The sequence below is a fragment of the Haemorhous mexicanus genome, chromosome 25 (assembly GCF_027477595.1).
Source record: "Haemorhous mexicanus isolate bHaeMex1 chromosome 25, bHaeMex1.pri, whole genome shotgun sequence".
Lineage (NCBI taxonomy): Eukaryota > Metazoa > Chordata > Aves > Passeriformes > Fringillidae > Haemorhous > Haemorhous mexicanus.
This window is the reverse complement of record NC_082365.1, coordinates 3423689-3491311: the sequence shown is the minus strand read 5'-3', so window position 1 is coordinate 3491311 and position 67623 is coordinate 3423689. Positions and strand designations below refer to the sequence as shown.

At 46.1% G+C, this 67623-nt stretch overlaps 3 protein-coding genes and 2 long non-coding RNA genes across 7 annotated transcripts; 4 read left to right on the top strand and 1 right to left on the bottom strand.

Moving 5' to 3' along the window:
* The first annotated feature begins 5698 nt into the window (after positions 1–5698).
* On the top strand, positions 5699–19618 carry RAB29 (RAB29, member RAS oncogene family). The gene is made up of 5 exons (XM_059867483.1): positions 5699–5856; positions 8393–8464; positions 12927–13108; positions 15983–16104; positions 18483–19618. Exons 1-5 carry the CDS (start codon positions 5733–5735, stop codon positions 18598–18600), a joined length of 618 nt encoding a protein of 205 aa, XP_059723466.1. The 5' UTR covers positions 5699–5732; the 3' UTR covers positions 18601–19618.
* Positions 18659–21619, top strand: LOC132338445 (uncharacterized). Its single transcript, XM_059867942.1, has 3 exons — positions 18659–18692; positions 19622–20943; positions 21503–21619. The coding sequence occupies exons 1-3, from the start codon at positions 18659–18661 to the stop codon at positions 21533–21535; spliced, it is 1389 nt and encodes a 462-aa protein (XP_059723925.1). The 3' UTR covers positions 21536–21619.
* Positions 21620–30976: 9357 nt separating this feature from the next.
* On the top strand, positions 30977–53776 carry NUCKS1 (nuclear casein kinase and cyclin dependent kinase substrate 1). 3 transcript variants are annotated; one of them, XR_009489452.1, is made up of 9 exons: positions 30977–31125; positions 43532–43581; positions 46345–46450; positions 47922–47977; positions 48268–48420; positions 48625–48777; positions 49572–49721; positions 50329–52069; positions 52128–53776. XR_009489452.1 is itself a non-coding variant. In XM_059868043.1 (8 exons), the coding sequence occupies exons 1-8, from the start codon at positions 31109–31111 to the stop codon at positions 50526–50528; spliced, it is 882 nt and encodes a 293-aa protein (XP_059724026.1). In that variant the 5' UTR covers positions 30977–31108; the 3' UTR covers positions 50529–53776. The 3 variants fall into 3 exon arrangements, 2 of the variants coding, with proteins under 2 accessions (XP_059724026.1, XP_059724025.1); XM_059868043.1 differs by having other exon boundaries at positions 49575–49721; positions 50329–53776; XM_059868042.1 differs by having other exon boundaries at positions 50329–53776.
* Positions 53777–54600: 824 nt separating this feature from the next.
* On the bottom strand, positions 54601–57723 carry LOC132338462 (uncharacterized). The gene is made up of 2 exons (XR_009489453.1): positions 55907–57723; positions 54601–55682 (listed from the first exon to the last, which is right to left on the bottom strand). It is a non-coding gene; the product is annotated as an uncharacterized LOC132338462 (long non-coding RNA).
* Positions 57724–63195: 5472 nt separating this feature from the next.
* LOC132338403 (uncharacterized) lies at positions 63196–67329 on the top strand. Its single transcript, XR_009489442.1, has 2 exons — positions 63196–65297; positions 66098–67329. It is a non-coding gene; the product is annotated as an uncharacterized LOC132338403 (long non-coding RNA).
* Positions 67330–67623: the final 294 nt, after the last annotated feature.

Sequence of the window (67623 nt, the reverse complement as noted above, 5' to 3'; positions counted from 1 at the left end):
CCATCATCATCATCGCCATCCCCCTGCCAGGGATCCCTCCTGGGCTCTGTCTCCTGCTGCTGCTCCGTGTCCCTGACCTCCCCAGAGGGCTGGATGGACAAACAGCTCCCGGGTGTTGTGCCCAGGGGGCTCCTCAAGGCAGGAGAAGCCACCAGCAGCTCCTGAGGCTGAGCCTGGGCTGCTCCCAGCTGGCCAGGAGCGTTTTGGTGTCTGTTAGGGAAGGACGTCCGTGGGGTTTCTCTGCCAGCTGGGAAACAGCTGGAAAACAGCTGGAAATGCAGATCACAGGGGCCTGGCCCTTGGAGCAGGCACCCCCTGGGCCCTGCTGTGAAATCTGGGATTTTTGGGACAGGACCCCCCTGCCCTGGTGTGAAATCTGGGATTTTTGGGACAGGAACCCCCTGGGCCCTGGGGTGAAATCTGGGGTTTTTGGGACAGGAACCCTCTGGGCCCTGCTGTGAAATCTAGGATTTGTGGGACAGGACCCCACCCTGGGCCCTGGGGTGAAATCTGTGATTTTTGGGACAGGAACCCTCTGGGTCCTGCTGTGAAATCTGGGATTTTTGGGATAGGAACCCCACCCTGGGCCCTGGGGTGAAATCTGTGATTTTTGGGACAGGAACCCCCTGGGCCCTGCTGTGAAATCTGGGATTTGTGGGACAGGAACCCCCTGGGCCCTGCTGTGAAATCTGGGATTTGTGGGACAGGAACCCCCTGGGTCCTGGGGTGAAATCTGGGATTTGTGGGACAGGAACCCCCTGGGCCCTGGGGTGAAATCTGGGATTTTTGGGACAGGACCCCCCTGCCCTGGGGTGAAATCTGGGATTTTTGGGACAGGAACCTTCTGGGCCCTGGGGTGAAATCTGGGATTTTTGGGACAGGAACCCCCTGCCCTGGGGTGAAATCTGGGATTTTTGGGACAGGAACCCCCTGCCCTGGGGTGAAATCTGGGATTTTTGGGACAGGAACCCCCTGCGCCCTGGGGTGAAATCTGGGATTTGTGGGACAGGAACCTTCTGGGCCCTGGGGTGAAATCTGGGATTTTTGGGACAGGAACCCCACCCTGGGCCCTAGGGTGAAATCTGGGATTTTTGGGACAGGAACCCCCTGGGCCCTGGGGTGAAATCTGGGATTTTTGGGACAGGAACCCCCTGGGCCCTGGGGTGAAATCTGGGATTTTTGGGACAGGAACCCCCTTCCCTGGGGTGAAATCTGGGGTTTTTGGGGCTCAGCCCAGCCCTGGCAGTGCAGGGTTCCCTCCTCTGCTGCTCCCCTCCTGCTTTTTGTGGAATTCCTGCTCCTCCCCTGGGGCCGTGCTGGGAGGGCAGCAGAACCCAGAGGGGCAAACCAAGACCAAAGTTAGGCCAGGCTCAGGGTGCCAGGCCAGGATCTGCTGCAGAGCTGGGTCTGGCTCCAGGTGATGCTGCTGGGAAGGAGGCTCAGGATGGAATTCTGGAATCCCACCCAAGCTGAGCTCCTGGCTGCCCCAGGCCCTCCCTGGAGCTCTGCAGACCCTTCCCTGCTGCTCCTCAGCCCCTCCCAAGAGCAGGTGTTGCATTTTTGAGGTGATTTCCCCTTTTTTCCCCTTGCTAATCCAGCATCAGGCTCGGGCCCCCTCCTCCTGTGCTGCGTGGGGGCAGCTCTGATCCTCCTGTGTCCCCTCTGGTGACATTGCTCAGAAAACCCAACCACAAAACCAACCCTGTCCCTGCTCTGCTGGGCTCTCAGCCCAGGCAATCCTGGAATGTATTAATTTCTGGAATAGATAATAATTTCTGGAATATTATTTTCTGGAATATATTATTTTCTGGAATATATTATTTTCTGGAACATAGTATTTTCTGGAACATAGTATTTTCTGGAATATAGTATTTTCTGGAACATTAATTTCTGGAATATTAATTTCTGGAATATGTTATTTTCTGGAACATTAATTTCTGGAACATAATATTTTCTGGAATATATTATTTTCTGGAATATTAATTTCTGGAATATATTATTTTCTGAAACATAATATTTTCTGGAATATTAATTTCTGGAATATAGTATTTTCTGGAACATTAATTTTTGGAATATAATATTTTCTGGAATATATTATTTTCTGGAATATTACTTTCTGGAACATATTTTCTAGACTATTTTATTTTCTGGACTATTTTATTTTCTGGACTATTTTATTTTCTGGACTATTTTATTTTCTGGAATATTAATTTCTGGAATATTAATTTCTGGAATATTAATTTCTGGAATATTACTTTCTGGAATATTATTTTCTGGAATATTCTCAGCTGCTCACCTGATTTCTCTGCCTGATGGTGAGGAATAAATGCAAGATTTCCTTCCATTAACACTTCAGCTTTTATGGATGTAGAGAGAAGCTCTGCTGCCCTTTCTGGTGTCACATCACCACTGAATCCCCCAGGAAAAAATTCCCTAGAGGAGGAATCTGCCTCTCGTGGTGGGGTCTGTACATTAAATATGGTCAGAGGTGTGCTTGGGCAATGGTCAGGGAAGAATTTAATTTAAAACTGAGGAATATTGATGGAAAAACAACAAAAGAAACCAAACCTCTTCCCACTGGTTGCACTCCACTGCATGCCCACTCTACAGCTGCCTGCAGATGAAAATCCTGGTTTACTCTTTTATCAAAGGAAAAAAGACTGTCTTAATTATTTATAGTTCCTATAACTGACAGATGTTGACCTAATGGATAAATTATATTTGGTTAAATAAAATGACATTTATTTATCTGGACTCTGGTGGAGTTTTTTTTTTTTTTTTCCATCAGGGTGAAGGCCCCTCTCGGGTTTTGAGGTTTATTTGAGCTCTCTTTTGGGAGGAGAGTTAGGAAAATCAAATAAACTGCTGGGCATGGTGAGTGCCAGGTGACCTCGGGCAGGTCCTGGCAGCTCCCAGCAGGAATCCAGGGCTTTGTTCAGGACCCAGGCCCTGCTGCCACGTGGCCTCTGCTTTTTCCTGCTGGTTTTGTGGAATAAAAGGGATATAAAAGGGTAAAGAAGAGTTCTCTGCTCCTCCTGGGGTGCAGAAGAACCCCTGGAGCTGCAGGGGTTGGTGTTTCCCTGCAGGGCTGGCCAGAGCAGGGTCTTGCTGCAGAATCCTGTGGTGGTGGGGGGTCTTTAGGACCAGGTGAGAATTTGTTTTTAAGTGTTCAGAAGGCTGATTTATTATTTTATTATATGAAATTATATAGTAAACCTATGCTAAAGAAAGGAGGCTGGAAAATGAGTAATAAAAACCTGTGACAGACTCAGAGTTTGACAGAGCTGGCTGGGATTGGCCATTAAATTAAATCCATTCCCATGCTGGGTGAACAATTCTCCAAATCTCATTCCAGCAGCAAACCAGGGAGGAGCTGAGGCTTCTCCTTTTCCCTGGAGGAGAGAATTTTCATAAAATATCCCAGTGACAAATCCCAACCCACAGCCTTGGGTTTGGGGAGCAGCCCCCCAGACCCTGCTGGCTGTTGGGGTGAATTTTGGGGTGAATTTTGGGGTGCTCTCCTGGGGGGTTCTCCTGGCATTTCCTCCTTGGGGAAGGAGCAGGAGGTGCAGGAACAAACAGCTGGGCTGTAAGACCTTGGAGAAACCCCAGTGTTGGAAAAAATCTTTTTCTGACTTAGAGATGGGGTCACTGAGAGGTGTTCTGGAGACTTATTTTATTTTTAGTCTTATGAAAAGGTGAGACAATATAAATGTTAGAATTTGTGCTATTACAATTAGAAGCTATTTCTTAATTACAAAACACTATTAGTAATTTTTGGTTTATTAACATTTTGTTACACTATGTTGTAGATACTTTAAAGTTAATTATCAAAAATTACTCCTCATAAATCTTATTACAATGTACCTTCAGATTTCCATTTCTCTGCAGTGTCTAATCTTATTTACCAAATCATCTTTTGAAACTTTTTTCTAGCTCCATTTCTCTCTCAACAACATCTGTCCTGTTCCACGACATTTCTAAATCAGCATTTCTAAATCAGCATTTCCTATCTCAAAGTTTCCATGCAAATACAAACTGTGGAATCCTTCTGTCAAACCCTAACTGCCCGTGAATCCACTTCCCACATCCCACACGGTGCACCTTGAGGGGTGCAGGGGAGAGTGGGGTGCAGGGGTTGGATGGGGCTGGAAGTTGGGGGGCACAGGGGTGCGGCTGGGGGTGCAGGGGATGTGCAGGGCTGGGTCTGGGGGTGCACAGGGCTGGGGGTGCAGGGGATGTGCAGGGCTGGGGCTGGGGGTGCACAGGGCTGGGGGTGCATGGGCTGGATCCAGGGCTGTATGGGGATGTGCAGGCCAGGGTTTGGGGGTGCACAGGGCTGGATCTCGGGGTGCGCAGAGCAGGATCTGCCATGGGGGGGTGCAGGGCTGGGTCTGGGGGTGCACAGAGCGGATCTGGGGGAACGGGGATGTGCAGGGCTGGGTCTGGGGGTGCAGGATCAGGATTTGGGGGAACAGGGGTGCACGGGGTTGGGTCTGGGGGTGCAGGGGGCTGGGGATACAGGGGATATGCAGGGCTGGATCTGGGGGTGTAGGATCAGGAGGTGGGGGGACAGAGGTGCATGGGGCTGGGGGTGCACAGAGCAGGGTCTGGGGGAACAGGGGATGTGCAGGGCTGGGTCTGGGGGTGCAGGGGGCTGGGGATACAGGGGATATGCAGGGCTGGATCTGGGGGTGCAGGATCAGGAGGTGGGGGGACAGAGGTGCATGGGGCTGGGGGTGCACAGAGCAGGGTCTGGGGGAACAGGGGATGTGCAGGGCTGGGTCTGGGGGTGCGCAGAGCAGGATCGGGGGTGCACAGAGCAGATCTTGGGGTGCAAAGGGCTGGGTCTGGGGGTGCACAGAGCGGATCTGGGGGTGCACAGAGCAGGGTCTGGGGATACAGGGGATATGCAAGGCTGGATCTGGGGGTGCAGGATCAGGATCTGGGGGTGCAGGGGTGCATGGGGTTGGGTCTTGGGGTACACAGAGCAGGGGCTGGGATACAGGGGATATGCAGGGCTGGATCTGGGGGTGCACAGGGCAGATCTGGGGGCGCGCAGAGCAGATCTGGGGGTGCACAGAACAGATCTGTGGGTGCACACAGCAGGGTCTGGGGGTTCACAGAGATCTGGGGGTGCACAGGGCAGATCTGGGGGTGCACAGAGATCTGGGGGTGCACACAGCAGCATCTGGGGTGCACACAGCAGGGTCTGGGGGTGCGCAGAGCAGATCTGGGGGTGCACAGGGCAGATCTGGGGGTGCACAGGGCAGATCTGGGGGTGCACAGAGATCTGGGGGTGCACACAGCAGCATCTGGGGTGCACACAGCCGGGTCTGGGGGTGCGCAGAGCAGATCTGGGGGTGCACAGGGCAGATCTGGGGGTGCGCAGGGCAGATCTGGGGGTGGACAGGGCAGATCTGGGGGTGGACAGAGCCGATCTGGGGGTGCGCAGAGATCTGGGGGTGCACACAGCAGGGTCTCGGGGTGCACAGAGATCTGGGGGTGCACAGAGCCGATCTGGGGGTGCACAGGGCAGATCTGGGGGTGCACACAGCAGCATCTGCTGCCTCGGGCGATGTTCCGGGCTGCAGCCGGCGGTGGCCGGGCCCGCTCCGGCGGAAGGCAGCGAACTACAGCTCCCGGCAGCCCCGGGAGGCCGCGGCCCGGCCCGGCCGGGGCTGCCGTGACGCGCGGGCCGGGCGGGCCGGGATGGGGCCGGGCGGGCCGGGATGGGGCAGCGCGATCGGATGTTCAAGGTGCTGGTGGTGGGGGACGCCACGGTGGGCAAGACCTCGCTGGTGCAGCGCTACGCCAACGACAGCTTCAACCGGCACTACAAATCCACCGTGGGCGGTGAGCCCGCCCGGAGCGGGGACCGGGGGGTACCGGGGGGGGACCGGGGCTACCGGGGGGGTTACTGAGGGGGTACTGAGGGGGTACCGGGGGGTTACTGCGGGGTTACCGGGGATACCGGGGGGTACCGGGGGGTTACTGGGGGTACCGGGAGGTTACTGAGGGGTTACCGGGGGGTTACCGGGGGGGGTACCGGGGGGTACCGAGTGATTACCGGGGGTACCGGGGGATACCGAGGGGGTACCGGGGGGGTTCCCGGGGGGTACCGGGGAGTACCGAGGGGTTACCGGGGGGTTACAGGGGGGTACTGGGAGGTTACTGAGGAGTTACCGGGAAGTAGCGGGGGGTTACCGGGGGTACCGGGGGATTACCGGGGGGCTACCGGGGTTACCGGGGGGTTACTGCGGGGTTACCGGGGATACCGGGGGGGTTACCGGGGGGTACCGGGGGGTTACTGAGGGGCTACCGGGGGTACCGGGGATACCGGGGGGTTACTGAGGGGTTACCGGGGATACCGGGGGGTTACCGAGGGATACCAGCAAGTTACCGGGGGGTTACCGAGGGGTATGGGGGGTTACCGAGTGATCTGGGTTTGAGCAGAGCTGCTTAAACCTTCTCATTCCTGAGCTGAGAGAGGATGGATCAGAGGTGCAGAATGGAGATGGGATGGATCAGAGGTGCAGATGGAGAGGGGATGGATCAGAGGTGCAGATGGAGAGGGGATGGATCAGAGGTGCTGAATGGAGAGGGGATGGATCAGAGGTGCAGAATGGAGAGAGGATGGATCAGAGGTGCAGAATGGAGAGGGGATGGGTCAGAGGTGCAGAATGGAGATGGGATGGATCAGAGGTGCAGATGGAGAGGGGATGGATCAGAGGTGCAGAATGGAGAGAGGATGGATCAGAGGTGCAGAGTGCAGAGGGGATGGATCAGAGGTGCAGAATGGAGAGGGGATGGATCAGAGGTGCAGATGGAGAGGGGATGGATCAGAGGTGCAGATGGAGAGGGAATGGATCAGAGGTGCAGAATGGAGAGGGGATGGATCAGAGGTGCTGAATGGAGAGGGGATGGATCAGAGGTGCAGATGGAGAGGGGATGGGTCAGAGGTGCAGACTGCAGAGGGGATGGATCAGAGGTGCAGAATGGAGATGGGATGGATCAGAGGTGCAGATGGAGAGGGGATGGATCAGAGGTGCAGATGGAGAGGGAATGGATCAGAGGTGCAGAATGGAGAGGGGATGGATCAGAGGTGCTGAATGGAGAGGGGATGGATCAGAGGTGCTGAATGGAGAGAGGATGGATCAGAGGTGCAGATGGAGAGGGGATGGATCAGAGGTGCAGACTGGACAGGGGATGGATCAGAGGTGCGGATGGAGAGGGGATGGATCAGAGGTGCGGATGGAGAGGGGATGGATCAGAGGTGCAGAATGGAGAGAGGATGGATCAGAGGTGCAGATGGAGAGGGGATGGATCAGAGGTGCAGAATGGAGAGGGGATGGATCAGAGGTGCAGAGTGCAGAGGGGATGGATCAGAGGTGCAGATGGAGAGGGAATGGATCAGAGGTGCAGAGTGCAGAGGGGATGGATCAGAGGTGCAGAATGGAGAGGGGATGGATCAGAGGTGCAGATGGAGAGGGGATGGATCAGAGGTGCAGATGGAGAGGGGATGGATCAGAGGTGCAGATGGAGAGGGGATGGGTCAGAGGTGCAGACTGCAGAGGGGATGGATCAGAGGTGTAGATGGAGAGGGGATGGGTCAGAGGTGCAGACTGCAGAGGGGATGGATCAGAGGTGCAGATGGAGAGAGGATGGATCAGAGGTGCAGAGTGCAGAGGGGATGGATCAGAGGTGCAGAGTGCAGAGGGGATGGATCAGAGGTGCAGATGGAGAGGGGATGGGTCAGAGGTGCAGAATGGAGAGGGGATGGATCAGAGGTGCAGATGGAGAGGGAGTGGATCAGAGGTGCAGAGTGCAGAGGCACAGAGCTCTGGGTCTCTCCCAGCAGGAAATGCTGCAGGCTGGTTCCTGGGACTTCTCTTTTTGTGCTTTCTTCCTGGTTTTGGTCAGTCCCAGCCCAGCTAGGTCTGGCTGAAACCCTGACCCATCAGGATGTGAGAGGAGCACAGGGCTTCCCCTTCTGACTCACTGGTGACAGCACAGATGGGGTGATTCAGCTGGGAAGGGACCTCACAGCTCCTCTGACCCCACAAACAGGGACACCTGTCCCTGCCCCAGGTTATTATGGGATGGTTCAATTTGGAAAGGACCTCACAGCTCCTCTGACCCCACAAACAGGGACACCTGTCCCTGCCCCAGGTTATTATGGGGTGGTTCAGCTTGGAAAGGACCTCACAGCTCCTCTGACCCCATGGGCAGGGACACCTGTCCCTGTCCCCAGTTCCATCCACCCTGGAGCTGTGCTTGGGCTGGTCACCCTGGTGCAGGATTTGGGAGAGGCTGTGCAGGAGCAGCCCCGTGGTGCAGAAGGGCCCTGAGCAGCTTTCCTTCCCTTCCTGCTTTTTTGGGAATTCTCCAGTGGATTTTGCCCTGAAGGTGGTTCAGTGGTCGGAGTCGGAGACGGTTCGGCTGCAGCTCTGGGACATTGCAGGTATTTGGGAGGGTTCTCAATGTTTTGGCCTTTTTGGTCTTCTTTTTCCTCTCCCTTTTTCCTCTCCCTTTTTGTTCTCCCTTTTTCCTCTCCCTTCCCTTCTCTTCCCTTCTTTTTCCCCTTCCTTTTCCCTTCTTTTTTCCCTTTCCTCTTCTTTTTTCTTCCTTTTCCTTCTCCAAAAATAAATCCCAGCTGCCTGTGGATTCCGGGGCCAGGACTGCTCTGCTTTGCTGCCTCCAGCCTGCTGTAGTAATTTAAATATTTAATTAAAAACCCACCTGCAAAGAATCCCCACAGTAATTCCTGCCGAGCCAGAGCCGAGGGAGTGTGGAACTGGCTGGACATGAGACTGCTCAGCTCCAAATTTTGGCTTAAAATCCAAATTTCTGGCACGAGGCACACTCTGAATGACAGGATTATAGAAGCTGGAGTGGACAAGGAGCTGGAGAGGGGCAGAGAAAGGAATTTCCCAAATTCCCTGGCAGCAGGAGAGCTCTGGGCAGCAGCATCTCTCAGATGGCCCCTGTGGATGTGGAGCAGGGAGGAGAACAGGGCTGTGGTTTCCTCTGGCTGGGCTGCCTGGGATCCCAAAATGGCATCAGGAAGGAGAAGTGGGCAGAGTGAGCCACGCTGCAAAAAACTGCTTCTGGTTTTGGCCCCAAAAAGGAGCTGGGGGTGGGGGGAGCAGAGCTGGCACTGTGCCCCTGTGGTGCCCAGGGACACCCAGGCGGCCTCGGGGCCCTGGGCTGCAGGGGAGTGGTGGAATTGTTGGGGTGTCCCATCCCTGGGGTACAAATAATGCAAATATTGGGGTGTCCCATCCCTGGAGTACATGGGAATGATGGAATTGTTGGGGTGTCCCATCCCTGGGGTACTGGGGAATGATGGAATTGTTGGGGTGTCCCATCCCTGGGGTATGTGGGAATGATGGAATTGTTGGGGTGTCCCATCCCTGGGGTATGTGGGAATGATGGAATTGTTGGGGTGTCCCATCCCTGGGGTATGTGGGAATGATGGAATTGTTGGGGTGTCCCATCCCTGGGGTATGTGGGAATGATGGAATTGTTGGGGTGTCCCATCCCTGGGGTACAAATAATGCAAATATTGGGGTGTCCCATCCCTGGGGCACTGGGGTGCAGGGGAGTGATGGAATTGTTGGGGTGCTAGATTAATGGAAATATTGCAAATATTGGGGTGTCCCATCCCTGGAGTACATGGGAATGATGGAATTGTTGGGGTGTCCCATCCGTGGGGTACAAATAATGCAAATATTGGGGTGTCCCTTCCCTGGGGTACATGGGAATAATGCAAATATTGGGGTGTCCCATCCCTGGGGCACTGGGGTGCAGGGGAGTGATGGAATTATTGGGGTGTCCCTTCCCTGGGGCACAGGGGAATGATGGAATTAGCGGGGTGTTCCATCCCTGGGGTACATGGGAATAATGCAAATATTGGGGTGTCCCATCCCTGGGGCCCTGGGGTACATGGGAATAACGGAATTATTGGGGCCCTGGGGTGCAGGGGAATGATGGAATTATTGGGGTGTCCCATCCCTGGGGCACTGGGTTACATGGAAATAGTGCAAATATTGGGGTGTCCCATCCCTGGGGGTGTCCCAGAGCACCCTGCCCATGGGGTGATCTTGGGTCCTTTTAAACCCAGACAAACCTGGCGTGTATTTTGTATTTTGTGTGTTTCTCTGTTTGTCTGTATGCTTTTTGTGTGTTTCTCTGTGGGTTTAAATGGTTTTTGTGGGGTTTTTTGGGTGTTTCTCTATGGATTTGTATGGGTTTTGTATCTTTTTGTATGCTCCTCTGTGGGTTTATGTGTTTCTCTGTGGGTCTGTGCAGTTTTTGTGTGTTTCTCTGTGTATTTGTATGTTTTTCTGTGGGTCTGTACAGTTTTTGTGTGTTTCTCTGTGGGTTTGTACAGTTTTTGTGTGTTTCTCTGTGGGTCTGTACAGTTTTTGTGTGTTTCTCTCTGGGTCTGTACAGTTTTTGTGTGTTTCTCTGTGGGTTTGTACAGTTTTTGTGTGTTTCTCTGTGGGTCTGTACAGTTTTTGTGTGTTTCTCTCTGGGTCTGTGTGTTTCTCTGTGGGTCTGTACAGTTTTTGTGTGTTTCTCTCTGGGTCTGTGTGTTTCTCTGTGGGTCTGTACAGTTTTTGTGTGTTTCTCTGTGGGTTTGTACAGTTTTTGTGTGTTTCTCTGTGTGTTTGTATGTTTCTCTGTGGGTCTGTACAGTTTTTGTGTGTTTCTCTGTGGGTCTGTACAGTTTTTGTGTGTTTCTCTGTGGGTTTGTACAGTTTTTGTGTGTTTCTCTGTGGGTCTGTACAGTTTTTGTGTGTTTCTCTGTGGGTTTGTACAGTTTTTGTGTGTTTCTCTGTGGGTTTGTATGGATTGTGTGTGTTTTTGTGTGCTTCCCTGTGGGTTTGTACACTTTTTGTGTGTTTCTCTGTCGGTTTTGCACGATTCTGTGACCTGACCCCTGCCCAGCCCACATCCCAAATCCCCCCACTAACCAGAAATCCTCACTGCCCGCTGCAAAACCACCCCCCAAACACAGCCTACCTGGATAACACCCCCCAAACACACAGCCTGCCTGGAAAACACCCCCCAAACACACAGCCTACCTGGAAAACACCCCCCAAACACACAGCCTGCCTGGAAAACACCCCCCAAACACACAATCTGCCTAAATAACACCCCCCAAACACACAGCCTACCTAAATAACACCTTCCAAACATACAGCCTACCTGCACAACCCCCAAACACACAATCTACCTAAATAACACCTTCCAAACACACACCCTACCTGGAAAACACCCCCCAAACACACAGCCTACCTAAATAACACCTTCCAAACACACACCCTACCTAAATAACACCCCATAATCACACAACCTGCCTAGATAACACCACACACATACACCCTACCTGGATAACACCCCACAAACACCCAATCTACCTAAATAACACCCCATAATCACACAATCTACCTAAATAACGCTCCCCAAACACACAATCTACCTAAATAACACCTTCCAAACACACCACCTACCTGCACAACCCCCAAACACGCCATCTACCTAAATAACACCCTCCAAACACCCAACCTACCTCGATATCACTGCACAAACACACAACCTACCTGGATATCACCCCTCAAACACCCAACCTACCTGCACAACCCCCAAACACACAGCCTACCTGGATAACACCCCCCAAACACCCAACCCACCTGGATAACACCCCATAATCACACAACCTACCTAAATAACACCCCATGATCACAAAACCTACCTAGATAACACCACACACACACAACCTACCTGGATATCATCCCACAAACACACAATCTACCTGGATGTCACCCCATAATCACACAATCTACCTAAATAACACCCCACAAACACCCAACCTACCTGCACAACCCCCAAACACACAGCCTACCTAAATAACACCCCACACACACACAGTCTACCTGGATATCACCCCTCAAACACCCAACCCACCTGGATAACACCCCCCAAACACCCAGTCTACCTGGATATCACCCCTCAAACACACAGCCTACCTAAATAACACCCCATAATCAAACAACCTGCCTGGTTAACACCCCACAAACACACCACCCACCTGCACAATCCCCAAACACCCAGTCTACCTAAATAACACCCCATAATCACCCAATCTACCTGGATATCACCCCCCAGTCACACAGCCTACCTAAATAACACCCCCCACACACACAACCTACCTGGATATCACCCCTCAAACACCCAACCTACCTGGATAACACCCCCCAAACACCCAACCTGCCTGGATAACACCCCACAAACACCCAACCTACCTAGATAACACCCCACAAACACACCATCTACCTGGATAACACCCCCCAAACACCCAACCTACCTGGATAACACCCCTCAAACACCCAACCCACCTGGCTATCACCCCTCAAACACACAGCCCACCTGGATATCACCCCACAAACACCCAGCCCACCTGGATAAGACCCCATAATCAAACAACCCACCTGGATAACACCCCCCAAACACCCAACCCACCTGGATAACACCCATCAAACACCCAGCCCACCTAGATATCACCCCTCAAACACCCAGCCCACCTGGATATCACCCCATAATCAAACAACCCACCTGGATATCCCCCCCCAAACATCCAGCCCACCTGGATAACACCCCCCAAACACACCATCTACCTGGATAACACCCCACAAACACCCAACCTAACTAAATATCACCCCCCAAACACCCAACCTACCTGGATAACACCCCTCAAACACCCAACCCACCTGGATATGCCCCCCCAAACACCCAGCCCACCTGGATATCACCCCTCAAACACCCAGCCCACCTGGATATCACCCCCCAGTGACACCACCCACCTGCCCACCCCCAGTGACACCAACTCTGGCTGTTTTGCCCCGTTGTGCCCCCAGGGCAGGAGCGTTTCACCTCCATGACCCGCCTGTACTACAGGGAGGCCTCGGCCTGCCTGGTGCTCTTCGATGTCACCAACCCCAGCACCTTCAGCAGCAGCCACAGGTGGAAGCAGGACCTGGACAGCAAGGTGGTGCTGCCCGACGGGAGCCCCGTGCCCTGCCTGCTGCTGGCCAACAAGGTGGGCACCTGCCCCGCTGGGCTTTTGGGGTTTTGGGGGGGTTGGTGTGGTTCTCTGTGTGTTTGAGTGGTTTTTGGTGTGGTTCTCTATGGGTTTGATGGTTTTGGAGTGGTTTTGGTGTGGTTCTCTGTGGGTTTGGTATGGTTCTCTGTGGGTTTGATGGTTTTGGTGTGGTTCTCTATGGGTTTGTGTGGTTTTTGGTGTGGTTCTCTGTGGGTTTGAGTGGTTTTGGTGTGGTTCTCTGTGGGTTTGAGTGGTTTTGGTGTGGTTCTCTGGGGGTTTGGTGTGGTTCTCTGGGGGTTTGATGGTTTTGGTGTGGTTCTCTGGGGGTTTGAGTGGTTTTGGTGTGGTTCTCTATGGGTTTGGGGGGTTCTCTGTGGGTTTGAGTGGTTTTGATGTGGTTCTCTGGGGGTTTGTGTGGTTTTGGTGTGGTTCTCTGTGTGTTTGATGGTTTTGGTGTGGTTCTCTATGGGTTTGAGTGGTTTTGGTGTGGTTATCTATGGGTTTGGTGTGGGTTTGTGTGGATTTGGTGTGGTTCTCTGTGGGTTTGATGGTTTTGGTGTGGTTCTCTATGGGTTTGTGTGGTTCTCTGGGGGTTTGAAGGGTTTTGGTGTGGTTCTCTGTGGGTTTGATGGTTTTGGTGTGGTTCTCTGTGGGTTTGATGGTTTTGGTGTGGTTCTCTGTGGGTTTGAGTGGTTTGGTGTGGTTTTGGTGTGGTTCTCTGGGGGTTTGGGGGGTTCTCTATGGGTTTGTGTGGTTCTCTGGGGATTTGAAGGGTTTTGGTGTGGTTCTCTATCGGTTTGTGTGGTTTTGGTGTGGTTCTCTGTGGGTTTGGTGTGGTTTTGGTGTGGTTCTCTGTGGGTTTGGTGTGGTTCTCTGTGGGTTTGTGTGGTTTTGGTGTGGTTCTCTATGGGTTTGTGTGGTTCTCTGGGGGTTTGAAGGGTTTTGGTGTGGTTCTCTGTGGGTTTGATGGTTTTGGTGTGGTTCTCTGTGGGTTTGATGGTTTTGGTGTGGTTCTCTGTGGGTTTGAGTGGTTTGGTGTGGTTTTGGTGTGGTTCTCTGGGGGTTTGGGGGGTTCTCTATGGGTTTGTGTGGTTCTCTGGGGATTTGAAGGGTTTTGGTGTGGTTCTCTATCGGTTTGTGTGGTTTTGGTGTGGTTCTCTGTGGGTTTGGTGTGGTTTTGGTGTGGTTCTCTGTGGGTTTGGTGTGGTTCTCTGTGGGTTTGTGTGGTTTTGGTGTGGTTCTCTATGGGTTTGTGTGGTTCTCTATGGGTTTGAGTGGTTTTGGTGTGGTTCTCTGTGGGGTTGATGGTTTTGGTGTGGTTCTCTGTGGGTTTGAGTGGTTTTGGTGTGGTTTTGGTGTGGTTCTCTGGGGGTTTGGGGGGTTCTCTGTGGGTTTGAGTGGTTTTGGTGTGGTTCTCTGTGGGTTTGAGTGGTTTTGGTGTGGTTCTCTGTGGGTTTGTGTGGATTTGGTGTGGTTCTCTGTGGGTTTGGTGTGGTTCTCTGTGGGTTTGTGTGGTTTTGGTGTGGTTCTCTGTGGGTTTGATGGTTTTGGTGTGGTTCTCTGTGTTTCTCTATGGATTTGTATGGTTTATGTGTGTTTTTTTATGTTTCTCTGTGTGTTTGTGTGTTTCTGTTTGGGTTTTTGTGTATTTCTGTGTGTTTCTCTGTGAGTTTGTGTGGTTTTTGTGTGTTTCTGTTTGGGTTTTTGTGTGTTTCTCTGTTGGTTTCTCTGTGGGTTTATGTGTTTTTTGGGTGTTTCTCTGTGTGTTTTTGTGTATTTTTATGTGTTTCTCTGTGAGTTTGTGTGGTTTTTGTTGTGGTTCTCTGTGTGTTTTTGTATGGTTTTTGTGTGTTTCTATATGAGTTTTTGTGTGTTTTGTGTGTTTCTCTGTGGATTTATATAGTTTTTGTGTGTTTGTGTTTTTTGTATGTTTCTCTGTGTGTTTTTGTGTATTTTTGATGTGTTTCTCTGGGTGAAGGATGAGGTTGTGGAGGCAGATTTGGGGTGGGATGGGGCTGGAGAGGCAGAGTTGGGGTGGGATGAGGTTGGGGATGCAGATTTGGGATGGGATGGGGCTGAAGAGGCAGAATTGGGGTGACACAACGTTGGAGAGGCAGATTTGGGATGGGATGGGGCTGGAGAGGCAGAATTGGGGTGGCACAGTGTTGGAGAGGCAGATTTGGGATGGAGTGAGGCTGAAGAGGCAGATTTGGGGTGGGATGAGACTGAAGAGGCAGAGTTGGGATGGGATGGGGCTGGAGAGGCAGAATTGGGATGGGATGGGGCTGGAGAGGCAGAATTGGGGTGGGATGAGGCTGGAGAGGCAGATTTGGGGTGGCACAGTGTTGGAGAGGCAGATTTGGGATGGAGTGATGCTGGGAGCTCCATTCCAGGCGTGCTTGGCCGAGGTGTGCCAGTGCCTGAGCTCTCAGCTAAAGCAGAACTCGCTGCTGGCAGCAGCCAGGGAGAGCCCAGCCCTGGGAGTGGGAGCTGGCAGGGCTGAGCTGCCTCCCCCAGCCCCTGCAGGGCCCTCCCAGCTGCAGGAATCCCCCCCTGGCAGGGAGGGGCAGTGGGGATCCTACAAACCCACATCCCTGGGGTGTCCCAGGCCAGGCTGGAGCAGCTGGGCAGGGGAAATGGGAAATGTCCCTGCCCTGGGTGGTTTCAGGGGGGATCTGGAATCCCTCCAGCCCCCAGAGGGGTTCAGTGCCCCTGAGGGTGCCCTTTGTGCCCTGCAGTGTGACCTCTCCCCCTGGGCAGGGGAAATGGGAAATGGGAAATGTCCCTGGGTGGTTTTAGGGGGGATCTGGAATCCCTCCAGCCCCCACAGGGGGGTTCAGTGCCCCTGAGGGTGCCCTTTGTGCCCTGCAGTGTGACCTGTCCCCCTGGGCAGTGAGCAGGGAGGAAATCGATCGCTTCAGCAAAGAGAACGGATTCTCAGGCTGGGTGGAGACGTCTGTGAAGGAAAACAAAAACATCAACGAGGCCATGAGGTGGGAGCAGGGCCTGGGGCGGTGTCTGGGGTCTGGAGGGAAGAGAGGACAGTCTGCACCCCATGGGTCAGAAGGCTGATTATCATCATTAGCATTATTATCATTATCATAATCATTATTATCATTATTATTATCATTATTATCATTATTATCCATGGTTCAGAATTATTATTACTATTATTATTATTATTATTATTATTATTATTATCATCATCATCATCATTAATATTATCATTAATATTATTATAATTATTATCGTTATTATCATTATCCATGGTTCAGAAGGCTAATTTTATTATCATTATCATTATCATTATCATTATTATCATTGTTATCATTATTATCATTATTATCCATGGTTCAGAAGGATTATTATTATTACTATTATTACTATTATTATTATTATCATTATTATCATTATTATCATCATCATTATTATCAATGGTTCAGAAGGCTTTTTCTTCTTCTAATTATTATTATTATTATCATTATCATTATTATTATAATTATTATCCATGGTTCAGAAGTATTATTATTATTACTATTATTATTATTATTATCATTATCATTATTATCATCATCATTATTATCAATGGTTCAGAAGGCTTTTTTTTCTTCTTCTTCTTATTATCATTATTATCATTATTATCATTATTATTATTATCCATGGTTCAGAAGGATTATTATTATTATTATTATTATCATGATCATTATTATCAATGGTTCAGAAGGCTTTTTTTTCTTCTTCTTCTTCTTCTTCTCATTATCATTATTATCATTACTATTATCATCCATGGTTCAGAAGGATTATTATTATTATTATTATTATTATTATTATTATTTGTTCAGAATGATAATTTATTATTAATATTAATAATTTTTATCATTTAAATCTTTCTTATTTATTTATTTATTTATTTATGTATTTATGTATGTATGTATTTATGATCTCTATGATATTGAAAGAAAATGTCAGTGCTAGAAGAGCTCTAAGGGGATGGGGAGAGAAGGATTTCCTCAGGAGCCTTGGGCGGGCGGGCAGAGCAGGGGGATCAAGCCCTGTCCCCAGTGACAGCCTGGCAGGGGCTGTCCCTGCTGTCCCCCGAGGTCACTGCCTGCCCCAGCAGCCCGGGGGACCCCGGCCCGGGGGGCTCCAGGGGACCTGGGGGCACAGGGAGGGCAAAACCCTACCTGGCTTTTTAAATTTTCATTTCTTTTCTGCACTGCACAACTCTACAGATGCACTCCCCACACTTCTGAGCTTGGCTTTTTAATTTATTTCTTTTCTGCACTGCCCAACTCTACAAATCCATCTCCAACATTTCTGAGGTTGGCTTTTTTTATTTTTTATTTATTTTCTGCACTGCCCAACTCTACAAATCCATCTCCAGCACTTCTGAGCTTGGCTTTTTAAATTTTTTCTTTTCTGCACTGCCTAACTCTACAAATGGATTTCCTGCACTTTTGAGCTTTGCTTGTTAATTTTTATTTCTTTTCTGCACTGTCCAACTCTACAGATGCACTCCCCACACTTCTGAGCTTGGGTTTTTAATTTATTTCTTTTCTGCACTGCCCAACTCTACAAATCCATCTCCAGCACTTCTGAGCTTGGCTTTTAATTTATTTATTTTCTGCACTGCCCAACTCTACAGATGCATTCCCCACACTTCTGAGCTTTGCATTTTATTTTTTATTTCTTTTCTGCACTGCCCAACTCTACAAATCCATCTCCAGCACTTCTGAGCTTGGCTTTTTAAATTTTTTCTTTTCTGCACTGCCCAACTCTACAAATGGATTTCCTGCACTTTTGAGCTTTGCTTGTTAATTTTTATTTCTTTTCTGCACTGCCCAACTCTACAGATGCAATCCCCACACTTCTGAGCTTTGCATTTTATTTTTTATTTATTTTCTGCACTGCACAACTCTACGAATCCATCTCCAGCACTTCTGAGCTTGGCTTTTTATTTATTTATTTCTTTTCTGCACTGCCCAACTCTACAAATGCATTCCCCACACTTCTGAGCTTGGCTTTTTTTTATTTTTTATTTCTTTTCTGCACTGGCCAACTCTATAAATGCATTTCCTGGACTTCTGAACCTTGCTTTTTAATTTATTTCTTTTCTATCTGCCCAACTCTACAAATGCATTCCCCACACTTCTGAGCTTGGCTTTTTTATTTTTTATTTCTTTTCTGCACTGCCCAACTCTACGAATCCATCTCCAACATTTCTGAGCTTGGCTTTTTTAATTTTTATTTCTTTTCTGCACTGCCCAATGCTACTGATTCCGAAAAACCCCCAAAAACCAAACCAAATCAAACAAACAAAAGAAACCCAACCAAAACAAGCCCAGATGCAGCTGAGGATTTTTCTCTGCAGGGTTCTGCTGGAGAAGATGATGTCCTCGTCCTCGGGGGATGGCAGCTCCTGCTCTGCTGGCACTGGGGATTACATCAGCATCAAGGAGAGCTCCCCGCCGGGCTGGGGCTGCTGCTGAGGGCCCCGGGCTGCTCCTCCTCCTCCTCCTCATCTTCATCACCATCATCACCATCACCATGGTCACCTTTCCTGGACTCGCCCTGGTTTGGGGCTCTTTCCTGTGATTTGAACTTTGCAGTGGCTCAGCACAGCAGGGATGGGAGGGAGGGCTGGAGGAAGAGGAGGGGGAGTATTCCTGATTTGGGAGTATTCCTGATTTGGGAATAACCCTGATCTGGGAGTATTCCTGATCTGGGAGTATTCCTGATTTGGGAATAACCCTGATCTGGGAGTATCCCTGATTTGGGAATATTCCTGATCTGGGAATATTCCTGATCTGGGAGTATCCCTGATTTGGGAATATTCCTGATCTGGGAATATTCCTGATCTGGGAGTATCCCTGATTTGGGAATATTCCTGATTTGGGAATAACCCTGATCTGGGAGTATTCCTGATTTGGGAATATTCCTGATTTGGGATTATTCCTGATTTGGGAGTATTCCTGATCTGGGAATATTCCTGATCTGGGAATATTCCTGATTTGGGAGTATCCCTGATTTGGGAGTATCCCTGATTTGGGAATATTCCTGATCTGGGAATATCCCTGATTTGGGAGTATTCCTGATTTGGGAGTATTCCTGATCTGGGAGTATTCCTGATTTGGGAGTATCCCTGATTTGGGAATATTCCTGATCTGGGAATATCCCTGATCTGGGAGTATTCCTGATTTGGGAGTATCCCTGATTTGGGAATATTCCTGATCTGGGAATATCCCTGATCTGGGAATATCTCTGATTTGGGAATAACCCTGATTTGGGAATATCCCTCATTTGGGAATATTCCTCATTGGAAATATTCCTCTTTCTGAATATTCCTCTTTTTGAATATTCCTCTTTTTGAATATTCCTCTTTTTGAATATTCCTCTTTCTGAATATTCCTGATTTGGGAATATTCCTGATTTTCTCTGCAGCTCTGGTGGAGCACAATCCATGTCCAAGCAGTGCCTTGGATTACATTGAATTTATTTTTTCATTTTGAGCACTTCCCCCTCTGGCAGTGCTGGCCTGGGCTCTCGGGGGGATTTTTCACTTTCTGCACCTTCCCCTCCCTTCTGGGCCCTTCCTGCCGTGTCCTCCCTCCCTGGAGGGAGCAGCAGCCCCCAGACCCGCTGAGGATGAGGAGCTGGGGGTGCCTCAGCAACTCTGGGGGGAGCTGGGAGCTGGAGCAGCACAGCCCCACTGCCCTGGGAGCAGGGACCCCAAAACTGGGTCAGGAACTGTCCTGTCCTTGTGGGACCAGCACAGCCCCACTGCCCTGGGAGCAGGGACCCCAAAACTGGGTCAGGAATTGCTCCTGTCCTTCCTGGAGCAGCACAGCCCCACTGCCCTGGGAGCAGAGACCCCAAAAACTGGGTCAGAAACTGTCCTGTCCTTGTGGGACCAGCACAGCCCCACTGCCCTGGGAGCAGGGACCCCAAAACTGGGTCAGGAACTGTCCTGTCCTTCCTGGAGCAGCACAGCCCCACTGCCCTGGGAGCAGAGACCCCAAAATTTGGTCAGGAGCTGTCCTGTCCTTCCTGGAGCAGCACAGCCCCACTGCCCTGGGAGCAGAGACCCCAAAACTGGGTCAGGAATTGCTCCTGCCCTTGTGGGACCAGCACAGCCCCACTGCCCTGGGAGCAGGGACCCCAAAATTTGGTCAGGAACTGTCCTGCCCTTCCTGGAGCAGCACAGCCCCACTGCCCTGGGAGCAGGGACCCCAAAATTTGGTCAGGAGCTGTCCTGTCCTTGTGGGACCAGCACAGCCCCACTTCCCTGGGAGCAGAGACCCCAAAACTGGGTCAGGAGCTGTCCTGTCCTTGTGGGACCAGCACAGCCCCACTGCCCTGGGAGCAGGGACCCCAAAACTGGGTCAGGAACTGTCCTGTCCTTGTGGGACCAGCACAGCCCCACTGCCCTGGGAGCAGGGACCCCAAAACTGGGTCAGGAACTGTCCTGTCCTTCCTGGAGCAGCACAACCCTCACCCTCCTGTGGAGCAGGGACCCCAAAACTGGGTCAGGAACTGTCCTGTCCTCTGGGACCAGCACAGCCCCACTGCCCTGGGAGCAGGGACCCCAAAACTGGGTCAGGAACTGTCCTGTCCTCCTGGAGGAGCACAATCTTCACTATTTGGGTTTTTCCTGTGGAGCAAGACCCCAAAATTTGGTCAGGAGTTTCTCCTGTCCTCTGGGACCAGCACAGCCCCACTGCCCTGGGAGCAGGGACCCCAAAACTGGGTCAGGAACTTCTCTGCCCTCCCTGAACCAGAACAATCCCCACTCCCCCGGATTCTCCATTTGGAGCAAGAGACCCCAAAATTTGGTCAGGAATTGTCCTGCCCTTCCTGGACCAGAACAACCCTCACTATTTGGGTTTTTCCTGTGGAGCAGAAACCCCAAAATTTGGTCAGGAGCTGCTCCTGCCCGTACTGGAGCAGAACAATCCCCACTCCTCTGTGGAGCAGAGACCCCAAAACTTGGTCAGGAATTGCTCCTACCCTCCCTGGACCAGCACAATCCTCACATTTGGGTTCTCCCTGTGAGGCAGAGACCCCAAAATTTGGTCAGGAATTGTCCTGCCCTTCCTGGACCAGCACAATCTTCACTATTTGGGTTTTTCCTGTGAGGCAGAAACCCCAAAATTTGGTCAGGAACTGTCCTGCCCTTCCTGGAGGAGCACAACCCCACTGTCCTGGGAGCAGAGACCCCAAAACTGGGTCAGGAGCTGTCCTGTCCTCCTGGAGGAGCACAATCTTCACTATTTGGGTTTTTCCTGTGGAGCAGAGACCCCAAAACTTGGTCAGGAATTGCTCCTACCCTCCCTGGACCAGCACAATCCTCACATTTGGGTTCTCCCTCTGAGGCAGAAACCCCAAAATTAGGTCAGGATTTTCTCCTGCCCTTCCTGGACCTGAACAATCCTCACATTTGGGTTTTTTCTGGTGAGCAGAAACCCCAAAATTTGGTCAGGAGCTGTCCTGTCCTTCTGGGACCAGCACAGCCCTACTGCCCTGGGAGCAGAGACCCCAAAACTTGGTCAGGAGTTTCTCCTACCCTCCCTGGACGAGCACAATCCTCACATTTGGGTTCTCCCTGTGAGGCAGAGACCCCAAAATTTGGTCAGGAGTTTCTCCTGCCCTTCCTGGACCAGCACAATCCTCACATTTGGGTTTTTCCTGTGGAGCAGAGACCCCAAAATTTGGTCAGGAGCTGTCCTGTCCTTCTGGGACCAGCACAATCTTCACTATTTGGGTTCTCCCTGTGAGGCAGAAACCCCAAAATTTGGTCAGGATTTTCTCCTGCCCTTCCTGGACCAGCACAATCCTCACATTTGGGTTTTTTCTGTGGAGCAGAAACCCCAAAATTTGGTCAGGAGCTGTCCTGTCCTTCTGGGACCAGCACAGCCCCACTGCCCTGGGAGCAGAGACCCCAAAACTTGGTCAGGAACTGTCCTGTCCTTCCTGGAGGAGCACAATCTTCACTATTTGGGTTTTTTCTGTGGAGCAGAGACCCCAAAATTTGGTCAGGAGCTGCTCCTGCCCTTCCTGGAGGACCTGGGTTCTCCCTGTGGAGGAGAGACCCCAAAATTTGGTCAGGAGTTTCTCCTACCCTCCCTGGACGAGCACAATCCTCACATTTGGGTTCTCCCTGTGAGGCAGAAACCCCAAAATTTGGTCAGGAACTGTCCTGCCCTTCCTGGACCTGAACAACCCTCACATTTGGGTTTTTTCTGTGGAGCAGAAACCCCAAAATTTGGTCAGGAGCTGTCCTGTCCTTCTGGAGGAGCACAATCTTCACTATTTGGGTTTTTCCTGTGGAGCAGAGACCCCAAAACTTGGTCAGGAACTGTCCTGCCCTTCCTGGACCAGCACAATCCTCACATTTGGGTTCTCCCTGTGAGGCAGAAACCCCAAAGTTTGGTCAGGATTTTCTCCTGCCCTTCCTGGACCAGAACAACCCTCACTATTTGGGTTTTTTCTGGTGAGCAGAAACCCCAAAATTTGGTCAGGAGCTGTCCTGTCCTTCTGGAGGAGCACAATCTTCACTATTTGGGTTTTTTCTGGTGAGCAGAAACCCCAAAATTTGGTCAGGAGCTGCTCCTGCCCGTACTGGAGCAGAACAATTCCCTCTCCTCTGTGGAGCAGAGACCCCAAAACTTGGTCAGGAATTGCTCCTACTCTCCCTGGACGAGCACAATCCTCACATTTGGGTTCTCCCTGTGAGGCAGAAACCCCAAAATTTGGTCAGGAACTGTCCTGCCCTTCCTGGAGGAGCACAACCCCACTGCCCTGGGAGCAGGGACCCCAAAACTGGGTCAGGAACTGTCCTGTCCTCCTGGAGGAGCACAATCTTCACTATTTGGGTTTTTCCTGTGGAGCAGAGACCCCAAAACTTGGTCAGGAATTGCTCCTACCCTCCCTGGACCAGCACAATCCTCACATTTGGGTTTTTTCTGGTGAGCAGAAACCCCAAAATTTGGTCAGGAGCTGTCCTGTCTTTCTGGAAGAGCACAATCTTCACTATTTGGGTTTTTTCTGTGGAGCAGAAACCCCAAAATTTGGTCAGGAATTGCTCCTACCCTCCCTGGACGAGCACAATCCTCACATTTAGGTTCTCCCTGTGAGGCAGAGACCCCAAAATTTGGTCAGGATTTTCTCCTGCCCTTCCTGGACCAGCACAATCCTCACATTTGGGTTTTTTCTGGTGAGCAGAAACCCCAAAATTTGGTCAGAACTGTCCTGTCCTTCCTGGACCAGCACAATCTTCACTATTTGGTTTTTTTCTGTGGAGCAGAAACCCCAAAATTTGGTCAGGATTTTCTCCTGCCCTTCCTGGACCAGCACAATCCTCACATTTGGGTTTTTTCTGTGGAGCAGAAACCCCAAAATTTGATCAGGAACTTCTCTGCCCTCCCTGGACCAGAACCATCCTCACTATTTGGGTTTTCTCTGTGGAGCAAGACCCCAAACTTTGGTTGGCAAGAAAACAGAAGTGCCTTGATGAATTTTATTTCATTATCTTAAAAAAAAAAAGCCTAAAAAACCCAAAAAACCCCACCAAAAACCCCCAAAAAACCAAAAAAAAGAAAGAAAAAATGGCTTTTAATCCTATAAATATTTAATCCTGTAAATATTTCTTGTTCTTTTTAGGACACAAAAGAAGTGCCTGATTTTTAAACTTTTTTAAATTAAAAACCCCATAAAATTCAGGTGTTATTTATTGATTTTTAATTAAAAACCCCCTAAGGCTGAGGTGTTATTTCTTGATTTTTGTTCAGCCCAGAGCAGCTGAAAATTCCCAATTCTGCTCCATCCCATGGGGAATGAAACCACCTCAAATTATCCTGAAGTTTTTGTCATTTTTGGTCTTTTTTTTTTTGTCATTTTCAGTCATTTTTTGTCTTTTTTTTGTCATTTTTTGTCATTTTTTGTCATTTTCCTCACAATTTTTTGTAGGAAATTTGTAGGAAATTCCCTAAATTTTAAAATTTTGCCCTACAAATCTGACCATATTGGGGTCATCAGTTTTGGAATGGGGGTGGGAAGGAATTCAGAGGTTTCCCCATTTCCAGGGATCCAGGATAAAAATGGAAATTTTTTGGGATAAAATCCATTAAAAAAAAAAAAAAAAATCTATTTTTTTTAAATCTATTTCACAGCAGGGGAGGTGCCCAGCTGAAAAAATTCTGGTTTTTAAAACCCTAAAGAGTTTTAAAAAATTATTATTAAAAATTATTTTAAAAATTATCGTTATATTTAAAAATTTCAAAACCCAGAATTATTTTAAAATATTATTTAAAATTTATCATTAAAAATTTTCATTCTATTTAAAAATTTTTTAAACCCAGAATGATTTTTTAGAAAATTATTATTAAAAATTATGATTAAAAATTATCATTGCATTGAAAAATTAAAAAACCCAGAATTATTTTTAAATTATTTTTAAATTATTTTAAAATTATCATTAGATTTAAAACATTTTAAACCCAGAATTGTTTTAAAATTATTATTTTAAAATTTATTATGATATTAAAAATTTTAAAACCCAGAATTATTTAAAAAATTATTATTAAAAATTATTATATTTTAACATTTTAACCCCACAATTATTTTAAAAATTATTATAAAAATTATTTTATTAAAAAATTTAAACCCAGAATTCTTTAAAAAAATATCTTTTAAAATCTTTATATTAAAAATTTTAAACCCCAGAATTATTTTTAAAATGATTATTAAAAATTATTCTCATATTTAAAAATTTTAACCCCAGAATAATTAAAATATTATAAACATTATTTTAATTTAAAAATTTTAAACCCAGAGTTATTTTAAAAATGATTATTAAAAATTATTCTTACATTTAAAAATTGTAACCCCAGAATTATTAAAATTATTATAAAAATATTTAATTTAGAACATTTAAACCCAGAATTCTTTAAAAAATGAATTTAAAAATCCTTATCTTTTAAAATTTTAAACCCAGAATTATTAACATTATTATAAAAACATTTTATTTAGACTTTTTAAACCCAGAATTATTTTTTAAAATTATAATTAAATTATTATTTTATTTTAAAAAATTTAAAAATTATTATATTCTTAAAAATATCTCCTCCCTCCTTCCTGAAATTTCAATTTTTGGCCCCAAAACCGCCCAAATTTTGAGTCAAAAATATCAAAATTCACCTTTGAGTTCTTTTTTTTTTTTTAATTTTAAATTTTTTTAAGCTTAAAAACTTTTTTTTTTTAATTCCTTTTTTATTTAAGGCTTAAAAAGCATAAAACCTTTTCTTTCTTTTTTTTATTTTTTGCTGTTTCACTGAATTCTTTTAAAGGCTTTGTAAAATTCAGTATTATGGTTGTGGAAAGAGCGAAAAAATTGGATTTATGGGTGTGTAAAAAGGAAAAAAAAATGGATTTTAAACCCCATCAGCCAGGATTTCAAGGGTTAAAATCCAAATTGGGCGTTGCTGGTTTGTTGTGGTAAAAAATGAGTTTATAAATTGAAATTAGGAATAAAAGTAATAAAAGTGTGTGAAATGTTTGGTGTGGATTGAGCTGAAATGGAAGGGAAAGAAATTCTGCAATGTCCTAAGAAATAAACAGGGGAAAACAGAAAATACAGCAGAAAATAAAGGGGAAAATAGCAAAAAAATGTCAAATATACACTCAAAAAACCCCAAATACACAGGCAAAAAATCCAAATACACACCCAAAAAAATCCAAATACACACTCAAAAAAATCCACATAAAAACCCAAATATACACCCAGAAAAATCCCAAATACACAGCTAAAAAAATCTAAATACACATCCCAAAAAGCCAAATACACACTCCAAAAAATCCACATAAAATCCCAAATACACACCCAGAAAAATCCCAAATACACAGCCAAAGAAATCCCAAATAAAAAACCCCAAAAATATCCAAATACACACCCCAAAAACCCAAATAAAAAATCCAAATACACAGCCAAAAAATCCAAATACACATCCCAAAAAGCCAAATACACACTCAAAAAAATCCACATAAAAACCCAAATACACACCTAAAAAAATCCCAAGTACACACCTAAAAACCCAAATAAAAAACCCAAATACACACTCAAAATATCCAAATAAAAAATCCAAATACACACCCAAAACCCAAATAAAAAACCCAAATACACACCCAAAAAAATCCACATAAAAACCCAAATACACACCCAAAAAAATCCCAAATAAAACCCCAAATACACACCTAAAAATCCAAATACACACTCAAAAAAACCCAAATAAACCCCCAAATACACACCTAAAAATCCAAATACACACTCAAAAAAACCCCAAATAAACCCCCAAATACACACCCAAAAAATCCCAAATAAAAACCCAAATACACACCCAAAAAAATCCTAAAGACACACCTAAAAAAACCCCAAATACACACCTAAAAAACCCGAATAAAATCCCAAATAAACACTCAAAATATCCAAATAAAAAACCCAAATACACACCCAAAAAACCCAAATAAAAACCCAAATACACACCCAAAAAACCCCAAATACACACCCAAAAACCCAAATAAAAAATCCAAATACACACCCAAAAACCCCAGATACACACCCTAAGAATCCAAATAAAAATCCAAATAGACACCCAAAAAATATCCAAATACACACCCCAAAAACCCAAATAAAAAATCCAAATACACAAACAAAAAACCCAAATACACCCAAAAAATTAAAATTAAAATCCCAAATACATACCCAAAAAAACCCAAATACACAGAAAAAAAAAATCCCAAATACACATCCAAAAAACCCAAATAAAAAACCCAAATACACACAAAAAAATTCCTAAATACACACTCAAAAAATCCAAATAAAAACCCAAATACACACCAAAAAAACCCAAATAAAAACTCAAATACACACCCAAAAATCCCAAATAAAAACCCAAATGCACACCTAAAAATCCAAATAAAACTCCAAATACACAGCCAAAAAATCCAAATAAAACCCCAAATACACACCCAAAAGTCCCACATAAAATCCCAAATATACCCCAAAAAAACCCAAATAAAATCCCAAATAAACACTCAAAATATCCAAGTAAAAAATCCAAATACACACCCAAAAACCCAAATAAAAAATCCAAATACACACCCAAAAAAATCCACATAAAAACCCAAATACACGCCCAAAAAAAATCCCAAATAAAACCCCAAATACACACCAAAAAATCCAAATACACACTCAAAAAAACCCAAATAAACCCCCAAATACACACCCAAAAAATCCCAAATAAAAACCCAAATACACACCCAAAAAAATCCTAAAGACACACCTAAAAAAGCCCCAAATACACACCTAAAAAACCCGAATAAAATCCCAAATAAACACTCAAAATATCCAAATAAAAAACCCAAATACAAACCCAAAAAACCCAAATAAAAAATCCAAATACACACCCAAAAAATCCAAATAAAAACCCCAAATACACACCAAAAAAACCCCAGATACACACCCTAAGAATCCAAATAAAAATCCAAATAGACACCCAAAAAATATCCAAATACACACCCCAAAAACCCAAATAAAAAACCCAAATACACAGAAAAAAAATCCCAAATACACCCAAAAAATCCAATTAAAATCCCAAATACATACCCAAAAAAACCCAAATAAAAAACCCAAATACACACAAAAAAAATCCTAAATACACACTCAAAAAATCCAAATAAAAACTCAAATACACACCAAAAAAACCCAAATAAAAACCCAAATACACACCAAAAAAATCCAAATAAAAACCAAAATACACACCAAAAATCCCAAATAAAATCCCAAATACACACCCAAAAATCCCAAATAAAATCCCAAATACACCCCAAAAAAATCCAAATAAAAACCAAAATACACACCCAAAAATCCCAAATAAAATCCCAAATACACACCAAAAAAACCCAAATAAAAACTCAAATACACACCCAAAAATCCCAAATAAAAACCCAAATACACACCTAAAAATCCAAATAAAACCCCAAATACACAGCCAAAAAATCCAAATAAAACCCCAAATACACACCCAAAAGTCCCACATAAAATCCCAAATATACCCCAAAAAACCCAAATAAAAACCCAAATACACACCAAAAAAATCCAAATAAAAACCCAAATACACACCCAAAAATCCTAAATAAAATCCCAAATACACCCCAAAAAATCCAAATAAAATCCCAAATACACACCCAAAAATCCCAAATAAAAACCCAAATACACCCAAAAAAACCCCCCAAACCCCCATTAACTCCTCTGCAATATTCTCAATTTTTGGGTTTTTATTGGGCTGCAGGTGGGACAGAAAATGCAAAATTTGGGCATCTCTGAGTCAGCCCAGTGGGGTTTAATTCCATATTAATTAATTAATTGCATATTAATCATTTATTAATTATTAATTTATTAATGAATGACTCATCTTCCTCCCCTGCTCCTCAATTCCGTTTATTCTGGGCCTTTTCTTCCACAATCAGCCAAAATTCCAAAGGAATTCCAAGAAAATTCAAGCAGGGCATGAAATGAAATGAAATGATCCAAAAATTGAATTTTTTTCCTTAAAATCTGATCGGGTTTGTGGCATCAAATGCAGAAACCAATGGATAAAAATGGGATTAAAATGTTATTTTTATTAAAATGGAGGCAAATCCCAAACTGCAAAGCAAAAGTGAGAAGGTGAATTTTGATGAAGGTGGGATAATTTGAATTTTTTCATGGGTTTTTTGTGTATTTTTCTGAGCAAAATGAGGAATTTTGGGGGTTTGAATGGAATTTAAAGGGTAAAAATTCAATATATTCTGTGGGATTTGCCTGAATGGGGCTGGGGAGCACAAGGAAAATGGTGCTGGTGAAAAAAACCCCAAAAAACCCCAAAATTGGAATTTTTCCTATAAATCTGATTATATTTCTATCATCAAACCATCTTTTCACTGTAAAAAAATGTGATTTAAATGTTATTTTTATTAAAATGGAGGCAAAGCCCAAACTGCAGAGCAAAAGTGAGAAGGTGCCATTAATGGCTGTGAATATTTTTAATTTTTTCATGGTTTAATCATCTCCTTTTCGAACCAAAATGAGGAATTTTGGGGGTTTAAATGGAATTTAAAGGGTAAAAATTCAATATATTCTGTGGGATTTGTATGAATGGGGCTGGGGAGCACAGGGAAAATGGTGCTGGTGAAAAAATAACCCAAAATTGGAATTTTTCCTATAAATCTGATCTTATTTATGTCATCAAACCACCTTTTCACTGTAAAAAAATGGGATTTAAATGTTATTTTTATTAAAATGGAGGCAAAGCCCAAACTGCAAAGCAAAAGTGAGAAGGTGCCATTAATGGCTGTGAATATTTTTAATTTTTTCATGGTTTAATCATCTCCTTTTCGAACTAAAATGAGGAATTTTGGGGGTTTAAATGGAATTTAAAGGGTAAAAATTCAATATATTCTGTGGGATTTGTATGAATGGGGCTGGGGAGCGCAGGGAAAATGGTGCTGGGGAAAAAAACCCCAAAAAACCCCCCAAAATTGGAATTTTTCCTATAAATCTGATCTTATTTCTATCATCAAACCATCTTTTGACTGTAAAAAAATGGGATTTAAATGGGATTTTTATTAAAATGGAGGCAAAGCACAAACTACAAAGCAAAAGTGAGAAGGTGCCATTAATGGCTGTGAATATTTTTAATTTTTTCATGGTTTAATCATCTCCTTTTCGAACTAAAATGAGGAATTTTGGGGGTTTAAATGGAATTTAAAGGGTAAAAATTCAATATATTCTGTGGGATTTGCCTGAATGGGGCTGGGGAGCACAAGGAAAATGGTGCTGGTGGAAAAATAACCCAAAAAAATCAAATTGTAGAAATTTCTCCTATAAATCTGATGATATTTATGTCATCAAACCACCTTTTCACTGTAAAAAAATGGGATTTAAGTGTTATTTTTATTAAAATGGAGGCAAAGCCCAAACTGCAAAGCAAAAGTGAGAAGGTGCCATTAATGGCTGTGAATATTTTTAATTTTTTCGTGGTTTAATCATCTCCTTTTCGAACCAAAATGAGGAATTTTGACATTTCTGGTGAGTTTAAAATGCAAAAAAATCCAAACTCTTCACTGGCCCTTTCCCGAATGGTGCAGGTATGAGAGGCAGGGGCGAAGTGCCGGTGCTGCCATCAGTGCCGGGGGCAGAATTTGCCTCTGGCACCGAATTTTTGTATTTTTTACGTTAAAACTGACCGGCACCGAACGCGCGCCCGGCGCCGCCTTTTCCCTCCAAAACCGCGCCGGGCCCGCGCGGCGAATCTGCGGATCGGGCCTTAAGGCGCCGCAGCGCCGCGGAAAATTACCGGAGAAACGGGAAAAAATTCCGGCATGGCGGCGGTGCTGAAAGGAGGCGGCGGGCGCGGAGGGAGGGGCGGGAAGGGGCGCGGAGGGGTCGCGGCGGCACCGGGAGCCCGTGGCGAATCTGCCGCCGGGGCTCCGCCGCGTGCGGGCCGCGCTGCCCGCCCTCCCCGCGGGGACAGTGGGCGGGCCCTGCGCGCCGTGATGGTTCGAACGAGCCAATGGGGCGCGAGCTCTCGCGGCCTCTGACCAATGGGCGGGCGAAGGGGGCGCGGCCGGCGGGGTCGGCGGCACCGCCCCCCCGCTCGCATCCTCTCGGCGGGGCGAGCGCGACCATTTTGCGGGGGGGAGCGGCGGGAGCGGGACCGGCGCCGACACCGGGACCGCCGGCGGGATCGGGGAGCGACACCGGGATCGGCGCCGGGGCCGGCATCGGGGAGCGGCACCGGGGGCGGCGGCGGCGCCTGACGGGGGAGCGGCAGCTCCGCAGGCGCGGCCTGAGGCGCTGGGCCCAGCGCTCCCGCTCGCTCCGGGCGGCCTCAGCGGCCCCGGCGGCCTCAGCGTCCCCGTTAGCTCCGCGCCCGGCCCCGCGCGGCCCGAAGCGCCGGGAGGATGTCGCGGCCCGTCAGGTGAGTGCCCGCGGCAGCGCTCCCGCCGGGCCGGCCCCGCGCAGGGCAGGCCTCGCTCGGGGCAGGCCGTGCGGGTTTCTCCTCTATTTCCCCTTGTTTCCCCCCGCTAACTTGGCACGGCCACCGCCATCACCGCCGCATTTCGCACCGCGCCGCTCGCCCTCGCCCGGGGGCCTCGCCGGGCCGGCCCCGCGGCCGCTGTCCCACATTTTGTAACGGGGGAAAAGCGAATTTTTTTTCGCCGCCGCCGCCGTGACCCACTTGGCGCGGGGCGGGCGCCGCTCTGGCCGCGATCCGCGGCCCCCTCCGGGCGGCGGGGCCGGGCCGAGCACGCTGCCGGGGGAGGGGACGCGGTGCCATCCGGCGAGGGTCCGGGGCACGGGGGCTGTGCATGGGGAACCACGCGTAGGGGAGGAGCCGCCTGGAGCCGCCCCCTCGCTGCGAGCGCCGCTGCCACACGCCCTGCTCCGCCCGGCCGGCCGGCCGCGGGCTGCGCGCTCCCCGCTCGCCTTCCCGCCGCCGCTTTCCGCCTTTTCTCTTCATTTCCCAGCCTTCGGCAGCCGGGCTCTGCTGGGTGAGGTGGGGCTGGGGCTGGTGGCCGGGGTTGAGCGGGGTTGGTGGGCTCGGTGCGGTGGGATGGAGCGTGGTGGATTGGGGGATGTGCGGGACGGGGAGGGGGTGCCCCAGGGAAGGGCTGGGGCTGTGTCAGGGGAGGTGTTTGGGGAATATTTCTAATCTCGGAGGGGAGAAATATTCCCTCTGTATATTCTCTTAGTATTTGGGATACTTCTTCTCTCCAAGGGTGCTGGGCACTGCCCAGGGAGTGGGCAGAGCTGCAGGAGAGTTTGGGCAGCGCTGGGTGGGCTGGGATGGAGCGAGGTGGGTTTGGGGATGTGTCCAAAGGGAGGGGGTGCAGAGCTGTGTCAGGGTGGGTGTTTGGGGAAATATTTGGGATATTTCTTCCCTCAGAGGGTGCTGGCACTGCCCAGGCTGCCCAGGGAGTGGGCACAGCCGCAGAGCTCCAGGAGAGTTTGGGCAGCGCTGGGTGGGCTGGGATGGAGCGAGGTGGGTTTGGGGATGTGTCCAAAGGGAAGGGGTGCCCCAGGGAAGGGCTAGAGCTCTGTCAGGGTGGATATTTGGGATATTTCTTCCCTCAAAGGGTGCTGGGCACTGCCCAGGCTGCCCAGGGAATGGGCACAGCTGCAGAGCTCCAGGAGAGTTTGGACATTGCTGGGTGGGCTGGGATGGAGCGAGGTGGGTTTGGGGATGTGTCCAAGGGGAGGGGGTGCAGAGCTGTGTCAGGGTGGGTGTTTGGGGAAATATTTGGGATATTTCTTCCCTCAGAGGGTGCTGGCACTGCCCAGGGAATGGGCACAGCCGCAGAGCTCCAGGAGAGTTTGGGCAGCGCTGGGTGGGCTGGGATGGAGCGAGGTGGGTTTGGGGATGTGTCCAAAGGGAAGGGGTGCCCCAGGGAAGGGCTAGAGCTCTGTCAGGGTGGATATTTGGGATATTTCTTCCCTCAAAGGGTGCTGGGCACTGCCCAGGCTGCCCAGGGAATGGGCACAGCTGCAGAGGTCCAGGAGAGTTTGGACATTGCTGGGTGGGCTGGGATGGAGCAAGGTGGGTTTGGGGATGTGTCCAAAGGGAGGGGGTGCAGAGCTGTGTCAGGGTGGGTGTTTGGGGAAATATTTGGGATATTTCTTCCCTCAGAGGGTGCTGGGCACTGCCCAGGGAATGGGCACAGCCGCAGAGCTGCAGGAGAGTTTGGTCATTGCTGCCAGGGATGCCCAGGGTGGGATTTTGGGGTGTCTGTGCAGAGCCAGGAGTGGCACTGGATGATCCCTGTGGGTCCATTCCAGCTCAGGATGTTCTGGGATTCCCTTGTGTCTCAAAGCTTTACCCAGGAGGTGGCAAAAGAGTGAGCTGGTGATTGAAGTTGGCTTTATAGGAAGGTGTGAGGTTTCCCACGGTGTTCTTCTCATGCTTTGGAATTTCTTCATTCTCAAGTGACTGGCTGGAGTTTTATTCCCAGCTGGAGTTTTATTCCCAGCTGGAGTTTTATTCCCAGCTGGAGTTTTATTCCCAGCGAGCCTGGGCTGGTGATGTTGGATGTTTTGGCTAATTTAACAAAAAAATACAAATTATTGTGACAGTGATGCATCTGTACATTTAAAGGTGACAGCATTTGTGTTGAAGCAATGTCTCTCATAATGCAGAATTTAAAACAGCAATGGAAGCCAGGATTTTGCAAAGTAGGGGAGTGGCTCAGGGGTGGGTGAGCTGCCCAAATTAGTGCTGATGGCACTCTGCTGCCTGAGGGGACACTTCAGTGCTGGAGATTTCCTCCAGGTAAGAAAAGGCTGCTGTCTTTACAAGCAGAGCCTCTGAGCTTGCTGGAATTCAGTATTTTTGCCAGAGTTTCAAAAAAGTAATTAAAATAAAACACCTCTGTCCAGTCCTGGAATGTTGTGAGAGGTCTGCCTGCTCTCAGGCTCTGCTCTGCAGGAAAACGAAACACCAAAGTCCAGCAGGAGCACAAACCCTCCTGGCAGGGGCAGGACCCCTGGATTTAATCACCCTTCCAGGGGAAAAAAGGTAAATATTCAGTGCCTGCTGCATTATTCTGCTCTGCTAGCTCCAAAACCCTGCCTGTAGATTTCAGTCCATTCCTAAATTGATGCTGGAATGAAGTTTTTTTCTGCCTCTCTTTGCTGGTTTTTGGGCAAATGGAAGCCTGGTGAAAAGTTTTTCATCAGAGTGAGATGTAGTGGTGGGGGAGTTTTCCTCTGGTGAGTGTTGTTGGAATTAATTGGTGTTTTCTGCTGGTGTGTGGTGGAATTTGTGTGCACCTAAAGCAGTGAGCTTCATCCAATCCATCCTATATCCCAAGTTTTTGCTCCACTTGTTGAGAAAACCGACCTGAGGCTGAGTCTGGCTCTTGATGTCAGGTATTTCAAATTAAATAGGAATAAAGTCCTGGCTGTTACAGGCTTGATGGGGCTGGCCCTGAGAGCCAGGTGCTTCCTGCACAATTCCACTGCTCCTGGGTGGGCAGTGATGGAGTCCTCGGTGCTCTTAAAAAAAGGCAAGGAGTAAAAACTAAAGAAAGCTGAAATGACTGAATTTCTGCATCTCTGGTGTCACTCTGCAGAGAGAGCTGGGGCTGCTTAAAGGGATAAAATTAAATTAAATACTTGGAGCCACTATTTTTTTAATATATACAGCATCAATTAATGTGTTTAAAATCAGAATTTTGACTTCTGGTGCAGCTTTCTGCTGTTTCTCACTGGTCACTTTTGCTTGCTGGTTTTCTCCTGCTGGCTTTGCAGTTTGAGGTGCTGTGGGCAGGGGTGGAAATCCCAGGGGTTTTTTGATCATTCATTTTAACCTTAAAGCCAGTTATGAATTTATCTCAGTGCTTCAGGGCTTTACCACCTTCATTTTTCTGGATTTGAATCCTTCCACTGTTGGCACTGCAGGGTGAAATTTTACATGCAGGAAGAAAAAAAAAAAATCTCTATTAAATGTAACTTGTTGTCAGTGGGTGATGTGAAATAAATAATTGTGAGTGTGGAAAAGTTTCTGTGGGATTGCAGGCAAGCAGCAGTTCCTTGGGGATTGGCACATAGGAAAATGGAGTGATGGCCCAGATGGAGGAGTGAAAAGCTGATCTTTGAAGGTGGAGGCACAAAAAAATTCAGAATACCAGGGAGGGGGGCTGAGCTGGCTCTCGGGGTTTGGTTCCCTCCTGCTCTGCATCATTTCTGTAGTAAAATCCCAATTCTAGCTAAAATCAAATAGAGAATGAGCACAGAAGTGCTTTAGTGATTGCTGCAGAAATGATTTCATTGTTCTGTGGAGTTCAGGGTGGTGTGGAGCCCTGAGAACCTCTCAGAACCTGGCGTGGGGAGTCAGCCAGACCCAAAGCTGAGCTCTGTGAGTCCACTTTGAACCCAGAGTGACCCTGATGTCACCAGGTGCCCTGTGCCACCTCCTGGTGGTGGCTTTAAACCCAACCCAAATCCAGCCCTGCACATTTGCTTTGCAGCTCTGAAAATCCCTGCAGGGAACACTCCTGCCTGGAATCTGTGTTTCTGTGCATCAAAAAGGCCCCAAAAATGCTTTTAGTGGCAATGTTTGGTGTTGATTTTGGTCTCACCTTCACCTGAGAGTGAAACCTGACTGAGGCAGCCCTGAGGGTCAGGAGGGGCTGGGGCTTTGCTCACAAATGCTGAGGAGTTTTGGTTACTTTGGGTAAATCGAGGCTGTGCTGGAAATAAAACCCCAAAAACCTCAATAACCATTTCATCTCCTTGCCTTTGCTCTGCTGGATTGAGGCTGGGTGCTTTTATCTGACCTGAACTGGATTTTTGGAGGCTCCTTTTAGCATTGCTCTGCAGGATTATTTGTTGGGGGATTTTTTAAAATGTGGGGCTTAAAGCCTGTACAAATATCTGGGAATCTGTGCATTCCCTTAAAAAACCCCAAACTTTTCTCTCTGATTGTGGGGCTGTGCTGATGTTGGTTTAAAAACTGAGATTTAGGGACTGAACTGAAGATGAGGATGACTTTTTTTTCTCAGTTTTACAGGAATTTAGTGACCCTGGACATGTTGATATTGCATTTCACCTGTGCACTATTCTCTTAGAAAAACCCAAAACTTTTTTCTCTGATTGTGGGGCTGTGCTGCTGTTGGTTTAAAAACTGAGGGTGTAGGGACTAAACTGAAGATGAGAAATGAGGATGACAATTTTTTCTCAGTTTTACAGGAATTTAGTGACCTTTAGACATGTTGGTGTTGCATTTCACCTGTGCATTATGCTCTTAAAGAAACCCAAACTTTTAATTTGATTTTAGGCCTGTGCTGCTGTTGGTTTAAAAGCTGAGGGTTTAGGGGCTGAACTGAAGATGAGGATGACAATTTTTTTCTCAGTTTTGTGGGCATTTAGTGACCCTTTGAGATGTTGATGTTGCATTTCACCTGTGCATTATTCTCTTTTAAAAATCCCAAAACTTTTCTGTCTGGTTGTGGGGCTGTGCTGGTGTTGATTTAAAAGCTGAGGGTTTAGGGACTAAAGTGAAGATGTTGAGATCCTTTCTCAGTTTTATAGGAATTTAGTGACCCTTTGAGATGTTGGTGTTGCATTTCACCTGTGCATTATGCTCTTAAAGAAAACCCCAAACTTTTAATTTGATTTTAGGCCTGTGCTGATGCTGATTTAAAAGCTGAGAGTTTAGGGACTAAACTGCAAATTATTAGGATGACAATTTTTTCTCAGTTTTACAGGAATTTAGTGACCCTTTGAGATGTTGGTGTTGCATTTCACCTGTGCATTATTCTCTTTTAAAAATCCCAAAACTTTTCTCTCTGATTGTGGGGCTGTGCTGGTGCTGATTTAAATCCAAAACTGAGAGTTTAGGGACTAAAGTGAAGATGTTGAGATCCTTTCTCAGTTTTATAGGAATTTAGTGACCCCTGGACATGTTGATGTTGCATTTCACCTGTGCATTATGCTCTTAAAGAAAACCCCAAACTTTTAATTTGATTTTAGGCCTGTGCTGATGCTGATTTAAAAACTGAGGGTTTAAGAACTAAACTGAAGATGTTGAGATCCTTTCTCAGTTTTACAGGCATTTAGTGACCCTTTGAGATGTTGGTGTTGCATTTCATCTGTGCATTCCCTTAAAGAAAACCTTATAAACCTAATAAATTTAAATTTATATTTTAAACCCCTCTGAACAATGCCCATCCCCTTCATATTTGTATGACTGTGGGGCTGTGCTGATGTTGATTTAAAAACTGAGGGTTTAGGGACTAAACTGAAGATGAGGAGTGAGGATGACATTTTTTTCTCAGTTTTGTTGGCATTTAGTGACCCTTTGAGATGTTGATGTTGCATTTCACCTGTGCACTATTCTCTTAGAAAAACCCCAAACTTTTCTCTCTGGTTGTGGGGCTGTGCTGGTGCTGATTTAAATCCAAAACTGAGAGTTTAGGGACTAAAGTGAAGATGTTGAGATCCTTTCTCAGTTTTATAGGAATTTAGTGCCCCCTGGACATGTTGATGTTGCATTTCACCTGTGCATTATGCTCTTAAAGAAAACCCCAAACTTTTAATTTGATTTTAGGCCTGTGCTGATGTTGGTTTAAAAGCTGAGAGTTTAAGGACTAAACTGCAAATTATTAGGATGACAATTTTTTCTCAGTTTTACAGGAATTTAGTGACCCTTTGAGATGTTGGTGTTGCATTTCACCTGTGCATTATTCTCTTAAAAAAACCCCAAACTTTTCTGTCTGGTTGTGGGGCTGTGCTGGTGCTGATTTAAATCAAAAGCTGAGGGTTTAGGGACTAAAGTGAAGATGTTGAGATCCTTTCTCAGTTTTACAGGCATTTAGTGACCCTTTGAGATGTTGGTGTTGCATTTCATCTGTGCATTCCCTTAAAGAAAACCTTATAAACCTAATAAATTTAAATTTATATTTTAAACCCCTCTGAACAATGCCCATCCCCTTCATATTTATATGACTGTGGGCCTGTGCTGATGTTGATTTAAAAACTGAGAGTTTAGGGACTAAACTGCAAATTACTAGGATGACAATTTTTTTCTCAGTTTTGTGGGCATTTAATGACTCTTGAACATGTTGATGTTGCATTTCACCTGTGCATTTTTCTCTTAAAGAAAACCCAAACTTTTAATTTGATTTTAGGCCTGTGCTGGTGCTGATTTAAAAGCTGAGGGTTTAGGGACTAAACTGAAGATGAGGAATGAGGATGACAATTTTTTTCTCAGTTTTATGGGCATTTAATGACCCTTTGAGATGTTGATGTTGCATTTCACCTGTGCATTATTCTCTTTTAAAAATCCCAAAACTTTTCTCTCTGATTGTGGGGCTGTGCTGCTGTTGGTTTAAAAACTGAGAGTTTAAGGACTAAAGTGAAGATGTTGAGATCCTTTCTCAGTTTTACAGGCATTTAGTGACCCTTTGAGATGTTGATGTTGCATTTCATCTGTGCATTCCCTTAAAGAAAACCTTATAAACCTAATAAATTTAAATTTATATTTTAAACTCCTCTGAACAATGCCCATCCCCTTCATATTTGTATGACTCTGGGGCTGTGCTGATGCTGGTTTAAAAGCTGAGGGTTTAGGGACTAAACTGAAGATGAGGAGTGAGGATGACAATTTTTTCTCAGTTTTGTTGGCATTTAGTGACCCTTTGAGATGTTGATGTTGCATTTCACCTGTGCATTATTCTCTTTTAAAAATCCCAAAACTTTTCTCTCTGATTGTGGGGCTGTGCTGGTGCTGATTTAAATCAAAAGCTGAGGGTTTAGGGACTAAAGTGAAGATGTTGAGATCCTTTCTCAGTTTTATAGGAATTTAGTGACCCTTTGAGATGTTGGTGTTGCATTTCACCTGTGCATTATGCTCTTAAAGAAAACCCCAAACTTTTAATTTGATTTTAGGCCTGTGCTGATGCTGATTTAAAAGCTGAGAGTTTAGGGACTAAACTGAAGATGAGGATGACAATTTTTTTCTCAGTTTTATAGGAATTTAGTGACCCTTTGAGATGTTGATGTTGCATTTCACCTGTGCATTATGCTCTTAAAAAAACCCCAAACTTTTCTGTCTGGTTGTGGGGCTGTGCTGGTGCTGATTTAAATCAAAAGCTGAGGGTTTAGGGACTCAACTGAAGATGAGGATGACAATTTTTTCTCAGTTTTGTGGTCATTTAGTGCCCCCTGGACATGTTGATGTTGCTTTTCATAACTCCAAAACTGCCCTTTGGCAGGCATCAAGTGCAGCTTGCAGGAATTTCTCTGCATTTCTGGGCTGTAGGTAAATGACTGGGAATTATTTCACTGAGTGCTTCCCTCCCAAATCATGATGGGTTCTTGATAATCCCAAAAATATTACACTGACAGCTGTTACCAAAAACTTCTCTGAACTTTTTACCTGCCCTTTTGTGTTAATGTGGAGCAGCAAGGAAGTTACCTTCACATTTAAATTTATATTTTAAACCACCCTGAGCAATGCCCATCCCCTTCAAATTTAAATTTTAAAACCACCCTGAGCAATGCCCATCCCCTTTAAATTTAAATTTTAAACCACCTTGTGCAATGCCCATCCCCTTTAAAGTTAAATTTATATTTTAAACCACCTTGAGCAATGCCCATCCCCTTTAAATTTATATTTTAAACCACCTTGAGCAATGCCCATCCCCTTTAAATTTAAATTTTAAACCACCTTGTGCAATGCCCATCCCCTTTAAAGTTAAATTTATATTTTAAACCACCTTGTGCAATGCCCATGCCCTTCAAATTTATATTTTAAACCCCACTGATCAATGCCCTCCCCTTCAAATTTATATTTTAAACCACCTTGAGCAATGCCCATCCCCTTCAAATTTATATTTATATTTCAAACCACCCTAACAATGCCATCCCCTTTAAATTTAAATTTGTATTTTAAACCACCTTGAGCAATGCCCATCCTCTTCAAATTTAAATTTTAAACCACCCTGAGCAATGCCCATCCCCTTCAAATTTATATTTATATTTTAAAGCACACTGAACACTGCCTATCCCTTTCAAATTTATATTTTAAACTGCACTGATCAATGCCCATCCCCTTCAAATTTAAATTTTAAACCACCTTGACCAATGCCCATCCCCTTCAAATTTAAATTGATATTTTAAACCACTCTAACAATGCCCATCCCCTTTAAATTTATATTTCAAACCCCACTGATCAATGCTCATCCCCTTCAAATTTCACTTTATATTTCAAACCCCACTGAGCACTCCCATCAGATTTCTTTCACCCTGTTTATGCTTTCACAGGAAAAACCTTGATACATAAAATCAGATTATTAAATAACTCAGTTGTTCTTCTGATGGTTATCAGGATAAAATCCATCCTTGCACTTGGTTTCTTTTTTTCACTTTTCCTTTCTTCTGAAACAAAGCAAAAGTGAAAGTGTATTTCTTGTAAATACAAATATCACTTTCTGCTGGCCACGTGAGGAAAAGTGAGCAGGATTTTTTTAAGGGATTTGGTTTCATTTTTTGGTTTTTAATTTAAGAGGTTTGGGTTGAAATAAAACCAATTTTGCTCCTTTATCCTTCTGTGAGCCACGAGTTAGAGATGCTTGTACAGGAGAGCAGCTCATTCCTTTCATTTGCCTTTTTGATATTTTTGGCATTTATTTTGAGGGATTTGGTTTCATCTTTTGGTTTTTAATTTCTTCAAGAGGTTTGGGTTGAAATAAAACCAATTTTGCTCCTTCAGCCTTCTGCGAGCCACGAGTTAGAAATGCTCAGGAGGACAAACTTGATTTACCTGTACAAATTTTTTCTTCCTTTCACTGGTTTTTTTTTGGTATTTTTGGGGTGTTTTTTCAGGGATTTGATTTCATTTTTTGGTTTTTAATTTAAGAAGTTTGGGTTGAAATAAAACCAATTTTGCTCCTTCATCCTTCTGTGAGCCACGAGTTAGAGATGCTCAGGAGGACAAACTTGATTTACCTGTACAAATCTTCCTTTCATTTGCCTTTTTGGTGTTTTTGGGGTGTTTTTTGAGGGATTTGGTTTCATTTTTTGGTTTTTAATTTAAGAAGTTTGGGTTGAAATAAAACCAATTTTGCTCCTTCATCCTTCTGTGAGCCACGAGTTAGAGATGCTCAAGGAGGGCAAACTTGATTTTAGATGGACAAGCCCTGCTGGCTTTGAACTGGCTGGGTTTATCAGCCATTAATTAATGATCATGAATTAATTGACAATGAATGGAGCTCAGTGTGGATTGTGCTGAGAGCAGGAGGAGGAGGAGGAGGAGGAAGGATCCTTGTGCTGGGTGGAGTTTCCAGCTGAAGAGCTGAGCTCAGGTGGGGATTGCTGCACAATCCCATTTTGGGCCAAAATCCCAGGAAAAAAGGACTCTGGGAATCTTTGCAGCCCCCCAGCCCCTGTCAGGCCTTCCAGCAGTGCTGGGAGTCTCAATTAGCAGCTGAAATTTAATTGGGTTATTGTGTGCCTTGGGTGCTGTTCTGTGGGGCAGTTATCGTGTCAGTAAATAAGCTGGGGTTTGATACTTTATCAATAAATGAGTTTGGGGTTTGATACTTTATCAATAAATCAGCTGGGGTTTGATACTGTATCAATAAATCAGCTGGGGTTTGATACTTTATCAATAAATGAGTTGGGGTTTGATACTTTGTCAATAAATCAGCTGGGATTTGATACTTTGTCAATAAAACAGCTGGGATTTGATAGTCTATCAATAAATGAGTTGGGGTTTGATACTTTGTCAATAAATTAGTTTGGGATTTGATACTTTATCAATAAATCAGCTGGGATTTGATACTTTGTCAATAAAGGAGTTGGGGTTTGATAGTTTGTCAATAAATGAGTTTGGGATTTGATACTTTATCAATAAATCAGCTGGGGTTTGATATTTTATCAATAAAGAGAGTTAGGATTTGATACTCTATCAATAAATGAGCTGGGATTTGATACTTTATTGATAAAAAGAGTTGGGATTTTTATCCCTTGTCAGTTAAACAGCTGGGATTTGATATCTTGTCAGTAAAAAGAGTTGGGACTTGATATTTATCAATATAGAGTTGGGATTTGATACTTTATCAATAAAAAAGCTGGGATTTGATACTTTATCAATAAATGAGTTGGGATTTGATACTTTGTCAATAAATGAGTTGGGATTTGATACTTTATCAATAAAAAGTTGGGATTTGATAACTTGCCAGTAAAAAGAATTGGGATTTTTATACCTTGTCAGTAAAACAGTTGGGATTTGATAGTTTATCAATAAAATAGCTGGGATTTTTATCCTTTGCCAGTAAAAGAGTTGGGATTTGATAGTTTATCAATAAAAAGAGTTGGGATTTGATATTTATTTTATCAATAAAACAGTTGGGATTGGATAGCCTGTCAATAAAGGAGTTGGGATTTGATACTTAATCAATAAAAAGAGTTGGGATTTTTATTCCTTGTCAATAAAACAGCTGGGATTTGATACTCTGTGAATAAAGCAGCTGGGGTGTGATATTTATCAATAAAGGAACTGGGTTTGGTATTTATCAATAAAGCAGCTGGGTGTGATATTTATCAATAAAGGAACTGAGTTTGATATTTATCAATAGAGCAGCTGGGGTTTGGTATTTATCAATAAAGCAGCTGGGTGTGATATTTATCAATAAAGGAACTGGGTGTGATATTTATCAATAAAGCAGCTGGGTGTGATATTTATCAATGAAGCAGCTGGGTGTGATATTTATCAATGAAGCAGCTGGGTGTGATATTTATCAATAAAGCAGCTGGGTGTGATATTTATCAATAAAGGAACTGGGTGTGATATTTATCAGTAAAGCAGCTGGGTGTGATATTTATCAATAAAGGAACTGGGTGTGATATTTATCAATAGAGCAGCTGGGTGTGATATTTATCAATAGAGCAGCTGGGTTTGATATTTATCAATAAAGCAGCTGGGTGTGATATTTATCAATAGAGCAGCTGGGTGTGATATTTATCAATAAAGCAGCTGGCTGTGATGGACAAGGTGCTGATGAAATAACAACAGTTCCATTTTGGAGGCCTCAGTAAGTCCAAGGAGCAGATTTGGTTTTGTTGGTTCCAGGTCAGTGTGAATCACTCAGGGAGCTCCTGGGAAGTTCAGATGCTCTAAACCCAGGGATCCTGTGGGGAAATAAAAACTGGAGGAGAAGGTGTGACAGCAGAAATCCCAAACAGCAGAAGTTTGGTTTGTAAGCTTTGTGTATTTATCACAAAGAACATTCACACTCTGAGGCTGCAGTCCAGGTTTTTATAAAATCTCCTCAGGAAAATGCTCCTGAGGCTTTGATGTGCTTTGGGCTCCCTGCTGGCTGCAGAGCAGGGGCTGAATTATCAGAGTTTCCTTGGGATGGTTTGGGCTCCAAATGCACCCTGGAATCAAGGATGGGACATTTCTTGTTCCTTTTACAGTGTTCTGAGTTATCAGAGTTTCCTTGGGGTGGTTTGGGCTCCAATTGCAGCCCTGGAATCAAGGATGGGACATTTCTTGTATTTCTTGTTCCTTTTAGAGGGGCTGAGTTATCAGAGTGTATTTGGGGTGGTTTGGGCTCCAAATGCAGCCCTGGAATCAAGGATGGGACATTTCTTGTTCCTTTTAGAGGGGCTGAGTTATCAGAGTTTATTTGGGGTGGTTTGGGCTCCAAATGCACCCTGCAATCAAGGATGGGACATTTCTTGTTCCCTTTAGAGTGTTCTGAGTTATCAGAGTGTATTTGGGGTGGTTTGGGCTCCAATTGCAGCCCTGGAATCAAGGATGGGACATTTCTTTAGTAGCCCTGAAGGGATGAATTCCTAATTTCTTCTGTTTTTAACAGGAACAGGAAGGTGGTGGATTACTCCCAGTTTCAGGAATCAGATGATGCTGGTAAATGAATTTTTTTTTCCTTAATTTCCTTCTCATTATTAATTGTTCTGCTTCTAATCACATCCTCAACTCCAGCTCCAAGGAGTTTCTGTTCTTCACAGCCTGAACTGTTAATAACTATTTAAAAATCGAATCATTCTCAAATGTTTTGTGTTCCACAAACAATGGTGATAGAAATCTTATTATTTCCTGCTGCTGTTGTTGCAGTGCCTGGAGGCTTTGGCAGCAGGGCCTTCCTTGCTCTGTGCTCTGTTCTGGGGCAGAGGCTCCTTGGTGCCACTTCTTCCCACAGAAAAAGATGGTTTTCATTTATTTCATGGCTCCAGTTGAGCCCACATTATCAGGCATTTGGGGGGATTGTAGCTAAATAAAAAATAATGTCATTTGTGTGAATTGACAAAATAGTGCTGGATCACATCTGGAGAAAATGGAATCTCTGAGTAAAGTTCTGGATCCCATTTGGAAAATAATATAATGTGTGTGAATTAATAAAATAGTGCTGGATCACATCTGGAGAAAATGGAATCTCTGAAATAAAGTTCTTTATCACATTTGTAAAATCATACAATCTGTGTGAATTAACATTTCTGGATCCCATTTCTAAAAAAAAATATAATGTTTGTGAATTAATAAAATAGTGCTGGATCACATCTGGAGAAAATGGAATCTCTTGAGTTAAAATTCTGGATCCCCTTTGTGAAATAATCTGTGTGAATTGACAAAATAGTGCTGGATCACATTTGGAAAAAATGGAATCTCTGTGAATTTCTGGATCCCATTTGTGAAATAATGCAATCTGTGCGAATTAACATTGCTGGATCCCATTTCTAATAAGAATATAATCTGTATAAATTACCAAAATAGTGCTGGTTCACATTTGGAAAAAATTGAATTTCTGTGAATTTCTGGATCCCATTTGTGAAATCATACATTCTGTGTGAATTAACATTTCTGGATCCCATTTCTAATAAGAATATAATCTGTATAAATTACCAAAATAGTGCTGGATCACATTTGGAAAAAAATGAATCTCTGAGTTAAAATTCTAGATCCCATTTGTGAAATAATCTGTGTGAATTAACATTGCTGGATCCCATTTCTGAAATCATGCAATCTGTGTGAATTACCAAAATAGTGCTGGATCACATTTGGGAAAAGTGTAATCTCTGAGTTAAAATTCTGGATCCCATCTCTAAAATAATACAGTCTGTGTGAATTAACATTGCTGGATCCCATTTGTAAAAAAAAATTAGAATGTGTGTGAATTGACAAAATATTCCTGGATCACATTTGGTAAAAATGTAATCTGTGGATTTCTGGATCCCATCTGTAAAATAATACAATCTGTGTGAATTAATAAACTAGTGCTACATCACATCTGGAAAAAATTGAATCTCTGAGTTAAAGTTCTGGATCCCATTTGTGAAATAATTGTGTGAATTGACAAAACAGTGCTGGATCACATTTGGAAAAAATGGAATCTCTGTGAATTTCTGGATCCCATTTGTGAAATCATACATTCTGTGTGAATTAACATTTCTGGATCCCATTTCTAATAAGAATATAATCTGTATAAATTACCAAAATAGTGCTGGTTCACATTTGGAAAAAAATGAATCTCTGAGTTAAAATTCTAGATCCCATTTGTGAAATAATCTGTGTGAATTAACATTGCTGGATCCCATTTCTGAAATCATACAATCTGTGTGAATTACCAAAATAGTGCTGGATCACATTTGGGAAAAGTGTAATCTCTGAGTTAAAATTCTAGATCCCATTTGTGAAATAATCTGTGTGAATTAACATTGCTGGATCCCATTTCTGAAATCATACAGTCTGTGTGAATTACCAAAATAGTGCTGGATCACATTTGGAAAAAAATGAATCTCTGAGTTAAAATTCTAGATCCCATTTGTGAAATAATCTGTGTGAATTAACATTGCTGGATCCCATTTGTAAAAAAAAAATAGAATGTGTGTGAATTGACAAAATATTGCTGGATCACATTTGGTAAAAATCTAATCTCTGTGAATTTCTGGATCCCATTTCTAAAATAATACAATCTGTGTGAATTACCAAAATAATGCTGGATCACATCTGGGAAAAGTGTAATCTCTGAGTTAAAGTTCTGGATCCCATCTCTAAAGAGAAATCTCTTCTGTGTGAATGAACAGAAAATTTCAGGAATGTTTTGAGTTCTTGGATGATAAACTCAATGCTGAGGTTGCACTGGTAATTAAAATGAGACAAAAATGCAAAACTCTTAATTGCAGTGGTTTGATTGATGAGATGAGGTGTGGGAGGAGTTGTGCTGTCAGCTCCTGTTCCATGGTGTGGATGGTGTGTGCTGCTGGAGTCCTGCAGAATCACAGGTGGATGGGAATTCTTATAAAATAACTAAATGCAAAATGAGTCCTGTGGGGGTAATTCTTATAAAATAACTAAATGCAAAATGAGTCCTGTGGGGGTAATTCTTATAAAATAACTAAATGCAAAATGAGTCCTGTGTGCTCTGGTGAGCTTTGTGTGGGAGCCCTGACTGCACAGGGCATTGCCATGGTGCTGTGGCAGCAGCACAGCTCAAATCTGTGATTCCCACCAGGACTTTGCTTCCACCTGAGTTTATTTTTCCTTTCTGATGTTTTTCCTTTGAGATGTTTTTCCTTTTGGTGTGCATGAAGTGCTCAGTTGGAGCTGGAGCTGAGCAGTTTGCTGGGCATGACTGACCCAAACTCATCTTGTGCTGTCTGTCTGTCTGTCCAGATGATGATTATGGAAGAGATTCAGGTCCCCCATCCAAGAAAATCCGCTCATCTCCCCGAGAGGCCAAAAACAAGAGGAGATCTGGGAAGAATTCTCAGGAGGACAGGTAAAAAAAAACCACAGAACATTTCTTAGAGCTTGTCCTGGGTGTGGGAGCAGCATCTCCCAAGAGGAGTGGAATTCCTGTGAGATCTGGGGGCTCAGGGCTGAGACACTGAGGTGAGCAGAAATCACCTGGGACACTCCTGGCAGCAGTGCTCCATCACTGCAGCAGCTCCAGAGCAGGTTGGAAAAGGGATTTAGGCACCAGGGTTGGCAGGTGCTGCATCCTCAGGTGGGTCAGGGCAAGGGGCAGCTCCTGCAGCCTCTCAGGGCACCCCTGTGGTGCCAGGGGTGGGTGGCACTGAGGGCAGGGGACACCTGGAAGTTCTGGGCTCTCTGTTCCTCATTTTGGGTAATCCATAAATATTCGAGGTGCTCAGGAGGGCAACTTAAACTGGATTCTAGATGGATCAGCACTGCTCCAGAGCAGGTTGGGAAAGGGATTTAGGCACCAGGGTTGGCAGGTGCTGCTTCCTCAGGTGAGTCAGGGCAAGGGGCAGCTCCTGCAGCCTCTCAGGGCACCCCTGAGGTGCCAGGGATTGAGGGCAGGGGACACCTGGGGGTTCTGTGGCTCTTTGTTCCTCCTTTTGGGTAATCCCTAAGCACAGACCTTGCTTTGGGAGCTGAGCTGCTCCAGCAGCCTCAGGGCTGCCCTGCTGAAAAGGAGAATTCTGGAGAATTTCCATTTTGCAGCGCCCCAATGATTGCCATGAGACTTTTGAAATATTTTCTTTTGTTTTTATGACAGATTTCAGCTTCAGGGATGCTGGTTCTGAAGGTCCTTGAGGTTCTGCAGGCTGGTTCTTGTTCTATCACCCCGAGATGTCTTTTATTTTCCAAATGAATGAAATGATCCAATCATTTGAGAAAGCTTAGGTCACACTTGTCCCAGTTAAGAGCAAGATGCACAGAATGGAATTTAAACAATGACATAAAGACAACAGAACACTAGTCAGGTCAGAGTTGATGGAAAATGCTGCCTTGGGCTGCTCTCAGTGGGCAATGTTCCCAAAATGCAACACAATTAAAACTATTCTTTTCTGATAGTAGAATTTATAATAATATTAGTAGAAATATAGATAGTATAGATAAACATATATAGATAATAGAAATTATCTGACTTAAAATCTATTCAGGATAAACCTTTATTTCATTTCTAGACTGCAAATAAACCATCAGAATTGTGACTGACCTGGCAGCCATGTGGGTTGTGGCTTGGTTTGAGAGTGAAGTGCAGGTTCACCTCCATCTCATTATTTCTGGTTGGAGTTTGCTTTTCTGGGATTCCCAGTTTGAAATTTATCTTCCCAACCCTGCTAACTCCACAGACAGCTGAGTAATCCTGAGGTCTGTCCAGGAAAGGTGAAAATTCTCAGCCTGGACATCAGTTTGCTCTTTGGAAGTTGTTTTCCACACAGGGGTGACTGAAATCAAACTGACCCAAGCACTCAGACTTTGTCCTGCTGTCGTTGCAGTGAGGACTCAGAAGACAAAGATGTGAAGACCAAGAAAGATGATTCACACTCAGCAGGTAACTGACAGCATTGTCCTGATTGTGTATCTTTAAATCATGTCTGTTCACACCTGTGAGAGCTGCAGGAGTAGAGTTTGAGACAGAAATTCAATTATTCTGATTTATTTTAAGTCACGTGTTGCCTCTGCTGCTGTTCTTTTCCATCCTGGTTTGGGATAATGGTTTTGTGTGTGTGTGTAATGTGATGGTCCTGTAAAATTTGCCTCCAGAAGTGGATATGATCCCTTCCCTGCAGCTTTCATCCAGAATGATCCCAGAAACTTCACCTTGGTGCCTTTTCCTTGCAGATGAAGATTTTGGCAGCGAGGACGATGACGTAGGAGCCGACGACGGCAAAGCCGACAGCGACTACGAGAGCTCCCAAAAAAGCAAAAAAGGAAAGAAGGCTAAACCAGACAAGAATAAGAGAGCAGCCTCCAAATCCAGGAAAAGGCCTGCAGGTAAAAAATAAAAAAGGAAACAAAAGCAGTTATTTTGCCGAGGATCTTTGGGTGGGTGAGGAGGGTGTTGATGAGGTTGAATTGTCCCCACGGTCACTCAGAGAATGTTTTAACTCCCTCGTGAATGCTCTAAAAATATTTTGCTGCCTCGTGGCAGGAGCTCTGTGCTCTGTGCTCAGCACAATCTGGGGCCTTTCTCTGCAGAGGACAGCGAGGATGAGAAGGAAGATCACAAAAACGTCCGTCAGCAGCGGCAGGCGGCGTCCAAAGCAGCCTCCAAACAGAGGGAGATGCTCATGGATGATGTGGGGAGTGAGGAGGAGGAGCAGGAGGATGATGAGGCACAGTTCCAGGAGAGTGAGTACATGGGATTGGAAAAAGGGACAGCAGAGGAGACACAGCTTGATTTTTTTTTTTTGCTGGGCCACTGAGGATGGAAATTGTGCTCCTCATTTTCCCTGTGCAAGTTGGGTTTTCACAGCTGGAGTTTGTGCTCCAAGTTTGCAGCAAAGCTTTGTGTGTGTGTCCCACAAAATTTGTGGGACAAATCCCCCTTCACAAGGGATCTGTTGATCCCTTCCCTGCAGTTTTTATCCAGACTGAGATTTAAATCATCAAGTACTTAAATTACAGAAATGTGGCTGTGGCAACTTTGTGTGACTTGAAAGTTGGAACCTGTGATGAATTTGCAGCACTTGTTGTTCCTGCATGCTTGGTCCTGGTCAGTGGGAGACAAACCAGTGCTTCAAAACTGCTGTGGAGCTTCTGCAGCCCAAAGTTTTTAAGTAGGAAATCCTTAAATAACTGAAGAGTTCCCTCAGTGAATCTGTGAGACAAGAAATTTCATCTTGGTGCCTTTTCCTTGCAGATGAAGATTTTTTTTCCCCAGGGATGTGAGTGTGTGTTTTCCAGAGATCCATTTCTTTGTAAGCAGCCCTGAAAGATAATTGTCAACTTCTCAATGCTTTTTTTCTGCTTTTTGCTGTCTGTGTGGCATTGCTGATGCAAAAACCCACTCAGATTTTAAAATGGAAACCCACAAGGTCTCAGAGTCTGAGTCCCCAATTTCACTGGCACATCTCAGCTGAATCTTTTCCTTCCTTTTTGGTTTTTTTCCCCCCAAAAAAACTGAAATTTCCTTATGCTTCCAGCAGATTCAGGAAGTGATGAAGACTTCCTCATGGAAGATGATGATGACAGTGACTATGGCAGTTCAAAAAAGAAAAATAAGAAGGTCTCCAAGAAATCCAAGCCAGAGAGGAAAGAAAAGAAAATGCCCAAGCCCAGGCTAAAGGCTACAGGTGAGTCTGAGCAAGGGGAGTTGCTCAGTTTAAAACCCAGATTTGCTTTTTGCTGCAGAGGCTTGCTTGAAATCTTGGGGTCCCACAGAAGTGTTGGAAGGGCCAAAATGCCACGATTTAAAGCAGCAGTGTGGAGTGATGAGCTGGCTTTGGTTCCTCCTTCAGGGCTTGATTTGGTGTCCTGATGGTCAAAACTCATGAGAACCTTCCCTGCTGAGGGGCTGCATTCTGCCTTGGTGTCTCACAGCCAAATAATTGAAATCTGTGGCTTTGTTTGAGACTTTGTGCTGTTGTCAGGGTGGGGAAATGTGAACCAGAGGAAAACTGGATGAATTTCTGCAGGAAATTTCAGCTGCTAACAGCACTGTGTGCTGTGCTGTGACAAGAGCTGTGTCCATTTACGATGTCCCATCCAGCAATTAGCCAGGGCCTGCAATTAAACACCTTTGAAATCTCATTAGATTGCTCTTCCCTTCAGCTCTGCTCATTGGGAGTGCTAAAACCACCGTGGCTGTGGTCAGACTGCTGCTGGATGGCTTTGAAATCCCATTTCCTGGGAGGTTTTTTGCCTTTGCTGCTGAGTTTTACAAGGTTTTTTTTTTTCCAGTGACCCCCAGCCCAGTGAAAGGCAAAGGGAAGGCAGGTCGCCCCACAGCTTCCAAGGCAACAAAAGAGAAAACCCCATCCCCCAAAGAAGAGGATGAAGAGCCTGAAAGTCCCCCAGAAAAGAAAAAATCAGCCAGCCCTCCACCAGAAAAGTCAGGGGATGAGGGATCTGAAGATGAAGCACCCTCTGGTGAAGATTAAAATGGCAGTTGAGGAAAATCTTTGTTTAAAAAAAAAAAAGAGGAAAAAAAAAAAAAAAAAGAAAAAGGAAAAGAAAACAATACTTAGGGGTAGAACACGGTTTTGGCTGTGGCTTGACTCATGGGCTTTGAATGCTGTCTTTCCTTTCAGCTGGTGAATCCAGTGTCATTCTTTTTTAATAAGAGGAAACCCTTCCACAGGCAGAGTCGGAAGTCGATGTTCTCTGTTGGCCATTCCGTTCTCCCTCCCTGCCAAATCTGAAAAGCCATTTGAGACAAATTCCCAGAGCTTTCAATATTTGATTTGTTTTCAAGGGACACTGCAGTTGTGAAGCAATAAGGTTTGAGACTGATCTGTGGAAACCACACTTACCAATCCTTAAGTAGAATAGATTTTTTCCCAGTGCTGGTAAGAGCTGTTTAAAACTATTATTCTGTATTTGGAATATATGGAAAAAAAAAATAATGAAGCTCTGCTTTAACAGGCTTTGAGAGGAGTTCACTCTCAGCAGAAATGCAGTTGAGCTAATTCCAGTGGAGAGGATGGAGCACAGGGAGGAATCCTGTGTTTCTTGGATTCAGGCACGTTTTTCATGGAAAGCAATCAAGAAACTCGGAGATGCTCCAGTGTCTTTGGTTTAGAACAGACCCTCCAGTCAGGATGGGAGATCTTCTGTCACAAAACTCTTCTGCTGTAGGCAAATTGCAGCCCATTCCAGAGAAATTCAGCTATTCAACCTACACCCTTCTTTTATCCCTTCTGTAGAGGGGCAGAACAGGGAAGAGAAATTGCAAAATCATTTTTAAAACTGCTCTCCATTGGCTGTGGTGGAAAATGTTTTTATTCTACATTTTTCCAAGGAAGGAAAAAACCCAAACCAAACAAATGACCAGATAATGTAAAACAAAATTCTTCAGCTTTTGGGGTGTGGGATGTGCTGTGGGTGTGAGCAGAGGATTGCTGCAGTGCTCTGCTCCCTGGAGGTGCCCCGAGTCAGCCCTGGCTGTTCCCTTCCCTCTCTCCCTCCTGGTGCCCTCAGCAGAGCCCCAGGGGTGCCTGGCACGGGGGCACAGCGGGCACTGGGCAGCCCGGGGGGGTCTGGGGGGTCAGCTCCCCTTAGACCTGGGGGGTCTGTGGGGTCAGCTCCCCTTCTGCCTGTAGGATCAGCTCCTCATCCTGGGGGTCAGCTCCCCTTCTGCCTGTAGGATCAGCTCCTCATCCTGTGGGATCTATTGGATCAGCTCCTCACCCTTCCTGCAGGATCTGTGGGGTCTGCTCCCCTTAGACCTGTGGGATCAGCTCCTCCTCCTGTGGGGTCAGCTCCTCATCCTGTGGGGTCTGTGGGTCAGCTCCCCACCCTTCCTGTGGGGTCTGTGGGCTCTGCTCCCCTCTGGGGTCTGTAGGATCAGCTCCCCACCCTGTCTGTGGGATCTGTTTCCCTCCTGCCTGTAGGATCAGCTCTCCACCCCTCCTGTGGGATTTGTGGGATCTGCTCCCCTGTTTCCTGTAGGATCAGCTCCTCCCCTCTCCTGTAGGATCAGGTCCCCACCCTTCCTGTGGGATCTGCTCCCCTGTTGCCTCTGGGGTCTGTAGGATCAGCTCCCCACCTCTCCTGTGGGGTCAGCTCCTCTTCTGCCTGCAGGATCAGCTCCTCCCCCCTCCTGTGAGGTTTGAGGGATCTGTGGGATCATCAGCTCCTCACCCCTGTCTGTGGGATCAGTTTCCCTCCTGCCTGTGAGGTTTTCTCCTCACCCCTCCCTGTGGGATCTGCTCCCACCCTGCTTCTGGGATCTGTGGAGTCAGCTCCTCACCCTCGCTGTGGGCTCTGTGGGATCAGCTCCCCAATTCTGTGGGATTTGTGGGATCAGCTCCCCAGTTCTGTGGGATTTGTGGGCTCTGTAGGATGAGCTCCCCAGTTCCTGTGGGCTCTGTGGGATCAGCTCCCTGTTCCTGTGGGCTCTGTGGGATCAGCTCCCCAGTTCCTGTGGGCTCTGTGGGATCAGCTCCCCAGTTCTGTGGGATTTGTGGGCTCTGTAGGATGAGCTCCCCAGTTCCTGGGGGATTTGTGGGATCAGCTCCCCAGTTCCTGTGGGCTCTGTAGGATCAGCTCCCCAGTTCCTGTGGGATTTGTGGGATCAAATCCCCAGTTCTGTGGGATTTGTGGGCTCTGTGGGATTTGTGGGCTCTGTGGGATCAGCTCCCCCATTCCTGTGGGCTCTGTGGGATCAGCTCCCCTATTCCTGTGGGATCAGCTCCCCTTTCCTGTGGGCTCTGTGGGATCAGCTCCCCCGTTCCTGTGGGATTTGTGGGATCAGCTCCCCTTTCCTGTGGGATCAGCTCCCCGTTCCTGTGGGATTTGTGGGATCAGCTCCCCCATTCCTGTGGGCTCTGTGGGATCAAATCCCCAGTTCTGTGGGATTTGTGGGCTCTGTGGGATTTGTGGGATCAGCTCCCCTTTCCTGTGGGATTTGTGGGATCAAATCCCCAGTTCTGTGGGATTTGTGGGATCAAATCCCCAGTTCTGTGGGATTTGTGGGCTCTGTGGGATTTGTGGGCTCTGTGGGATCAGCTCCCCCTTTCCTGTGGGCCCTGGGCTCGGGGCTGCAGCAGCTGCAGGGCTCTTGGGAGCTGGGGCAGTCCCTGGCCCAGCAGGACCTCGTGCTGCCATTTCAATCTGCTTTTATCCAGGCACCCAGATCCTTCCCTTAAAGTTTTGACTCCCTGAAGCTCCTGAAGCTCCCCAAACCTTCCACCCCTCACACAGCTCCTGCCACGTTTGCTGGTGGAAACATTAAAAACTGGACCTGCCTTTTCTGGTTTGATTTTTTCCTCAAACCCTCTGTGCTTCTGTCTGTTGCTCCCCTCCTCTTCCAGCTGCCAAGCTTTGCATCCTTCTTGGGCTTTTTGCTTTTTATTTTTGTGTCCCCGAGCTGCCCGTGCTGTCAGCAGCCTCTGGGAGGTGGCACAAGGCAGCTCGTGGATGAGTTGGGATTTCTGGTGGCAGCAGCTTCTGAATCCTTTGGGGATTTTGGAGATTTCCTAGAGGTGAAGCTCTAAAAACGATCAGGAAGGACCCTGAGTCCAGCTCAGGTGGGGTGTGGAATATTCCAGCATTGTCCTGTGGGATTCCCTGGCTTTTATTGAGGCTGGCAAATTCCTTCACCTTCTAAAAATTGAACTCCTCTGACCTTGACTCTCCTGGAATTACTGTTGCAGTTACAATAAAGATGATGTTGTTTCATTGGAAATCTATTTTTATCTTTTTTACAATGGTATGATTTATTTTTATTTTTATTTTTTTTCTTCCAGAACAGCATCAGGCTGCAGGGAAATCTCAGTTTGAAAAAGGAAAATAATTCCCTCTCCCACAGCTCCTCCCACCTGCTGGATTGCTGGGAGAGCAGAAATTCCCTCCACTTTTTGGGTAATTCTGGGAAATCCTGGCCACTTTTGGAAAATAAAACCCATTCAGGGGCAGCAAACATTTGCACCAATAAATCTCTGGTTCCCAGAGCTGTTCCCCAAAATATTTCAAATATTTGGGGTTTCCTTTAAATTCAGGTGTGCAGGGGAGTTCAGGGGGTCTGGTTCTCACCTGATGCTCTCTGAACTTTATTTTGAGACTCTCAAATTTGGTTTTGCTTGCTTCATTTATTTTTTCTGAAAATCCTTTTGGTTTTATTTCAGTTCAGGTTTTGGGTTGTTTTCTCCTTTTTTTCACTGAACTGTTCTGCTTTCTCCCACTTCCTTTCTGCTGCCTGGGAGGCTCCCTGATGCTTTGTTCTGTCTCACAACCCCCAAAAATTCCCAGATTTTCAGGATTTTCCAACTTTTCCAAACCTGTTTTGGTACAAACTCTGAGCCCTGATGGTCTCTGGTAGGAATACACCAATTTCTCATTTTCACAGACAGGAGCAACGATCCAGGTGAACATTTCTATTATTCTGAATATTTTTATTTTAACATGCATCATTTTACAGCAGGCTTCACCTTTTAATTGCCAATTTAATTTGAATTAATTTGTATTAAACAGTCTGGAAGGAAAATTGGGGGAAAATGCTTTTTCTTTAGGAGCACCAAGAGATTTTTATGGAGCAGAAAGTTTCACTCACAGGAGGAGGAGGAGCCTTTGAAAAGATTGTGTGTCCACAGCTGTAAAATGGATTTATTCCCAAATTCCCTCAGTCTCCAGCACTTTTGAATATTATTTCAAATTATTTCTATTATTTTGAATATTTTCAAAATAATTTCTATTATTTTGAGTATTTTTATTTTAACATACATCATTTTACAGCAGGCTTCACCTTTTAATCACCAATTTAATTGGAATTAATTTGTATTAAACATTCTGGAAGGAAAATTGGGGGAAAATGCTTTTCTTTAGCACCAAGAGATTTTTATGGAGCAGAAAGTTTCACTCACAGGAGGAGGAGGAGCCTTTGAAAAGATTCTGTGTCCCACAGCTGTAAAATGGATTTATTCCCAAATTCCCTCAGTCTCCAGCCCTGCTTGGTGTTGATTTTAAAATTCCAGAGTTCCCATCCTGGCCCTGAATCCTCACAGCACCTCCAGCTCTGAATGGGTCAAAATCAGGGAAATCTGAATTTCAGCTGGGGGTTTGTGCTGAGGGTGGTTTGGGGGAGCAATGACAGCTGAGCTGAGCTTAGGGGGTCAGGAAGGGCTTAAAGATGGGGCAGCAGAGGAGCTTTAATCAATTTTAAATTTTTCAGGGCAGAGAGAGTGAGGGGAGAGAGGCACAGTGCAAAAATCTGAAATTCCTGGGAGGTTTTTTTCCTTTTATTTCCTTTTTTTTTTTTTTAATTCCCTCCACTGATGCCCCCCAAAGATCCAAGAGCCACTGAGGTGAGGGAGGGAAGGAATCTGTCCCATGCTGGAAGCTTCTGGAGCTGTAGGAAAAAAACAAAAACAAAAAACCCCAACCTGGTGCTTTGCTTTTCTGTCCTTTTGTTTGTGAAGTGTTTATTTTTCTAACGGATCCTAGCGTTGAACACACGGTTCCTAAAAGCCCCAAGGTGACCCAGGAGTTTGGGAATTTGCTGGAGAATTCTTTCATCTCAGAGGGGAGGAGTTGGAGCAGGCGGGGAGGGATGGCAGAGTCCTTGGCTGTGTGAGCTTGGGAGGGCTTGCTGTCACCTCTGTCACTTCTGTCACCCAGAAATGACCAATTCTGTCTTTGTCTGACCCAAACAGAGCTGGGGGGATCCCCTGCGCTTTTGGGGTGCTGCTGGAACAGAAGCAGTGCTGACATTTGGAGAATTCTTTTATTTCTGGGAGGGGAGGAGTTGGAGCAGGCGGGGAGGGATGGCAGAGTCCTTGGCTGTGTGAGCTTGGGGAGGGCTTGCTGTCACCTCTGTCACCTCTGTCCCCCAGAAATGACCAATTCTGTGTTTGTCTGACCCAAGCAGAGCTGGGGGGATCCCCCTGCACTTTTGGGGTGCTGCTGGAACAGAAGCAGTGCTGACATTTGGAGAATTCTTTCATTTCTGGGAGGGGAGGGGTTGGAGCAGGCGGGGAGGGATGGCAGAGTCCTTGGCTGTGTGGCTTGGGGAGGGCTTGCTGTCACCTCTGTCTCCCAGAAATGACCAATTCTGTGTTTGTCTGACCCGAGCAGAGCTGGGGGGATCCCCCTGCACTTTTGGGGTGCTGCTGGAACAGAAGCAGTGCTGACATTTTGTTCTGCCTGTGCAAGGAGGAATTTTGGGCTCTTTGGAGCCCAGCAGAGCAGGGAGAGCCAGCCCCGAGCCCAGCCTGGCTGGGAATGACATCCCACCCTTCCCAGCTGAGGAGCTGGATGGATTTGGATGGAGCTCTGGGATTTGGATGATTTTGGATGGAGCTCTCTGATTTGGATGGAGCTCTTGGATTGGGATGGAGCTCTGGGATTTGGATGGTTTTGGATGGAGCTCCTGGATTTGGGGTGCAGCCCAGCCCAGCCCAGCCCAGCCCTGCCAGGGGTGCTGGCCCCAGCATGCTCCGTGTGACTGCAAACGCTCTGTACAGTGGGGCCAGGGTTTTTTATATATATATTTTGGGATGGGGGGAGGGAGGAGGGAGGGTGGAGATCCTAAAAGCAGCTTAAGCCAGACTTAAATGTGTGTAAAAACAAAAACAAACCCCAAATCTTCGGTGTGTGAGTGCGAGCGGGAGTGTCTGCCATCCCATCCCCTTTGTGTTCTCAGCACTTGTGAGGTTTTATTTTCTTTTTTCTGCTTTTTTTTTTTTTTTTCCCCTTTCCTGCAGAAGCAATTGTTACAAAAAAAAAAAAAAAAGAGAGAATTGTAAATAAGAGCTAATTTTTGTTGTTGTTGTTGTTGGCCATGGTGTCACAGCAAACCCTGTGAAGGTGGAGGAGGAGACTGGCAGCATTTTCTGGTGTGCAAGGAATATTTTGTCTTGAGTATCTGCAATCCCCTGGTCAGCTTTTGAGAAAAAAAATAAAAACAAAATTATTAAAAAAAAAAAATCAGGCTCTTTGCAGTTCCCCTCCCTGTCCTTTTTGAATTTTTATTCTTAATTTTTTGTTAATTTTCCAAGCAGGAAAAAGGGGCAGCTGCAAACAGCCAGCGGGGTTGGGAGCTCTGGACAACACTGAGACCCAGCATGGTACTAGGAGTTCAACCTGACTGTAACATTCATGCTTGATTTAAAACTAAAAACACAACAAACCCACCTTTTCTTTGGGTTTTAGGTTTTTTTCAGGGGTTGAAGTGAGCACGACTGTTGCCCATGTTGGTGAATTTCTAGCTGCAAACATTCATTGGTAGAATCGTGTGATGGTCTTTTTGTGCTGATTAATTTGACATATTCCCAGTCTCTGTATGTACCTGCAAAGAAAGAAAAAAAAACACAAAAAAAAAAAAAAATAAAAATGAAATAACAACCCCCCTGCTTTGCTTTGATTGAAAAAGGGTTCCTGGGACTGCAAACCTGCTCCTGAGCTCTGTTTGAAGTATGTGTATCCTTCGCTTGTATTTTGTATTAAAACAAAGAACCACGAGGAAAAACCAACCCTTCCTTGTTCAGCATGTTGGAATTGTGTCCCCTCGTTTCTTTCTCTCCTTTTTGGAATATATTAAGCAACTCATTCTTCTGTATCTTTTATTTTCTTTTGTAAACTTTTTGGTTTTGTTTAAAAATGGCTTTATAAAAGGGCTTTTATAACCCATGAGCACGACTGGTGTCGTTTTTGTGCTGCTCCCGGGGGGACAATCCTGGCAGAGGTGAAAATTGATCATTTCCCAGGATTTCTGAGGGGTTGGGGTGAAATCCTTGGAATTCCCTAAGGAGGGGAAGCTGCTTTGGGCCAGGTGGGACTTTAGAGAACTGAGATGGAGACATTAAATAATCCAGAATGAAAGAATTCATTAAAGAATTCATTTTAAAAAGGGGGAGAATGAAATAATCCAGAATGAAAGAATTAATTGCATAAAAGAGGAGAATGAAATAATCCAGAGTTAAAGAATTAATTAAATAGAAGGGAGAATGGAATAATCCAGAATTTAATGATTGATTAAATAAAAGGGGAGAATGGAATAATCCAGAGTTAAAGAATTAATTTTTTAAAAGGGGAGAATGAAATAATTCAGAATGAAAGAATTAATTAAAGAATTCATTTTAAAAAGGGGGAGAATGAAATAATTCAGAATGAATTAATTATATAAAAGGGGAGAATGAAATAATCCAGAATGAAAGAATTAATTATATAAAAGAGGAGAATGAAAGAATCCAGAATTTAATAATTAATAAAAGAGGAGAATTAAATAATCCAGAATGAAATAATCCAGAATGAAAGAATCAATTCTATAAAAGGGGAGAATGAAATAATCCAGAGTTAAAGAATTAATTAAATAGAAGGGAGAATGGAATAATCCAGAATTTAATGATTGATTAAATAAAAGGGGAGAATGGAATAATCCAGAGTTAAAGAATTAATTTTAAAAAAGGGGGAGAATGAAATAATCCAGAATGAATTAATTATATAAAAGGGGAGAATGAAGTAATCCAGAATGAAAGAATTAATTAAATAAAAGAGGAGAATGGAATAATCCAGAATGAAAGAATTAATTAAATAATTAATTTAAGAAAGGGGAGAATGAAATAATCCAGAGTTAAAGAATTAATTAAATAAAAGAGGAGAATGAAATAATTCAGAATTTAATAATTAATTAAATAAAAGAGGAGAATGAAAGAATGCAGAAATAAAGAATTAATTAAATAAAAGAGGAGAATTAAAGAATCCAGGATTTAATATTTAATTAAAGAGGGGAATTAAATACTCCAGAATGAAATAATCCAGAATTAAAGAATTAATTATATAAAAGAGGAGAATGAAATAATCCGGAGTTAACGAATTAATTAAATAAAAGAGGAGAATGAAATAATCCCGAATTTAATAATTGATTAAATAAAAGAGGAGAATGAAAGAATCCAAAATGAATTAATTAAATAAAAGAAGAGAATGAAATAATCCAGAATTTAATAATTAATTAAATAAAAGAGGAGAATGAAAGAATCCAGAAATAAAGAATTCATTAAATAAAAGAGGAGAATGGAATAATCCCTGCTTTCCCAGGCTCTTCCCGGAGTTCTAAATCAACATTTCAAGGTCCAGAGCCAACGTGAGGGAGAGGAGGGAGGGGGACAGAGCCCCTGGAGTGTCACCTTCCCCTGCCGGACCTTCCCCTGCTCTGTCCCTGCCTCTGGGAGACTGAATGGAAAAGTTCATCGGGAATTCGGGATCAGTGACGCTTTGCTGTTGTCATGGCAACGGCGGGCAGGGCTCGGCCCGGCCCCGGAGCTCGGGGGATTCTCCTCCCGCCGACCCCCTGGGAGCGACCCCCGCGCCAGCCTGCAGCTCCCGGCGCGATTGCGGGTCGCCCCGAGCTGGGGTCTTCCCAGTTTGGGATCTCCCCGAGTTGGGGTCTTCCCAGTTTGGGATCTCCCCGAGTTCGGGTCTTCCCAGTTTGGGATCTCCTCGAGTTGGGGTCTTCCCAGTGTGGGATCTCCCCGAGTTGGGGTTTTCCCAGTTTGGGATCTCCCCGAGCTGGGGTCTTCCCAGTTTGGGATCTCCCCGAGTTGGGGTCTTCCCAGTTTGGGATCTCCCCGAGTTCGGGTCTTCCCACTTTGGGATCTTCCCGAGTTGGGGTCTTCCCAGTTTGGGATCTTCCCGAGTTGGGGTCTTCCCAGTTTGGGATCTTCCCGAGTTGGGGTCTTCCCAGTTTGGGATCTTCCCGAGTTGGGGTCTTCCCAGTTTGGGATCTCCCCGAGTTGGGGTTTTCCCAGTTTGGGATCTCCCCGAGTTGGGGTCTTCCCAGTTTGGGATCTCCCCGAGTTGGGGTCTTCCCAGTTTGGGATCTCCCCGAGTTCGGGTCTTCCCAGTTTGGGGTCTCCCCGAGTTGGGGTTTTCCCAATTTTGGATTTTCTCGAGTTCGGATTTTCTCCGTTTTGGATTTTCCCGATTTGGGATTTTCCCAATTTTGGATTTTCCCAATTTCGGGTCTCCCTGAGTTCGGATTTTCCCAATTTTGGATTTTCCCAATTTCGGATTTTCCTGATTTCTGATTTTCCCGATTTCGGATTTTCCCAATTTGGGATTTTCCCGATTTTGGATTTTCCCAATTTTGGATTTTCTCGATTTCGGATCTTCCTGAGTTCAGATTTTCCTGATTTCGGATTTTCCCAATTTGGCTTGTCCCGAGTTCGGATTTTCCCCGTTTTGGATTTTCCCGATTTGGGATTTTCCCAATTTTGGATTTTCCAGAGTTCGGATTTTCCTGATTTTGGCTTTTCCCGAGTTCGGATTTTCCCGAGTTCGGATTTTCCCGAATTGGGGTTTTCCCGATTTTGGGTTTTCCCGATTTTGGATTTTCCCAATTTGGGATTTTCCCGATTTTGGCTCATTTTGATGCGCGGCCGTTCCCGGTCTGCGCCACCAGGGGGCGCTGGCAGGGCGAGGTGGAACCTCTGGAATGGGGTAAAAAACCTCTGGAATGGGATTAAAAACCTCTGGGATGGGATTAAAACATCTGGGATGGGATTAAAAACCTCTGGGATGGGATTAAAACATCTGGAATGGGATTAAAAACTTCTGGAATGGGATTAAAACATCGGGAAGGGTCAGGAAGGGTCGGGAAGGATCGGGAAAGATCAGGAAGAATCGGGAAGGGTCAGGAAGGATCAGGAAGGGTCAGGAAGGGTCAGGAAGGGTCAGGAAGGGTCAGGAAGGGTCAGGAAGGATTCTCATGGAATTCAGAGATTCCAAAGTTGTTTTTCCTCGGCTCTTTGGCTCCGGGGTTGCTGCAGGGGAACAGCCCAGCCCTGTTTGTGTTCACAGGGCAAAGATTGCAAATTCTGCCCGGGGATTTGTTCTGCTGCAGGGAGGGACGGCCCGGCAACGACAGCACAGCCCTGCTCCTCTCCACAGGTGTCCCCTGCGTGTCCCCAAGCTGTCCTTGGGGCACAGAGGGCTCAGGAGCTCCCCAGGCTGGCTGTGGGGGCTCTGAGGGCTCAGAGAGCTGCAGCCTCCCCTCCCTGCCCTGCCCTGCCCTGCTGGGGCTCGGCTTCCTTCCCACCCCGGGGCCTCGGGGGCACAGCAGAGGTGACAGTGACAAAAACAGCAAAGGAGGGGAGGGGACAGGGCTGAACTCTGCTCCTCCTGAACCTCCTCGGGTTGGGGCTCTTTGGGTTCCTGCTGCTTTGTGGTTGCCAGTTCCTGCTTGTACAGACGTGGCAATGCCACCCCTCCCTGCCGGGCACAGCCACGGCTCTGGGGACACTCTGAGAGCTCTGGGGACACCTCTGAGAGCTCTGGGGACACCTCTCACAGCTCTGGGGACACCTCTCACAGCTCTGGGGACACTCTGAGAGCTCTGGGGACACCTCTGAGAGCTCTGGGGACACCTCTCACAGCTCTGGGGACACCTCTGAGAGCTCTGGGGACACCTCTGAGAGCTCTGGGGACACTTCTCACAGCCTTGGGGACACCTCTGAGAGCTCTGGGGACACCTCGGAGAGCTTTGGGGACACCTCTGAAAGCTCTGGGGACACTTCTCACAGCTCTGGGGACACCCCTCAGAGTTCTGGGGACACCCCTCAGAGTTCTGGGGACACCTCTCAGAGTTCTGGGGAGACCCCTCAGAGTTCTGGGGACACCTCTCAGGACCCTGGGTCAGTCACAGCTTTGGGGACACCTCAAAACTCTGTGTGCCCCTGATGGGGAGCAGAACACATGAGGCTGTGCTGGGACAGGTGACAGCCACAGCTTTGGGGACATCTCTGAGGGCTCTGGGGACACCTTTCCAACCCCTGGGACAGCCACAGCTTTGGGGACACCTCCCCAGGTGAGGAGCTGGCTCTGGGGACAGGGGACAGGCAGGGAGGTGGCTCTGGGGACAGGGGACAGGCAGGGAGGTGGCTCTGGGGACAGGGGACAAGCAAAGTGCTTGGAACTCAGACATTTGGAAACTTTGGGGAGCTCAAAAAGATGCAGCAGAGAAGGAGCCCAGAGCTGATGCAGGGTCCTCCCTGCAGCCCCAGCCAGGGAGGAGGATGAGGAAGGAGGTGGTGAAGCTCTGGAGGATGAAGAGGGAGGTGGTGAAGCTCTGGAGGATGAGGAAGGAGGTGGTGAAGCTCTGGAGGATGAGGAAGGAGGTGGTGAAGCTCTGGAGGGTGAGGAGGGAGATGGTGAAGCTCTGGAGGATGAGGAGGGAGGTGGTGAAGCTCTGGAGGATGAGGAGGGAGGTGGTGAAGCTCTGGAGGATGAGGATGGAGGTGGTGAAGCTCTGGAGGATGAGGAGGGAGGTGGTGAAGCTCTGGAGGGTGAGGAAGGGAGGTGGTGAAGCTCTGGAGGATGAGGAGGGAGGTGGTGAAGCTCTGGAGGATGAGGAGGGAGGTGGTGAAGCTCTGGAGGATGAGGAGGGAGGTGGTGAAGCCCTGGAGGATGAGGAGGGAGGTGGTGAAGCTCTGGAGGGTGAGGAAGGAGGTGGTGAAGCTCTGGAGGATGAGGAGGGAGATGATGAAGCTCTGGGATGTCCCAGCTTTGCTTTGCTCCTGGAGGGGCAGCAAAACCCCCTTGGAGCCTCCAGGAGCAGAACCTGCCGTGGGGAACGCAGCGCCCAGGGAGCTGAAATCTGCCCCAGTCCCACCCCCAGCTCCTCCTGCAGCTGAAATTGCAGCTCCTGCAGCTCCTGCAGCTCCTGCAGCTCCTGCAGCCCAGGTTCTGGGGCTGTGGCAGCTCTTGGTGCCAGGAGCTGCTCCTGTCCCTCCCTGGCTGTCCCTGCCAGCTGTCCCAGGGCTGCCCTGGTGTTTTTGGCACGCCAGGCTCTGGACAGAGCGGCCTGGCGGCTCCTCCTGCTCGGCAGAGACAAAACCACATTTCCTGTTCGAGAGAGAGCAAAGATCAGCCCTGGAGTGCTGGGGTAGCTCGGCCACAAACTGCTGGGGGCTGCTGGCACCCCTGGGACAGCTGGCAGGGACAGCCAGGGAGGGACAGGAGCAGCTCCTGGCACCAAGAGCTGCCACAGCCCCAGAACCCGGGCTGCAGGAGCTGCAGGAGCTGCAGGAGCTGCAGGAGCTGCAGGAGCTGCAGGAGCTGCAATTTCAGCTGCAGGAAGAGCTGGGGGTGGAACTGGGGCAGCTCTCAGCCCCCTGGGCTCTGCATTCCCCACGGAATCCTCCTCCCAGTGGCTTTCCCCTCTTTTCCAAAGGGCTTCAGACACAATTTGGCAAAGCCCAGCGTCACTCCTGACTGGCACAGAGGTTTTTTAACCATCAGCTCATCGGGGGAGATCCTTCCAAAAGCCCCAGAGTGAATTCACACCTTTGCACCCGGGGCAGCAGCACTGGGCACCCCAAAGTGTGGGGTTTTATTTGGCATTTCAGCACTGGGCACCCCAAAGTGTGGGGTTTTGGTATTTCAGCACTGGGCACCCCCAAAGTCAGTTTTTATTTGGTATTTCACCACTGGGCACCCCCAAAATGTTTTTGGTTTTTTCAGCATTTCAGCACTGGGCATCCCCAAAATGTGGGGGTTTATTTGGTATTTCAGCACTGGGCACCCCCAAAATGTGGGGTTTTATTTGGTATTTCACCACTGGGCACCCCCAAAATGTGGGGGTTTTTTTGGCATTTCAGCACTGGGCACCCCCAAAATGTGGGGGTTTATTTGGTATTTCAGCACTGGGCACCCCCAAAATGTTTTTGGTTTTTGATATTTCAGCACTGGGCACCCCCAAAGTGTGGGATTTTTTGGGTATTTCAGCACTGGGCACCCCCAAAATGTGGGGTTTTATTTGGTATTTCACCACTGGGCACCCCCAAAATGTGGGGTTTTGGTATTTCAGCCCTTGGCACCCCAAAGTGTGGGTTTTTTTTGATATTTCAGCACTTGGCACCTCCAAAGTCAGGTTTTTTTCAGCATTTCAGCCCTGGGCACCCCCAAAGTGTGGGGTTTTATTTGGTATTTCAGCACTGGGCACCCCCAAAATGTGGGGGTTTGTTTTGGCATTTCTCTACCACTTTTCCACGCTGGGATCTGCACGTTTGGTGAAGGCTCCCTCCAGCCTGCCTGGGTGGGGTGCTGAGGTCGGGTTGGTGCTCTCTGCCTCCAGGAAGGTTTGGGCTCTGAGCAGCCAAGGGCAGGGCTGGCACTTTCTCTAAGGTGGCACAAAATGGGTTTGGAGACACCTCAGGCCCAGCTGGGGCTTCCAGAGAGAATCAGAGCAGCCACAAAAATCCACAACAAGGTGGAGGGGATTCTCCCAGGAGCTGCAGCTCACCCTGGGTGAAGCTGCTCCCCAAATCCTCGTTTTCTTTGCCCTGTGTGGTGCTGCCCGAGCCCTGCCAACCTTCTGGCCATGCCTGGCTGGACCCAGCAGATCCAGAGCAGAGCAGGGATCTCTGATCTCGGATCTCTGAGGGATCTAATCAGGCACCAGCAGCTGGGGCAGCCGTTGACTCTGCGTTTCCTCCCCCTGATAAATAACGATAAATAATGATAAATAATGATAAATAATGATAAATAATGATAAAGAATGATAAATAAAATGATAAATAATGATAAATAATGATAAATAATGATAAAGAATGATAAATAAAATTATAAATAATGATAAATAATGATAAAGAATAATAAATAATGATAAATAAAATTATAAATAATGATAAAGAATGATAAATAATGATAAATAATGATAAATAAAATGATAAATAATGATAAATCATTCCACTCTGCAGAGATGGCTCCATCCTGAGCTCTTCTGGCCCTGCTCCAGAAAAAACCATCTCTTTTTGAGCCCGGGACTGGGCCTGGCTGAACCATCAGTGTCAGTAAGGCCAGGCTCTTGTTTCAGGCTCCTGCACTCTGAGCTCCTCCTGGAGCTGAGGAGATGAAAGTCTGAGAGTGAAAATTCCTCTCTGGAGAGGGAGGACAGAGCTGCAGCTCCAGCCTGGAGCTGCTTCCAGGGACAGAGTGCCTGGCTGGGATCTCAAGGGATTCTTGCCATAAAATTCCTTTCTCACCCCCAGAGTGGGGTCAGCAGTTTGAGGAAATCTGGGGTGGGGATGCTCTGATCCCAGGAAAGGGGACAGAACAACTGGAAACGGCCCCAGAGGTTGGACAGCAGCAGGAATTTCCTCATGGAAAGGTGGTCAGGCCTTGGGACAGCCCAGGGAGGTGTGGAGTGCCCATCCCTGGGTGTCCCAGCAATTCCTGGATGTGGCACTGAGTGCTGGGGGCACGGCTGGGATTTGGTGAGCCTGGAGGGAAATCCTGATTGGTTTCCCACCTAAATAATTCTGATCTTCCCACCTAAATAATTCTGATTTCCCCAAATAATTCTGATTTTCTGACCTAAATAATCCTAAATTTCCACCTAAATAATTCTGATTTTCCCACCTAAATAATTCTGATTTTCCCACCTAAATAATTCTGATTTTCCTACCTAAATAATTCTGATTTTCCCACCTAAATAATTCTGATCTTCCTACCTAAATAATTCTGATTTTCCCCAAATAATTCTAATTTTTCCTAAATAATTCTGATTTTCCCCAAATAATTCTGATTTTCTGACCTAAATAATCCTAAATTTCCACCTAAATAATTCTGATTTTCCCACCTAAATAATTCTGATTTTCCCACCTAAATAATTCTGATTTTCCCACCTAAATAATTCTGATTTTCCCACCTAAATAATCCTAATTTTCCCACCTAAATAATTCTGATTTTCCCACCTAAATAATTCTGATTTTCCCACCTAAATAATCCCAATTTTCCCACTTAAATAATTCTGATTTTCCCACATAAATAATCCTAATTTTCCCACCTAAATAATTCTGATTTTCCCACTTAAATAATCCTAATTTTCCGACCTAAATAATTCTGATTTTCCCACCTAAATAATTCTGATTTTCCCTAAATAATCCTAATTTTCCCACCTAAATAACCCTGATTTTCCCCCCTAACAATTCCTGATCCACAGCAAACCCTCTGTAAGAGATTTCAGCCTTCTCTAATGGCATGAACTAATAAATATTCATTTATAATTTTTGAGGAGAACGAGGTTTCTGTGCCCTCCCTGCCCACGTCCTGGCGCTGCTGCAGATGCCCCTGGAGCTGTCACTCCCTCGTGGCCTGTGCCACCCTCTCAGGGACATCCAGGAGAGCCCAGGCTGTAATTTCTGCTTCCAAACTGCCTCAACCAACATCACCCCGTGACTCAGAGCCCGGAATAGAAGAGTGGAAATTGAAATTCACGGAGCCCTGCAGTGCCCAGCTCTGTGTGGGCACAACCTTTGGGAGACTCACTTGCTCCAGTGCTAAAGAGGGAGGAAAATAGAAAAAAAAAAAAAACCCAAAAAACCCCAAACCCAGCACTAACAGCTATTTAATTGCTTGTGAACTTCTCTGACTAAAAAACAGGGGCAGCTCTCCCCACCCAAATTTGGATTCTGGCCCTTTCCCAGCTGAAGTCACAGCCCAGCTCTCCAACGGTTTTTTGTTGGGTTTGGGGTTTTTTATTATCGAGTTCCTCTCAGCATCTGGGCTGCCAAAAACGCCTTTTTTCCCCCCAGGAAGCAGCAGCAGTTTCTCCTCATCAGCCACCCCAGCGAGCGAGTTCTCATCAGCTCAAGTGACAACAAATGCAGGTGCTGCTCTGCTTTTCCCCGTGCAGGGCGAGTCCTTCCAGCAAACTCGGGGTGGGAACAGCTGTTTCCAGTGAAAAAACCAAAAAAAAACCCCCACCATCCTGCTGACCCAAGCTGAAACGGGATTTTTGACCTTGAGAGCTCCAAAGTTGCTCCAAAGGAGGGACCCTGTGAAGATTAAAAATAAGGAATCTTTGTGATGCTTCTGCAGCTCCTAGAGCTGGGTGAGTTCATCACAAAGCAAAGGGCCAAGGCTTTAAATAGCACGAGGTTTCTGATGACTTTTTGAAGTCTTCAGCTGGAGAACTCGCCCCAGCATTTGCAAACATTCATTTAGGAGCAGCTGGTTTTCTCAACTGCGTTCTTGTCTCATTTTTCCTCTCGTTTTGTTCGCACACACACACACAAAATAAGATATTTGCTGCTGCAGATGTTCAGGGGAGGCTGCTCTGTTCTCATCTCCGGGGCTGTGGATGAATAGAACGTTGATTTTTCTTCAATTTAGGGCTCAGTTTAGCCCCTGTTTCTCGGGTTAGGTGCTGATACAATGTCTGGATCTCTCTCTCTGTATAAATGTATATATTTTGTGTATAAATGTATATATTTTGTGTATAAATGTATATATTTTGTGTATAAATGTATATATTTTGTGTGTATTTTGTGTTTAAGCACTCACCCACCATGAATAATGTGCAGGGCCAGGTCACAAACTTCCCACTGCAGGGCCCTGTTTGCTTCCTCTCCAGGCCATGGCAGGGAACCAGAGCTCAGAAAACCCAAACGAGCCCAGGAGCTGCTCCTGCTTCGGGCAACGCTCCGGCGGGAAGGGGGAAAGGGAAAAAGGGAATTTTTCAAAGAAAGGTCTGGAATTTGGGGTGGATGGTGCTGCGGGATGGGGGTGGTGGGGCTGGTGGCAGCAGTGAGGGCTCGG

Excerpts from the sequence above, each read along its gene's own strand:
- RAB29 (XM_059867483.1), top strand. The coding sequence starts at position 5,733 with ATGGGGCAGCGCGATCGGATGTTCAAGGTGCTGGTGGTGGGGGACGCC. Across the intron at positions 5,857-8,392 it reads CTACAAATCCACCGTGGGCG|TGGATTTTGCCCTGAAGGTG; the intron begins GTGAGCCCGCCC and ends GGAATTCTCCAG. Across the intron at positions 16,105-18,482 it reads AACATCAACGAGGCCATGAG|GGTTCTGCTGGAGAAGATGA; the intron begins GTGGGAGCAGGG and ends TTTTCTCTGCAG.
- LOC132338445 (XM_059867942.1), top strand. The coding sequence starts at position 18,659 with ATGGTCACCTTTCCTGGACTCGCCCTGGTTTGGG. Across the intron at positions 18,693-19,621 it reads TGGACTCGCCCTGGTTTGGG|CACTTCCCCCTCTGGCAGTG; the intron begins GCTCTTTCCTGT and ends TTTCATTTTGAG. Across the intron at positions 20,944-21,502 it reads GCAAGAGACCCCAAAATTTG|GTCAGGATTTTCTCCTGCCC; the intron begins GTCAGGAATTGT and ends CCCCAAAATTAG.
- NUCKS1 (XM_059868042.1), top strand. Across the intron at positions 43,582-46,344 it reads TCAGGAATCAGATGATGCTG|ATGATGATTATGGAAGAGAT; the intron begins GTAAATGAATTT and ends CTGTCTGTCCAG. Across the intron at positions 46,451-47,921 it reads AAGAATTCTCAGGAGGACAG|TGAGGACTCAGAAGACAAAG; the intron begins GTAAAAAAAAAC and ends CTGTCGTTGCAG.